The 72,089-nt window shown below is 36.0% G+C and overlaps 5 protein-coding genes, 1 long non-coding RNA gene and 1 other non-coding gene across 7 annotated transcripts in view; 3 read left to right on the forward strand and 4 right to left on the reverse strand.

The window, feature by feature from the left end:
* Positions 1–1,126: 1,126 nt before the first annotated feature.
* LOC129889190 (uncharacterized) lies at positions 1,127–2,635 on the reverse strand. Its single transcript, XM_055964391.1, has one exon. The coding sequence runs from the start codon at positions 2,592–2,594 to the stop codon at positions 1,131–1,133; it is 1,464 nt and encodes a 487-aa protein (XP_055820366.1). The 5' UTR covers positions 2,595–2,635; the 3' UTR covers positions 1,127–1,130.
* Positions 2,636–3,096: 461 nt separating this feature from the next.
* LOC129889199 (COP1-interactive protein 1-like) lies at positions 3,097–7,557 on the reverse strand. The gene is made up of 3 exons (XM_055964399.1): positions 7,466–7,557; positions 6,222–6,409; positions 3,097–5,564 (listed from the first exon to the last, which is right to left on the reverse strand). Exons 2-3 carry the CDS (start codon positions 6,322–6,324, stop codon positions 3,328–3,330), a joined length of 2,340 nt encoding a protein of 779 aa, XP_055820374.1. The 5' UTR covers positions 6,325–6,409; positions 7,466–7,557; the 3' UTR covers positions 3,097–3,327.
* A 5,681-nt stretch (positions 7,558–13,238) lies between these two features.
* LOC129874180 (uncharacterized) lies at positions 13,239–23,996 on the forward strand. Its single transcript, XM_055949464.1, has 7 exons — positions 13,239–14,501; positions 14,601–14,666; positions 20,816–20,960; positions 21,071–21,289; positions 22,880–23,066; positions 23,133–23,328; positions 23,579–23,996. The coding sequence occupies exons 1-7, from the start codon at positions 13,348–13,350 to the stop codon at positions 23,691–23,693; spliced, it is 2,082 nt and encodes a 693-aa protein (XP_055805439.1). The 5' UTR covers positions 13,239–13,347; the 3' UTR covers positions 23,694–23,996.
* Positions 23,997–33,360: 9,364 nt separating this feature from the next.
* On the reverse strand, positions 33,361–33,433 carry TRNAK-CUU (transfer RNA lysine (anticodon CUU)). Its single transcript has one exon. It is a non-coding gene; the product is annotated as a tRNA-Lys (tRNA).
* Positions 33,434–35,760: 2,327 nt separating this feature from the next.
* On the reverse strand, positions 35,761–44,627 carry LOC129889207 (uncharacterized). Its single transcript, XR_008766847.1, has 3 exons — positions 44,539–44,627; positions 36,906–37,009; positions 35,761–36,086 (listed from the first exon to the last, which is right to left on the reverse strand). It is a non-coding gene; the product is annotated as an uncharacterized LOC129889207 (long non-coding RNA).
* Positions 44,628–61,119: 16,492 nt separating this feature from the next.
* LOC129874273 (V-type proton ATPase subunit E-like) lies at positions 61,120–67,081 on the forward strand. Its single transcript, XM_055949567.1, has 6 exons — positions 61,120–61,386; positions 61,476–61,576; positions 64,476–64,638; positions 65,571–65,764; positions 65,839–65,938; positions 66,717–67,081. Exons 1-6 carry the CDS (start codon positions 61,285–61,287, stop codon positions 66,750–66,752), a joined length of 696 nt encoding a protein of 231 aa, XP_055805542.1. The 5' UTR covers positions 61,120–61,284; the 3' UTR covers positions 66,753–67,081.
* Positions 67,082–71,329: 4,248 nt separating this feature from the next.
* Positions 71,330–72,089, forward strand: part of LOC129874366 (6-phosphogluconate dehydrogenase, decarboxylating 3, chloroplastic) — a 2,007-nt gene continuing 1,247 nt past the window's right edge. Inside the window, exon 1 of the mRNA XM_055949677.1 lies at positions 71,330–72,089. This exon is cut by the window's right edge and continues 1,247 nt beyond it. Within this exon, the coding sequence (XP_055805652.1) occupies positions 71,579–72,089 (511 nt within the window). The 5' untranslated portion in view covers positions 71,330–71,578.

The following is a 72,089-nucleotide window of genomic DNA, read 5'->3' on the forward strand; positions in this document are numbered from 1 at the left end:
TTCAGGTCCTATACTTTCAGATCCCACAATTTACAGGCGTTTGGTGGGTAAGCTCAACTACCTTACCCATACCAGACCAGATCTTGCATTTGCAGTCCTCACTTTGAGTCAGTATATGCAACAAACTTGTCAAGGCTATTTTGATCCTGGTTTACGAGTCCTAAGGTATTTGAGAATGAATGCTGACCAAGGTTTATTTTTTAATTCTTCCTCCTCTTTATCTTTAATGGCTTTTTGCGATGCCGATTGGGCATCATGCCGAGATAGCCGAAGGTCAATCACTGGGTTTTATATCAGTTTTGGTGGCTCACCAATTTCTTGGAAATCCAAGAAACAAGCTTCCATTTCTTTATCATCAACAGAATCTGAATATCGATCTATGAGGAAAGTTACAGCGGAACTTAGCTGGCTGGTTCGGATTCTTGAATATCTATCAGTATCTCCATCCTTGCCGGTTCATCTTCATTCATACAGTCAATCAGCAATCCATATTGCTCGAAACCCAGTTTTTCACGAAAGGATCAAGCACGTTGAGCTTGATTGTCATTTTGTGAGACAACAGTTTCTTTCAGGGTTGATTTCACTTTCCATTGTTCCATCATCGTCTCAACTAGCAGATCTTTTCTCTTCGGGCAGGGCTGCCCTTTTGCAAAAAGCAATGTTATCCAAGGAACTCTCTGGCCCTTCTCACTTTGCGATTCTTTCCAAGTTGGGAGTTGTTTCTCTCCCCTCCACCTTGAAGGGGGGTGTTGAGAATCAAGAAAGAACACCAAGCTTTGATGGTGATTTTACAAAAGATAGTGGAAGGAAGAGGATGGACAAGTAGCTGTACAAATCCAGAAGCTTCACTGGCAGTGCATATGCTTAACACATGACATACAGTTAGAGTTTGTTAGTGGAAAACAAATAGATAAACCACAAGTGTCATAGCACATGACATACATTTTATTATTGATTTCTTTTGATTGTCTTGTATAAATTAGCCTAAGGATGTACAGAATGAACAACAAGAAATACACAGAAAATTTCTCCAAACTTTCTTCATGTTTTCCAATAGTTTGACGCTTGATCCTAACAAAGACCACATCATATTATATGTTTGGACATAAAATTTAGGACCCTTTAATTTGTCAATTAAACTGAGGTTGGTAAATACAATAGTTGTGTGCTTGCTTATCATCACCTGAGATACAAAGAAAAAGCCTTTCATATGCTGCAGCCATTTTGGTAGCAGTAAACAACTTCAAACCCCTCTCTCTAGCAAATCTTCCTTTCATCTGTAGAATTTCCCTTCCATCCTCCCAAACCTTGTACAAAGCTTTCTTCAGTTCCCCTACTGTAGGTGCATATGTATACCCCATTTCTTGGCTGATGATGATTGATCCAGTAATGCTGGCTAGTTTCGTCGCCATCAAGGGCTTACCTGTTAGGATGGCTTCCAATAGTGTGTGATCCAAACCTTGAGCTCTTAATGTTGGGTTTATGAATACATCTATTGCATTGTAGAATCCTGCAAGTTGAACCTGTTCTAATGGTCCCAAAACCATCACATTATTCGATCCGAGGCCTTTGTATCGAGTACCCCATGGACCATTTCCAGCAACCAGTACAATGACATTGTCCCTGAATGTTGAGTTCTCATTGAAAATTTGTTGTAAGGCTTCAAACATTAAAGGGTGTCCTTTATCTTTAACCAACCTCCCAGCTAACCCCACGATTAGGGACTTTGATTCCGGGATTCCAAGATTGAACCTAAAATCATTGCCCTTTGAAATATCAGGCTTGAATATCTCCTCATTGACACCGTTTAGTATGACATGAACGCGTTCTTCAGGGATCATATAGATCCTTTTAAGTACATCTCCAGCATGATCACTCGTGGCAACGTGATGAGCGTAGTTTGGGAAAAACTTTACCTCTTCAATAACCTTTTTCACTCTTTCAGACAAAGCAGGTGACTTTACAGGATCATCAGTAGTATTTCGGAGAAGCTCCTGTATGATATCAGAATGTATAGTTTCGTAGGCAATTCCATGCCAGCTAACTGCAAGATTATTCAGGTTTTTCGATCTAGTATGCCTGAGGCCTACACTCTCTGTATGAATCACATCAAAGGGCCTATTTGTCGCGTTTTCTACTTGAAATTGTTTCCAAACAACGGCTTGGTCAAGATATCCAGCAGCAGTAGGTCTCGAGATGTGAAAATATGGATATAAAGGAAAGGATAAATTGGAGGATGAAGCCGTGAAGATATGAAGCTCGTGGCCTCGATTGGCTAAGGCGAGATGGAGTGTCAAGGCGTGTCGTTCAAGTCCTCCAGCGTGATTTTCATCTGGCCATTTCTTGACAAACAGAGCAATTTTAAGGAGTCTTTGAGGTGGTTGTGATGAAAAGTCAAGATGGTTCCAAGCTTTTGGGAATCGAAGGAGATTAATTGATCCTTTTTCGTAGCTCACTGTTGTTTGGATATAGTAATAGCCATAACCAAAGAAACAAGACCAGTAGAGTAGAGGAATGGATGACAAGGCAAAGAGAAAAACAAGAATACAGCAACAAAATTGAAAACTGGAAAAGCCAGTTTGATCTTTTGCCATGATAGTTTAATACCAAGAACCTCAATTCCTTTTCTGAAGCAAGAAAGAAGTACCATGATTTTGGATAGTGAGATTCATTTCTTTATTATGTTGATTATTAGTATCTCTTTTCAGATCTAACACAGAAAAAAGTGCACATGATTTTGAGCTTGTTTAAATTTTAAATATACTCACACATATCTAGAAGTCTTCAATTTAAGTTGACAAAATTGATTGCTTGTATAATGTGCAAAGGTTTCAATCTATGTTAATAAATTATAAGGTCACAAATCTCGAGCAAAACAGTAAAAAAAAGAGTCTTCAGTATGAGGAATAAGCTAAAGCAACAGTCACAGCACAGAATAAAGTATTGTCTAATTCTTCTTGGTTTACCACTCGGTTTCTGGTACCCGCATTGGGACCCCAACTAATCCCGATTCTCGTTATGTAAGAAATAGGATGTCAACAATCTGAACACTGAAATAGAATTGTATTGACTAATAACAAATTTGGTTATATCACACGTCCACTTGTACAAGGGACAACCATGACATATGAGAAGTTGTCAAGCCTACAGAATCGTCTGATGATTTACAAGTGGCTACTATTGCTTGTTATAATAACAAAAGAGAAATCAAAACAAGTTACAATAAACATGTCGAAGTTGTTCCACCCTGATAATGATTTTTCGTCAGACGTACAACTTTATATACATATGCCTAGAGAAATTGATGATATAAACTGAAGAGGAATCCTAAAGGTTCTTTCTACTGCCAAAGACAGAAAGTGATTTTTGGTAATACACAGAACGACTTCGATGGTAATCAATCCAGATACATAATTGTCGAATGGCTTCCCTCTTTTCCTCCTTGAGAGCCAACATTCCATCATCTTTCTCCTTGATCATTTTCTCCAATTCTCTAATCTTATTGTCTGATTTCCAAACCTTCTCTCTATACACTAATATCTCAGCTTCCTTGTCGTCCAACTGTGCAAGTAAGCAATCTAGATCATCTTGTACATGTACTATTCCTTTGTTTTTCCTCATAACCCAATCTCTTACAAATTTCAGCTCACAAGAAACCTTGGACATTCGATTAAAGAAATGACCAGTGCACTCCTCAAATTTTAGAGCCACTGTATCTAGTGAAGCCAACGTATCGTTTGCTGTCAGTGTTATATCCTTAATGCCTCTAATACCAACTTGTAACCTTGCATTTTTCTCTTTTAGATCGTTATTTTCTTTCTCGTACGAGTCTCTTGTTTTCTGATACCACTCCTTGTTCTCAAGGTGCATTTGTTCTGCCACACGGATCCTCCTGCTCAAGATTCTCAAACCATCTTCAAACTTCTTGCGCAGTTCTTCGGTCATTTCTTCTATTTTCCTTTCAGCATTTTGCAAATTCGATTTGGAATCTTCTAACCTGACTTTCATTTGTCTATGTTCCTCGTTCAACTTCTTTATAATATCTTCATTTTCTCTTAGTGACTTCTCCTGATCTGTGATCTTCGTGGTCAATTCGATGTTTTTCTTTTCCATCTGAGTAAGGCTATGTGTAGACTCGTGTTTCTCTTTCTCAAGATGTGACTGCAATAGAACATTTTCAGTTTCCCCAGTTCGTAGCTGCTGCTGAAGAGTGTTAATTCGTGTTTCCATAGATGAATTCTGATTGGACATATCATTCGCATAGGCCTCATGTTTCTTTTGAAGAGTTGACAGCTCATGTTTCTTCTCAAATAGTATGGTTTCCAACTCTTTCATCTTATCGGTTAGCTCCTCTTTTTCTAACTGTGAATGATAAGTTTCTCGGTTGATATCCCGTATCTGCTTTTCCAAGTCACTCTTTTGGCTGCATAGTGAGTCTACCTCCAATTTCAAGTCTTTTACCTGTACTTGTAAAGCTTCATTCTCTTTTAATGTCTCTTTCTCAACCGAAGAGGCGCTTGTTAGTTTCTCTTTTAGATTTTCAATCTGGATATGACATTCAGATATTTCTTCATTTTTTTCTTTGAGTGACAACTCTACTTCTGATTTACGATGACTCATGGCTTCCAGCTCTTGCTGCAGAAACTTAATCTTTTCGGTTAAATCTTTAACTTCGACAGTTGCCTCGTGGTACTTCTTTTCCAGTGACAATTCCAACTCGCGCTTTTGATTGTTTAAAGACTTGAGCTGTTCATTCCTTTCAGAATGTAAAGAGTCCAACTCTTGCTGCAGAGACTTTGCCCGTGTCATTAGATCATCAATTCTCGACTTTGAGTTGGTCTGATTTTCCTGAAATCTTGTAAGAAGATTAGAAAATTGATCTTCTTTCTCTCGAAATGCTGCTTCCAGTTGTTTAATTTCATTTGACTTGCACGTAATCTGCTCTCTGAATTCTTTCTTCTGTACACATGAGGTTTCAAGCTCAAGCTTCATCATAGCAATTTGATCCTCTAATCTCTTTATCTCAGCCAACCTCTCGCTCTCGTGAACCTCGTATTTCTTGGTAAGAGACAAGATATCTTCTTCTTTTTCTGTTACTTTCTCCTTTAACCAGGCAGATTCATTCATCAACTTGTCGGTCATGCTATTTTCTATCTCTTTGCCTTGATTGCTCGAGTCCTTGAAAATATCTCGAGATTCTGGTTCTTGGCCAGAAGATATTGGTGAATCAGGTAATGAATCCAAGTCCAAATTTGCATTTTCATGATTTGCAGTGTTTGAAAAGTATGAGCTGCCTTCGCCAGCAAACTGCCACGGGGAATGATATGCTTCGGAATCTGAAACCGGAGAAGATGAAGATGCAGCTTCATCTCTGGCTTTGGAACAAAGGTTGTATTTTACTTCTCCTTTGAGATTCTCATACATAGCATAGAGGGACTGGTATTGTTTGTGGAGATCATCAACAAGATGGATAAGTTCTGATCTTCTCCTCAAGTTCCCATCTCTACTTCCTTTGTTCATACTCTTGCTCAGCTTCACAATCCTTTTTACCTTGTTTTCAATCTCTGCAATAAAGAAGAAACTCTTCGAGTTAGGACTCTGACAAGAACAACAATATACCCAGTGAAATCCTACGACGTGGGGTCTTAAGAGTGTATGCAGACCGTACTTCTACCTCGTAGAGGTAGAGAGGCTGTTTTTGAAAGACCTCTGCTCAAGTAAAGCAAATCAAAGTAGTAATAAGGCTAATACAACAGTGAAGAAAACATGGCAACTTATAGGAAAGAAGAACCGAGCATATAAGCAAGGAACAGTAACATCAACAAACAAGTGTGATCACCTAAACATAATAAACAACAGATGATAACATATAACAAAAGCAAGAAACTACGTGAATAAGGCTAATACTACGACAGACATTGTGCTCCAGACTACCACCAAACCTAATCCCAACGAAAAGCAAGTTAGGACTCTGAGCTTTCTATTAATCAATCTAATGAGGCAGGCAAAAAAACAGAAAATGCCCGTTATCTCACTTGATACTTCACAGAATGAACAGCTTATTGCCAAAACGTATGGCTACTCCGTGTTCTACAAAATTCTTCATTAGGGATTGAGCTGGAAGATGTGCTTCAAATGGCACTCAATTTGCCTCTAATAAGCTAAACCACAACCCTCATAACATTGTAAATACTGAAGCTGTTTTCAAGTGGAATAGTTACCTATTTTTATGCCTTTCAATTGTTCTTCTTTTTCAGGATCCATATGACTCTGAAAAGCCTTAATGGAACCCTTCCAACGTTGTTTCGCCATCTCTGCTTCCATTATTTCAAAGGGAAGTACCGCTTAAGATTGACCGACTACTTGCATTAAAATGGCTGATCCATCTGAGACAAAGGAGACCCAGGATCTGCAATAGCCCATGAGCAAAGCCATTTAGATATGTACATTCAGAAACAGGTTCTTAGCATCTAATAAAACTCTGTTCATGCAATGCTTGATTTGGCTTAAAATGATCTTTGTTCTGAAATAATTATTAACATATAACATCAACGACAGAGACAGATCCAAAATTTAAATTTGAAGTTCAATTTGTATTCTTAACACTGAATCACTTGTGGTTCAAAAATTAGAATTGTTGAAATTTAAGTAAATTTTCACATATATTTGTTGTGCTCCGCATGAAAAGTATTGGATTCAGTTGAACACATTGACACTACACCGTCCCCTTCTGATCACTTTTCACCAGAATAAGCATAAAAATACAAACTAAGCTGAACAATTTCTAGAGTTTATCAAAATAATCTTGAACATGCTAATAGGAAGACAAAAATTCAATTCCAGCAGCTATTAACATAGAAGGTTGTCTACAATCGCACCCCTTGGGGTGCGGCCCTGAACCCTACTTGAACGCGGGATGCTTTGTGCACCAGACTGCCCTTTAATAACATCGAAGGTAATTTTTGAACAAGGATTTCATTTCAAGTCTATAAATAATTTGTTTGATATATTTGCACGGTCCAAACTAGTGATATACATGGAAGAAGCATCCACAAAATCCTCTTTCCTTTTTTTTTTTGGAATGATTTTCTGATTATGAAGAAAAACTGATCAATCAATCATTCATGAACATTCAAATTTAATGCAACAGCAACAATATACAACATACATAGTGTAATTCCACAAGTGGGGTGCGTCTGAGGAGGGTGCATGGTGTGTACGCAACCTTAACCCTACCTTGAGAAGGTAGAGAGACTGTTTCGGATACGTAGCAGATCTAATGTAATTAGCATCCGAACTCAATGATGAACAAACATAATCTCTTGTTAATCATTAGGATTATCCAAAATTTATCTTTACATAATCTCTTGTTAATCATTAGGATTATCCAAAATTTATCTTTCTTTTTCCATTACAACATAGAAAATGCAGAAAAAAAAGAGAGAAAAAAACTGCAAATTCTTACCTGAAAAACTCTGAGAAATTTGCATTTGTTTTCTTAACGTCTGTAGTATCTTGAAGCTAAGGGGAAATTTCAGTTATTTTTTCTACCATGATATTCTATGGCTATTAGTCATCAATCATCATCATGACCCTTTTATAATTTCAATATTACTCATCATGTTGACCCAATTTTGTTATCTCATGTACCAACCCGATTGGGTGTCAGAGGATCCATAGTACCTGCAGTCTCCCGGCAAACTAGAAACAATAAAGATAAAAAGAAAAAACTAATATTTGAATTCATAGAATTCACTCTGTGTCTTTAAGAAATTTAATCCTCCTCATTGTACTCGAGATTATGAATTATTTTCTCTCAAGATAAAACGGATAAACTATTACAGAAATAGCGGTACCTCAAACTTTTGTAATTTCGGCGAACTCAAACTTCAGTAACGAAATCACACACAGACTCGATCAATTTGTTTGTAAGAAATGTATGCAAGAGATGGAAAAATTCGATGTTGAAAAATGAGAGAAAATCTCACTATTTATATCCATCTACAGGTGCGAAAATGTCTGTTCAGAAAGACGTGGCTTTTCAGAACAAACATGGTGTCTTTTAGGAAGAGAAATGTCTGTTCGGAAAGAGCATTTCCTTTTCGAGCGAATTTCAAATGCGCGAATTAATTTAGTTAATTCAGTTGCGCAAATTCAATTAATTCAAATTAATCCGCAAATTAATTAATTAATTAATCAATAACTCTGAATTAATACTGAATTAATATTTAGAAAAAAAATCAATTAATGGATTAATAAATAAATTTTATTTAAAAAATTATTAATCACATCATTCGTCAAAGCCGAGCGAGTGATGACTGCGGTATGAGGGATACCCTCTAATATAAGGACAAGATTTTTTCTTTCTTCTATCAATGAGGAATAAATGACTTTTCATTTTCTCTTCACTTAGTTTCCCACATTTCCCAATTCTCATTTTTTTCATTTTCCAATTCACGCCTTACTTAAACCCAATATTTTCATTATTTGTAATATCTAAATTAAATTTAATTTTATTTGTTTATTTTGAAAATTTTCAAACCTAAAATAAATGGATTTCACAGTAACATATTAAACATTATTTTATCGATTAAATTCAACAGGCAAAATTGACACCAAATAAATTTAACAGACCATAAAATGTTAACATCTTATAAATAATTTTTTACCACAAATATGTTTTATCACTTTATGCGACATTGACGAACTCTCTCAGTCCGATGATTTTTATTTATAATAACTTAGTTTAATTTAAGCTTTCCTACTCAAGATTTCTCTTTGGGAAGGACTACTTATATTTAAATTATTATGTACACATCCGTAACAATATTGATTAAATAAATATAAGTCATTTATTTTTTAAACACTTGCTCAGAAAACCATTTTATATACACATCCACTCACCAAATCGTATTCGTTAATATATCTGATATAATTGATTTGCATCAATGAATTGAATATAATAGTCTTTGATACAATTGCATTCATTGATACAAATCAATTGTATCAATTGTATTCATGATATAATTATCGGTTAAATATACAATTATCGATCAGATATACAAATCAATTGTATCTCTCTGTCCTCTCTATAATTGTCTTTGGTGCAATTGTATTCATTGATACAAGTCAGTTGTATTCATGATACAATTATCAGTCAAATATCCAATTATCCATCAGATATATACAAATCAATTGTATATATCTCTCCTCTCTCCTAGATCTCGCTCGCCTCTCTCCTCTTTCTCCCAAATCTCACTCGCCTCTCTTCTCCTTCCAGTAACTAGTTTTTGACACAGATCAATTGTATTCGTAATACAATTATGCTCAAATATACAAATTAATTATATCTCTCCTCTCTATTCCAAATCTCGCTCGCCTCTCTCCTCCCTCTCTCAATCTCGCTCACCTCTCTCCTCCCTCTCCCAATCTCCCTCACCTCTCTCCTTCTTATAACATGTAGCTATGAATCCTAATTAAGTAAACTATAGCTAAAGAGGCTGATTATATTTCTAGTCTTAACTATTTTTGAAATTTCCTCATTTTTAAACCTTCTAGACCGGACTCAAATGGAAAAAACTCAATTCCTCTTCTACTCAGTCATAAAATGGTTTTGGATCGGATCTGAATAAAAGAGGGATTGAATGTTTTTTGATTGGTTTGGATCTGGAGGAGTAAAAAAAATGGGTGAAGTAATATTATAAAGTCACATGACATTTTTGGAATTAAAGAATCAATTTAAGGAGTTTTTTAATTCAGTTGGTTAACAATAACAGAAAATATGCACTATTTGTTATACGATGAGGTATATATACATCATTTGTTAGACAACAAAGGTATATATACACCAATTTTTTTAATGAGAGATGTATCCGCTCTTAATCACAAAATGGAAGATGCAAAGCATTAAAAATAGGCATAATACATAAATATACCCTTTAACTTGATTTCAACTTGCAACTATGCTTTTAAATTTTAAGTGTGCACAAGTAAACACTTTTAAACTTGTATAAAATCGAAGAAATAGACACACACATCCTACGTGGCATAATACATGTATGACGCCACATAGGACATAAAATCAACATGTAGAACGCCACATAGAATAAATGTGGCTATATGTTCAATTTTGTATAAGTTAAAATGTCTACTTGTACATTGACAAAGTTCAAAAAAATTAATTATCAGCTAACCCAAATTAAGATATTAGGTTTTTAAAAATAATGTGATAAATTGTAATTCACAAAAGAGAGGATATGCATTAGACGTGCAAATCACAAGTAACTCCTCAAAATTAGCATAACTTTATATTATTTAAAAGAGTTAATGCCTAAATAAATCTAAACTATTCATGTTCAGTTTAATAACAAAAATACGAAGTGGTTTGTTACTTGCACGAACCTTAACATTTCCTATCTAAAGAACCCCAGGCGACACTCTCTTTATATTGTGTAATTGGAGCACAAATAAAAAAATTTGAAAATTCGAAAAACTAGAAAAAAGTCCAAATTTTATATAATTTGATTTAATTTATAGATTTAAAAATTCAACACAAATAATTTAGTTTGATATTTGAAAAACTCAATTCATCCCAATTCATGTACACCACTCATTTTAAATTCAGCCCAACTTACGCCTTACCCCCAATTGCCAAGGAAAACCATTTCATCTATTGGTTGAAACTGAAAAAAATAATTCTGGTCCGCACTGGATTCTAGAAGTAGATTCTGTTCAATTGCTTCAATTCACTTCGTTTATTGTTCAAATCATCAGTTTTTCTTCCATAAGGGCGATTTAATAGAATGGGTGGCCTAAAGCCAAAATTTAGAAAAGAAAATTATGATTATTTAACTTATATATATTCTCATAAATTTTTAAAAAATATTGTAATTGATTATAATTTAATAATTAATTTTTCTTTAGCATAACATTTCTTGTAATATTTTGTAAGAAAAAATAGTCATATAAAAAATGTTGTAAGTTACATGACAACATAAATGTTTAAATCTCTTTTATTGATTATAGTCTTGAAAACTTTTTCGATAGAATCAATTGTTATATAAACTATCAAAATTATTTTAAAAGTGTTTAAAAATAAAATTAAGACTTCACTTTATTGAATATGCTAATTCGAGTATATAATTATTTTCTACGTATATAATATTTTATAATACTTTTAATTACAAAAATCAATATTATAGTGATTGTTGCATTTATAAGACATTCAAAATTAAGACAATATTTTTTAAAAATTAATTATTTGATAGTCTAATTAGTTTAACCTTGAAATGTTTAATAAAACATCTCAAAGAATTGAAGACAATCGTGCAAAGTCAATATTAAAATATGGTTGATTCAAATTAAAATACTCTAGATTAGACAAATTTAAAAATAAAAAGTAATTGTATATTTAATTTTGCTAGGAAGAAGATGGAGAAGAAAGGGGGTTGGGTAGCGTGGGGCGAGTAAAATGTGTTGTCATTTCATTTATTTTTTTAATAACAAAATAAATAAAAAATTTAGTTGAAATAATTTTCATTTTTTTAACAAAAAATTCTCTTTTTTTAAAAATTGTGGGGTCTGTGTCATCTTTTAATTAGTCATTTTGCCACGTCATAGCAAGTGTATCACACACACTTTACTTATTTTGCTGATTATCGAAAAATATCTAATAGAAGTTTTGAATAGTTAAAAGTATTCAATAGGTAATAGTCTTAATTGAGGTGTCTAAGTGAAATATGTGAACAACTTTAAGGGTCGTCGATGACTTAATGATTAACTAATATGGGACGGAGGGAGTAAGAGATTATCAACAAACTATTAAGAAAATTTTAATTAATACTCACCCCGTTCCTTTTTAGTTTCATGATTAGGTCTAACTCAATCTTTTAGAAAAATTAATACAGAGTGTTGTTTGATCATTATATTCTTTATTAATTCTTTAATCTTTATCTATATATGTGCCTCTTAATTCTAAAATAATTAATGTTCAAAATAAAATTGGAAAAAGAATAATTAAATATATCTTGATTGTTTAAATTGATAACTATTTCCTCCGTCCAACAATATTTGTCCACTATTGACTTTGCATGTATAATTTTTAAGAAATTATAAATAGAAGGATAATTTTACCATATTACCATTTAAATATAATAAATACAATGTATTAAAAAATATAATAAAAAATGACTACTAATTAATTAATGATAATGGTAAATTAAAACAAATATTGAGCTGAAAGGGATCTTTGAGAGTTGAATGAAGGATAGGGGATTTCTATTTCTTTTTTCTTTTTTTTTGTTATAAACATTTAATTAGGGATTAATTATGAAGAGATGAGGTTGAATTAGAATATTTAAAAGTTTAGGGTAAAAATTAAAAGATCAAAAACTTTTAATAAAACCCTAAATTCTATTTATTTTCTCCATTTTTTAAAATCTTCTGTTCTCCTTTTCCCTCCTCTCTTCTCTTCTCTTTCTTTTCTCCATTTTTTTAAACGCTCTTGTTACTTTTCCCTTTCATATTCTTCTTCCTTAACTTCTTTGCCTTTTTTCTTCTCCGTTTTTTCCTTTCTTTTCAAACATTTTGTGTTTTCATCATCTTCTTCTTCGGATGTTGTCATCCTCATTTTTTTCTTCATTCCGATTTGATTGTGAAAATTATAAAAAAAAATTGATGAAAAGAGAAGAGAGGATATGTTGTTTATATAAACATGAGTTGTTCAAGCAACCAAAAGATGTTGTTTAAACAACCCTAAGTTGTTTAATTCAAACAACAGAAGTTGTTTAAACAACCAAAAGTTGTTTAGTTCAAACAACCAGAAGATATTTAAACAATCCTAAGTTGTTTAGGTATTTTTTATGATTCTTTAGTTAAAACAATGAAAATATTTTAAATATCAGCTAGTTGTTTGGAGAAATATAAAAATATTTGCTAATTGTTTTGGAGATCGAGATATGAAAATATTTGTTAGTTGTTTAGACAAATGTTTAAATATCTACTAGTTGTTTAGAGATGATGGTGACGTGGAGGAGGAAAGGTTGGGGGAGGATGAGGCTGAGGGGTGGATGAGGGTCCGGGAAAAAAGAAAGGGGGTCTTTTGTTAATTAAAAATATTTGTGACATTTTAAAATATGTGTCGTTATTATTAATTAAAAAAAAATCTCTTTTATTTTCAAAACTTGTGTCATATTTTTTTTATTTAATCTCTTAAAGCTCTCTTCTAATTCAATTCAAGAAAGTAATAGCGATAAATACATAAAAAGAACTAGGGTTGGTTCTTCGTTTAATCTTTCCTCTTGCTGGAATTTGTTTCTTTTTTAGGGTTGAGCTGCAGTTGCTGTTCCAATGGCTTCCAGAGATGCAGACCCAAGTCTCGGTTATCTCACTCGTAAGGAAACGGAGGTAAAGCTTCCTAGACCTACGCGTGTGAAGAACAAAACCCCAGCGCCAATCCAAATCACCGCCGAGCAAATCCTCCGGGAAGCTAGGGAACGTCAGGAGGCTGAAATCAGACCACCCAAGCAGAAAATCACTGACCCAACAGAGCTTGCTGATTACCGTCTTCGTAAGCGAAAGGAATTCGAGGCGTTAATTAGCCGTGTACGGTGGAACAAGAGTGTGTGGGTGAAATATGCTAAATGGGAAGAATCACAAAAGGATTTCAAGCGTGCTCGTTCTATATGGGAACGTGCACTTGAAGTGGATTATCGTGACCATACCATGTGGTTGAAGTATGCTGATGTGGAGATGAAGAATAAGTTTGTTAATCATGCACGTAATGTATGGGATCGAGCCGTCACTCTTTTGCCTAGGGTTGATCAGTTGTGGTATAAGTATATTCATATGGAAGAGATGTTAGGCAATGTGGCTGGTGCAAGGCAGATTTTTGAGAGGTGGATGGGTTGGATGCCGGATCAGCAAGGGTGGTTGTCTTATATTAAGTTTGAGTTAAGGTATAATGAAATAGAGAGGGCAAGAGCCATTTTCGAGAGATTCGTGCAGTGTCATCCGAAAGTTAGTGCTTGGATTAGGTTTGCGAAATTTGAGATGAAGAATGGGGAGATAGGGAGGGCAAGGAATTGTTATGAGAGGGCTGTGGATAAGTTGGCAGATGATGAGGAAGCCGAACAGCTGTTTGTGGCGTTTGCAGAGTTTGAGGAGAAGTGTAAGGAGACAGAGAGGGCAAGGTGCATATATAAGTTTGCACTTGATCACATACCGAAAGGGCGAGCTGAGGATTTGTATAGGAAGTTTGTGGCATTTGAAAAGCAGTATGGTGATAGAGAAGGTATTGAGGATGCTATAGTTGGAAAAAGGAGGTTTCAGTATGAGGATGAAGTAAGGAAGAATCCACGTAACTATGATACGTGGTTTGATTATATTCGGTTGGAAGAGAGCGTTGGAAATAAAGAGAGGATTAGAGAGGTTTATGAGAGAGCCATTGCTAATGTTCCTCCTGCTGAAGAGAAGCGATATTGGCAGCGATACATTTACTTATGGTAAATTTGACAACCTTCACTTACTTCAAATGATGTTTAATTCTATTTTGGACACCTTACCATGCAATTATGTTTATTGGCCGACTTTACTCTTTTTAGGATCAATTATGCATTATATGAAGAGCTTGATGCAGATGACATGGAAAGGACCAGAGATGTCTACAGGTAAGATATCGTTGTCTCGAATGAAATATCACTATGTAGTTCATTTGGCTGATGAACCATATTATTTATTATGCTCTATGTTTTTGATACTGGTAATGGCAAACATAATCTAGCTCTACCAACAGTGGTTTCCCTTGTATCTAGTATTTATTTGGCTCTGTCTCAAGGCCAAATAAATTTTCTTGCTGCAGCCCAATCTTCTTGAGCACTCATCATGATAATACTCCCAACTTTTAGATTGTTAAGGGTTTTTTCCCTTTCAGTTGTTTAGTTGCTAGTTTCAATTTTTAGCCTTACTTCCATCAGGGTTTGAGTAGAATTGGTGTTCCTTGGTGTGGGTTTTATCTAGTTGCAGCGGATAAGTACTGAGTTGGTCTTTGTTAGGGTTACCTTTTGTGACTTTGATTAATAGTGGTGAACAACTAGTTTTATGATTGGAATTTGGAAGTCAACTTTTCCTAATTCTTTGTGTGTTTGGTTCGACTGAAAACTTCTCTGTGATGATATCATTCTCCACTGTTTGATTATTTTCCACCTAAGGGGGGCTGGAATCATTTTTCTTTATAAATGTCCCCACTCATGCTTACTTACCTCTTGCTTCAACCTAACATATAAGCATTATTTTCAATCTTTAATATCCAAAATTATCATTAAAACATCATCCTCATATCCTACCCTCCACCTTGTATGTTATATTTCACCTACTTTATATCCAACTAAACACTGGAGGATGATCCATAAGATAATTTTCAAGGTGAAGCTGTGTTTCTGAAACTCTTCCCTAAAAGTCAAATGCGCCCAAATCATAGGAATTTGTTGATATTTGTTTTTAATTAGTTTGAAGGTTGTTACTAGCAGTGTAGTCTGGATGGAGTTCTTGAATTCAACTTAATGAGGCCACCAGTAGCTTCAGTTACCAACAAAAGTACGAGTTGGAAGGAATCGACTTACTCTCGAGACATCTTGTATTCTCAAACCCATACTAGTACTTGTTATTTGATCTCAAATCTATTTCTTAGGGTGATTATACTAGGATTAAACCCTTATCTGTGAATAATAACCCTTAAATTTAAGTTGTTTATTTTTTAATTTTACAACAAGAACAACACCAACATATCCAGTGAAATCCCACTTAGTGGGGTCTAGGAAGAGTAGAGTATACATGGACCTTACCACTACCTCGTGGAGGTAGAGAGACTGTTTCAGAAAGACCTTGGCTCAAGTGCATCAAACCGAAGTAAAGGAAGAAGAAAACCTATGCCAGTTTCTACTGGGACAGTTTGTAGTGTGTTGCTAGTTACCAACACCTCGAATATCCTTATAACCTCTATCGATGACCTCATTCATGGTTCTCTTCTGTTCCCACTTTATAATCCATCATTCTTCTCTTTAATAGCCCTATCTCCTCTTTATCAACCTATGCCAATGTAGTGGTCTCCCATTAACGTTATGTCTGGTCCAAGGGATGAGACCTGACCTGAAAGGGAATATTTGAATTACACATTACTTGCCTTACTATTTCCCTCTTTTACTTCCTAATGGAACTAGGAAAATAACCCATACCTCCTATTCTTTTCTGCCTCTCCTCCTTCACACATATTTTTCTCAAATATTTTTAGAAGTAGGATTATATATTTTAGCACTCCTCCACTTTAATCTTTTATCCTTTCAAACTGAACCTACAGAGTAGGGTATGAATTGCCCTCCTGAGGGCCTCTTATTGATACCTAGATTTGATTTAAATCGATACTTTACAGAAAATAACATTTGGTTAGCTATTGTTGTATTTGCGTTACTTTTCTTTTTAAAATTCCATCTCACTACCCCGAAAAAACCCAGACAGATTTGTGCAGAAATGTAGTAAAGGTTGTGGGGATAGTATTAGGTGAATTGTTTCTGAGATTGATGAATAGTATTTGGTGATTTTTTGCTGAGAGATGAATTGTAAGCAGAGTGCCTTTCCTATCTTCCATTATGTGATTTAACAACTTTGACTGATGCAAGCTTTAGTTTCTGGAATCTATTTTGGACGTAAATAGGTGTGTATGGATTCCACAATCATTATTAAATACGAAGCTGATAGATACAGTCCATGAGGGCAATGCTGGAGCATAAAGTCATCTATGGTATTCATTACTAGTTATCTCTGCTTATAAACTGAGACGTTGAGGTGATAACTATTATTTCTGTACTTGCTTGCTCCTTTGTCATGCAAAGATTATCACCATATCAGTTTGTAGGAACTAACTTTCGATGAAAGGTTAGAAATACACGATCGATTTAAACTTTCAGTTGTTTTTGAGTGAACTCATCGAGACTAAGATTGTTTTGGTGGGTAATGTTGTATGATCTAGTATTCATTATGTTAGTAGCACTTTAATCCACAACATGAATATTCTCTGGAAAGATGTACAAACTTGGAGCAACTGTAGAGGGGCCAACCATTGCTTTAGTAGACACATGTTTTTAGCCCTTTCAAGTTGTAGTTATAAAACTGAATAAGCTTGTAAATTTGCTAAACCAGACGGATATTGGGGGTCTGAGGAGAGGTAGAGGTAGGCCGAAGATGCATTGGGGAGATGTGATTAGACAGGACGTGACACTCATGCAACTTACCAAGGACATGACCGTAGATAGGAGAGTATGGAGGTAGGGATTAGAGTAGGAGGTTAGTGGACAATCACTTTTCTTACCACTACTATTATTACTATTCTTCTATTATCTTCCCATGATTTTTATTACCTCTTGTAGTCTCCTTTGCTTCGGTATCATATTATTTATTGTTGTAATGGTCTTTTCTCTAGTATTTTTAACATGGGTTCTTCACTAGTGTATTTCTTTTTTCAAACCTGCTTTGAATTGTTTTACTTGAGCTGAGGGTCTTTCGAAACAACCTCCCTGTCTTCACAAGATAGGGTTAAGTTCTGCGTACACACCACCACTTATTAGATTACACTGTGTATGTCAGTGTTTTGAGAAGCGAGAAGCGGAAAAAAGCGACGGGGGCTCGCTTCACAGAAGCGTGAAGCGAAGCGCATGCTTTTTTCAGAAAAAGCGCTATTTAGTATAAAAATATAAAATATAAAATATAAAATATGCATAGATAAATAATCAAAAATTGGCCATGAAAGTGGTCTATGGGCTCCACTTTTTGATAAATTTCCTATGCAGTTAATTAAACATCCAATAACCATTCTCCACTTCATATCACCAGCCCACTAGCCTAATAAAACAGCTGCAGCAGTATTAAAAAAAATAAAGCAGCTGCAGTGGGTAATAAAGCAACCCTTGTTTTGTGTAATAAAGCAACCCTTGTTTTGTGTAATAAAATCACTATAAAAAATTCAACCAAATTTGTCAGCTCAACAAATTAATTAATATTATATGATAAAATGATTTATGAGAAAAAGAAAATCATGATACAGATAGAAAAAAACAGAGCATAGCTTAACAAAACAGAGGTCACTGAGAACCCAAATCAAAAAAAAAAAAGGGCCAAAACATACCAGCAGCTGCGCAGAACTGCACTGCTGGCTGGATAGAAACAGAAAAAGAAGATGAGAAGAAGTGATGAAGAGAAAAAGAGAAGAACATCACAGCGGCAGAAGCTGAATAGAAATAAAAATAGAAAGAGAAAGAGAAGAAGAGAAGAAGAGAAGAAGAGAAGAAGAAAAACTAACCTGGTTGTGGTTGAAGTTTGAATTGACGAAGTCTCGAAGAAGTCACAGCAGCGAATAATTAATTGTAAGTTTGCAGATTTGTTCTTTTAAAATAAACCCTAGTGCCGCTTTTAACAAATAAGCGCGCTTTTTTCTCGCTTCAACATGAAGCGCGCTTCTCGCTTCTTCCATGAAGCGCACACTTTTCTGTTTTCGCTTCGCTTCACGGTATTGAAGCGCTAGTGCCTCGCCTCGCTTCGCTTCACGCTTAAAGCGAGCGCTTTAGCGCTTTTTCACAACACTGGTGTATGTTGTTGTCAGAACTCCACCTTATAAACATAACTTATCACTATTGATTCTGGTCCATTTATCTGTCGTAGTACACATTGTATTTTTGTGATCAATTTGCAAGCAATTACATTTTTCATTTGCTTGGTTCTTTGAATCAGTTAATTTCTGGAGTACTTACTAAATGGTCACTACTTGTATTAAATGAGCAAAACCATCAAAGGAAGCTGCAAGAATCTGTGAGGAATAGTACAGTTGAGCTTGTGAGACATCTTTTGATGTTGTATACTGTGCACAGGGTAGATCTATTCTGGTTGATATGAAACCAACTTTTCTTTTATAGGCGTTACTACGAGACCAACTTGCATTGCAGTAAATATTTGGAGCAAAGCATTTGATTCGTAAGATTTTTTTCTTGCATTAAGCCACCAGAATTCTTTTCATGTTTCATTCCCAAAAGTTGTTCTTCTCATGTCTATATATCTAATTTCTTTCCCTGTCTTCTGGTTGACTTTATTGTCATGTGACCTATGTGACATGAATTAAGGTCATCCAGACACTTTAAATGTTACATATTCCTTTTGGATTTTATCAGAGAGTGCTTCAAGCTGATTCCTTGTAAGATGTCCTTGTTGTTTCAGTAATTTTGATTAATTCTGATTGTCCTGGATGGAGGGCTAAATGTTGTGATATGGTGGTACTAGGTTACTGGTGATGACAAATGTAATCTAGCTTTACAAACTGTTCACTCTCCTTTTGTCTAGATTGTTTCTTCCTTGATTACGAGGCTAAATGATTCTATGGCTTGTTTGAAAATAAATATTCGTCAATTAATTGCATGCTTTAAGTCAACTATGATATGGTTGTTGAGTTGTAGTCGAACTGTTAAGTTCAGAACTCCAACTTATAAGTAGAGATGGGGTTTCTTAAGGGGGTTGGAAAACTAGAGATATTGTTTTGCCTTTTGGCTGCAGTTTGTGGAGAAATATCATGAAGGGATGGGATAATTTTACGGAATATATCTCATTCAAGGTCGGAGACGAAAGGAGGGTATTTTTGGGGGCATAGCTGATGGGGGAATATTTTAGCGAGAGATGAATTTCAGAGTTTGTACCGAATATCTTGGCAAAGAGAATTGACAATTCAACAAATTAGGGGGATCACAAGGTGAAGAGACAATTTGGGACTTGAGATTTAGAAGGGATTTTCAAGATTGGGAAGTGGGTGAATTTCAAAGATTGCTAGCTTTACTTCATACGCAAGTCAATCCGGTGTATAGCCCTGATGATTCATGGTGGGGCCTGGGAAATAATAATGTGTTTTTCTGTGAAGTCTTTTTATAAGAAACTTTTGATTAGGGTGGGGTCTGATTTCCCATGTAATGCAATATGGGTTCCAAGTGTGCTGAGAAAGGTGCTTTTTCACATTGAGAGAAATAGGAGAGCTTTTGAAGGAGTAGAGTTGAGCTTCTCTGAGTTGAGGAGTCGCCTCCGATCCCTCATTTTCTTTTTGTGTAAACAGAAAGTTCCCAGTTGTATAGATGACTGGGTGGAGTTGGTAGAGAATCATGTCTTGTAGATTCTTTACTTTTTGGTATGCCCTTGTATACGGCCAGTTTGGCCCTGTTTACTTGATTAAAAAAACAACAACTTATCAATATCAGATCTGTTCTATTTAGTTGTTTTCTTCCTTGTTTTTTCACAATCTACAGGCAAACAATTACATTTGCCAGTTGACTGATTCCTTGAATTGAATAATGTTTGGGGTGCTTGTATTCAACAACCAAACTATCGAAGAAATCTGGAATGGATAGTGCAATTTAGAGTTTGAGACCCCCCCCCCCAAAAAAAAAAAAAAAAAGAAAAGGAAAACCCCAACCATCAAAGGAAAAAGAGCATATGTGACATCATTTACACAAGACCATAGGAGTGAGGGTTTACCGTGTGTGCACCCAAAGGGTAGTGGCTGTGGGTTTCCTTGTCATAAAAAAAAAAAGAAGACCATATACTTGTATCTGTGTAGCAAACATTGTTGGCAAAACATTTAATTACGAGGATACCTGTCTTACATTTTGCCACCTGAATTTCTCTCTTTGGTATACATCTGAAATCTTTTTCATCTTGTGTTGTTACTAGCCCTCTGCTTACACAATTAAGGCCATTCAGTTATTTCGTATGTTAAAAGGTTCCTTTTTATTATCAGGGAGTGTCTTAAGCTGATTCCGCATCAGAAGTTCTCATTTGCAAAGATTTGGTTGTTGGCTGCCCAGTTTGAGATTCGGCAGTTAAGACTCAAGGAGGCGCGGCTTCTACTCGGAGAAGCGATTGGAAGGGCTCCTAAAGACAAGGTAGACCCTAGACATCTTTATGTGGGTTGATTCCTCTTCTGATATTTCTGAGGGGTATCCCTTTGCATGTTGAAACCTTACCTATACATGTCTTTTCTACTATAATACAGATATTTAAGAAGTACATTGAGATAGAGCTACATTTTGGTAACATAGATCGTTGCAGAAAGCTTTATGAGAAGTACTTGGAATGGTCACCAGAAAATTGCTATGCTTGGAGCAAATTCGCCGAATTAGAGAGGTCCTTGTATGAAACAGATAGAGCCAGGGCTATTTTTGAGCTTGCAATCGACCAACCTGCACTGGATATGCCAGAGCTATTATGGAAGGTATATTTATGTTGTTCTACTGGCTGAGATGCTTGTGTTTTGTTAAAAAATTATTTTAGAATGTAATTGTCTTCTACCAACTCATGTTCTTGCTTAGTGCTGCTGCTGGGACTCCAGGCAGTTCTGTGCTTGCATTTTTCTGTAGCTCATTGTATTAAGATGACTGCTTTCAGCATAGTTAAGTAACTTGGCTTTGATATGAACCCAGAAAGGAACCGGCTCAATAGTCACTTGTTAACTGGAGGTTAGTAGATCACACCAGCAATGTTCAAAATCATTATAAGAAAAGATTTAGCACCATTTGAACAGTGTTGTATGTACGTCAAGCCCATTTAGATCCCTAATGTTACTAATAAGCCGGTCAAGGATGCGCACCATTCCTAATTACAGGAGAAATTTTACCATGGACATCCAATTGACTGAATTAACTATCCTGTATGTTTTTTTAAATGAAGAACTGACTATCTAGTATGTCGTCTTGACTTGCAGAGAAATTTCTCTCAATTCCCACTGTCCATATTCATGGCTATCATTTTGAAAATACCAAACTCCATGGTCTTTTTAAGTGTCATCAATACCTGCAATATATATGATTTGAAGATTTCCAGGAAGTTGGTAATAGAAGAATAGTTGTGAAGGACCTCAGGGCCTAGTTCAAGTGACAAAGGTTTAAGGGACTTGTGGCTTAGGTCAAAGATTTGAGCCATGCGCCATGAGAACTAAGCTTGGTATTGAAGTGGAGAAGGTAGAAGTGCAGACCCATTATCCCGAGTTTCAAAGGTTGCTGCGTGTCCCAAGGATATGCCCCTGACAGTTTTTTTGGTCATAAAAAAAAAGTAAAAGAGTACTTGTGAAGGAGTGTCTGCACTAGGGAAAACAACTAGTCTGAGCATAGGTTTACCCTTTTCTTAGGAAAAATGGGACAAGAACTGCACAAGGCATGAAAAGAAAACAAAGCATTTGGTTTAATCATCTTTTCTTCTTTTGTCATCAAAACAAAAAGAAAACAAAGCATTTGGGAAAATGCTCATCATGTTCTCTCATGTTATGCATTTTGGAGACTAACAGACTGTCACCTCTATACTGTAAGCAAGGAATTCAGCCTACAAAATTTGACGACTTGGGTCCAGTGCTGTGGATTCATTATTTTTCCTGCCCTCCTGATGTTCCTTGTTGCTTAATGATTGAATTCTCAGACCTCCTTTCTGGATATTCCTCGAAACCATTATTGCACCTTTAGTTTGCTACTTCCTTATTAAGAACTAGTATTCTCACCCAGATTTGTTGGTGTGGTCATGGCCTGTCTAGGTCAGTAATTAACATTGCTTTCAAGTCTAGAAGACAACTTAATGGGAAAAACTTATCTGCATAGTGGTGAAGCTTCCAGAAGCATTCATCTTCAGGGAACTAATCTTGTACTTGTAGAATGCCATCGAGTCTCTCCTGTTATTTTTGAAAGCCTTTTCTCGTTTTAACTTTTCTGCTGTTGATTAAGGGTAATTTGAAACAAAATCATGGTATTTGTGCAATTTAGTTTTGGTATATGCAATTCATACATTCTAACGAGCTACTGTTATGCATTTGTGATAGGCTTACATCGACTTCGAGATCTCTGAGGGTGAGTTTGAAAGAACTAGAGCACTATATGAAAGACTTCTTAACCGCACGAAACACTTGAAGGTGTGGATAAGTTATGCGAAGTTTGAGGCCTCAGCTATGGATTCAGAGGCTGAGGAAGATATTGAACAGAAAAAGAACTGCCTGCAACATGCCAGAGGTGAGAAAGTTTCTCCATTAATTTTGAATTTGTGTTGATAATAACTTTTCTCCTTTTTTGATTTAGATGTTTTCGAGAGGGCTGTTTCTTACTTCAGAAATTCGGCACCTGAACTGAAAGAAGAAAGAGCAATGCTTCTGGAAGAATGGCTAAATATGGAAAGTGGTTTTGGTGAGCTTGGGGATATCAATTTAGTCCGAGCCAAACTACCAAAGAAACTCAAGAAGAGAAGGCAAATAGACATGGAGGATGGTCCAGCAGCGTAAGTTCTTTTACTATATATTTGCATATTTCTAATGTTTTTTTTATCTTTTTTGCACTTATATGGCTGTGCTTAGTTTATTTTTAGTCTGCATTGTAACTTGATTAGGTGTTTCGCCACTCCCAATTTGTTTGTTCATATGAAGTCATGAATTAGCTAATTGCTACAAGGAATAACTTTGTTTTTTATTCTAAGGTGTTGACTTTTTACTTGGATGTTTGCTGACCCCTTCTGGTTTCAAATTTTGCAGTTATGAGGAGTACATAGACTATCTTTTCCCTGAAGAAACACAGACCACTAATCTCAAGATTTTGGAAGCTGCTTATAAATGGAAGAAGCAGCGGGTTGCATCCGAGGAGGATTAGCCAGATTATGTCAGCTTCCATTTGATTTTGTGCTCTTTTAGTTTTTCCCTTTTTGTCTTGTATTAAATGTTGAAAGAAAAATTGAGAAGAGTTTGTAATTGAACATTATATCTCTTATCTCAACAAATCTAATCTGGCATTGTTGTGCACTCAAAAGGTGTGGCACAGGAGGCCTAGTCGAATGTTTTGTGTCGTGCCACGTAGTATTCCTATTTTCTTTGACGTTAAGTTCTCATGGCAATGATGTATAGTAATTGTAAATGATATAAACGTACTTCAACCAATTTGAACATAGTTTATCTATCTTGAACATTTCCCTCATAAGAAAGTAACTCTGCTTAATTTCCTTTCGTGTAGGATAACTAATTAAAGGAGTTAGTTTTTAAATTTCTTTGATCTTACAGATAGTGTCCCTGTTCGTTTGTTTGTTGAAGATCTGATAAACTATGGTCTAGCAATTGTTTTCTTTGTAAGTGCTTCTTAACGTTTTACACCGAGTAGATATGTTGTGGAATGGATGTGATTCTTTCATCCTAAATTAAAAAATTCACCCTCACTGTCTGGGAATAGAAAAACATCTGCTAGGGAGTGTAGGACAGAGAATATCTGGTTGATAAAAATCTAATTTTGATATTTATGATGATTTCTCACAAACCATATGGGATTTTCATTATTTCAGAGTTATAACTGAAGAAAACGAACACAATTATTTTAGAATTATGACATACGATTAACCTTGTCGTAAATAGCACTGTATAGGGCAAACCGATAAACCGCATTAAACCGACAAACCGAACCAAATCGGAAGAAAGACCTGACTAGTGGTTTGGTTTGACTTGGTTTGGTGTTTGGAAAAAAAACCCGACCATTATAGGGTTGGTTTGGTTTTAACTAAAAAAAGTCAAACCGAACCCAAACCGACCCGATTATAAATATACTACTTTTAAATTATGTTATACATAAAAATATTTATTAAAATGTAATTTATAAATATTTTTTAAAATTTTTTCATAATTTTTGTTTTCTTTCTTACATTTAGATTTGGACTTGAGAAGCCCATCTAAATAATATACAAAAAAATCCATCTTATAAAGTTAAAACTTCAAACGGTGTTCTCCTCCATCTTATATGTTGATATTTTGTACTAGAACTCTTTTTAAGAAGCGTTGCTCTGTGCTTTTTATTAGATACTATGAAAAACTCGAGAAACCCGAAAAAAGCCGAAAAATCCAAAAAAACCCGAAAAACCCGAAAAATCCGAAAAAACCCGAGAAAAATTGATATCGAAAAATCCGTCTTTTATTGGTTTGGTTTGGTTTATAGATTTAATAACCCGACACAAATGGTTTGATTTGGTTTGTAAAAAATCTGAACCAACCCGGTCCATGTACACCCCTAGTCGTAAATAACCATTAACAGTCCTCACCCTCTAATTCAAACCTTCAGGAGTCGTTTGGTTTGAGGTATAAGGAATAATAATCTCAAGATAAAATGTAGAATTATTTTATCTTGAATATGATTGGAGGTATTAGGTGGTTATGAGATTATTTATCCCACCATTTATACCTAAGGGGTCGTTTGATTGGGAACAAATTATCCTGGGATTAGTTATCGTGGGATAACTTATCCCACCATGTATATCTATTTTTTTATTCCAGGACTATTTATATTTACCCCTTAAATCAAATGACCCCTTAGTGATTGAATAACTTATCCCATATACATGATGGGACAAATTATCCTGAGATAACTTATCCCATATACATGATGGGACAAATTATCCTGAGATAACTTATCTAGGGATAGTTAATCCCAGGATAACTTACTCCCAACCAAAACTATCTGCTAAATGTGTACCTCAAGGATCATGCCAACATCTTCTCTTCTCCCACAAAAACAAAAGAACCTTGACCACAGTTTTGGGCAGTTCCTATATTTTGATCATTTCTCGCCCAAAAATTCACCGTAGCTGCACCTGCTATATTGGTTCACCCTAAGACTTCTGTTAAATAATAAAGCAACGGTCGTCTTCCCAAGATAGGAAACTAACATGTGGTCATCAAGAAAATCTTTAAAATGGACAATGTACGAAGCAAAAATGAGATATTTAGGACAATTGTACATGTTTAAAAACTCTATCCTCTGTTACAATAAGAAGGTAAAATCCTATTCCACTGAATTAGAAGCATCAAAAGCAAATACACATCACAGAAGACATTCTTTATGACTTCACGGGGATTAACTTCTTTTCTCATTGCTCTCTTCCGGTTTCCCGATCCTCGGCCCAGAAAGCGAGAATTTCTTTACTTTCTGCAAAAGAACATGAAAATTACCATTATATGCAAATTTCCAACTCACAACAAGAAGTGTAATGAACACCAAGGAAAATAATTAATGAATCAATAACCACTACGCACAAGGGAGCTAAAACTTATAGTAGCTTCTCCCGCGGATATATAATCCTTCGAATGCTATGACAAGTTGGAGTGTTGGAAAAAAAATTCATCTGAATTTGTAGACAGAGACTGCTACAAGTTTCTTATGCATGTTTTCTGCTTAGATGCATAACAGAAAGCCTCATGCAAGAACAAAATGTTCATTATTAAACTTTTCTTTGACACATACTTTTCTTTCAAGAATTAGCCTCCTACTAAAGAAGCCAAAATTGGTGGTATTTGGAAAATAAAGCAACCAACAGGAAGCATGCTTCCATAAGAGCTTTAGCCTTCAAGGCAATTGTCTGTGGTAGCAAGATATTTGATAAGCTTAAATGGAGTAACATGGTCAGTAAGGATCCATTCATATAGTTGACCTCAACCTGCTTGAAGTTCTATAAGGGTGCTATATGACAGAAAGATGTCTACAAAAGTGGGTAAGTTTTACAGAACAGTTATAAGACTGACAATGTTCTATGATAGTGAATGTTGGGCGGCTAAAGTCCAACGTATCAGCAAAATGAGTGTTTGTAGAGATGCGGATGGTAAGATGGAAACTAAAAAATGATCACATTCACCAGAAGGTGCAAGTAACAAGCATTGAGGATAAAATGAGAGAAGGTAGGTGAGATTGTTAAGTCATGTCCTACGTCAACTTAATAATGCACTGATCTATAGGTTCTTGTGAGCGTATGTGTTAAAAAGGGGACAAGATAGACCTAAAATCATATGAAAAGTTATCTTGAAAGACCTAGGCACAATGGAAGAGAAAGATCCATACAAGTGATATATAGTAGTTGGGAATAGGTTAAATAAAACGTTGTTAGTATGTAGTATTTTAATCTTATATTTATATGACAGTAGCAATACAAAATAACTTGTAATATTGTTATTATTACTTTTTTATACATACATTTAGTTTGGTATGATGATGACACGACCTGAGACAAAATGGAGAAACATGACCAGGATTCATGTAACCGACCCCAACTTGTTTAAGACTGAGGTATTGTTGTTAGTGTACATATAAAACAAGAAATAATGTGTTAAATGTTCTGCAGGCACTCCCAACCTTGTATCTTTTTAAGTACAGGGCTAGCTGCTCCATCAGTCAAACATGTTCCACTGTCACATTTTACCTTGACAAATTTGTTCATGAAATTTTAGTATATGAGAATGGGAAATAGCAAAGTTGGCGGTGGAAAAATAGTATTGAGTTAGTTTTATGAATTTGTGAAGTGATCTGTTTCCTCTTTCTATCGTGATGTAATTGAACTTCTATAAAGTCCATATTGCTATTCTGGCTTAAGATTTTTGCATTAAAACTAGCCTTCTGCACTAGATTTCAACATTTGTATGTTATTGTCTCATCTAGGTGTCCACTTAGATTTGTTTTTTGCTGAACTGAAGAACTTAAAATCTATTGTTGCTCGGACTCTTCAAAAATGTCAATGGGTGCATGTCAGGTTCTTCAAAAGTAGTATATTTTTGGAGAATCAGACACGGGTGCAGCATTGAAAGTGAACAACTTAACTTAAAATTAAAGCAGTGCAAGGAAATTGTAATCAGTTTTTACAAAACGGGGACATGTCTTAACAATGTGATCCCTAAAGTGTTTTTGCATAAAAGTAAAGCAACAGATAAAGGGGGTGCATCCAAGAAAACATTTACTTCCATAGCTAGTCCATGTATCCACTAAGATTTGAACACAATGTTGTCTGATATTATGGTTTACCGTAAAAATACATGCTTTAATTACAGCAATACAATATTGGCCGAACAGTAGCATCATATAATTTTTTCCTATTCCCCTACCAAAAAGATCTCTAGATATTCATTTTATCATGGCAAAATACATAAATTGCCCCTTTAAGTTGCCTGCAACAACCAGAGTCACCTTAACTTTATCAATGACCAGATAAACACCTCTACTTGACACAGTTGTCTCATGAACACCTCACGCGGACATGACAAAATGTTTGTTCTTCGTTCAACTTTGGGTGCGTGAAGGGATTAAAATCATATATATATTTTTTTTCCTTCAAAAGAACATGTGGACCTAACCTCTCCTCTCCCCCCTCATCCATTTTTTTCCACCATCTCTGCCCAACTCCACTGTAAACCATCATTTTCAAACACTGTTTTTCTCCACGTCCTCTAAGCAATCCAAAACCCCACATATCCTAAACTTGAATTTCTGAAATTTTCCTTTTAGTTTCCAAAACTATCCAGAAAGTTCCATTTTTCATTCATGGTGTCAATCAATTTCAACCTATTCAACAAATGGTTAAACAAACCTCCAATGCCATTTCAACCAATGAGTCTTCTATCCCACTATGATTCCTTAAAACCCGACCAAAATTTCCCACCTTCTGCAGCCCGGTGGTCTAGTTCTTGGTCCAAGCTGAAGAAGGGGATGGGATGGGAGAAAAAGGGATGTTAGGAAGAAGAAGGGGAGGGGGAATGGTAGGTCTCTCTTTTTGTTTTGGTTTTCTAAATTATTATTTTTTTAAAAAATATACGTGTCAATAATTGATTTGTTTGTATGACACGTCAGCTGCAATTGTAATTCACGCATAAGGTTTAGTGGCCTCGTGTGTTCATAAGACACACCTGTGTCAAGTTGAAATGTCTATCTGGTTGTTGTGGACAACTTAAAGGGGAAATTTATGTATTTCGCCTTTATTATCAGCATGAAATAATTAAATTAGTAAATCAAACGTTATCTACTTCAACAATACAACAGAATACCAACCTCAAGATTCTTTTTAGCTTTCATTTTCTTTTCTACTCTAATTCTATTACTTACATATGTTAAGAAGTGAAACAAGAGGAAACTATTAGCTTCTCATGAATCATGAGTATATCATTTCCTCACCTTCCAATGATCTTGAAGGGAAAGCAAAGATATTAAAGGAATTAGCCATTGGACATGAAATTTGAACTCAACATTGAAGTAGTTTCTAAAGTGGCTCATAACTCAGCATAAACAAAACACACTTGGTGAGATCTTCCCATCTGCCTTACGGCCTTAGTTTTGGTGGCAGTGTGCTGGTGGTAGGTGGTGAATACCTAGTGGGATAATCAAGGTGCTTGCAAGAAGTCTCTGACACCATTGTTATTATAAAAATTGTGCATAACAATTTGTGTATCTTCAGTGACTTCATCTATTATAAGCACCTATGGAAACAGCATGGTTCTATCACATAAACAAAACTGTTCCAACATTCCCCTCAAAATTCATTTTGTTTTCTTCCTCATTTAAAATGAACGAACAAGACTATAGCCAGTCACTTCTTAAAGATATTATTTTCCCTGATCCTTTCTGTGATCAAGAAGTTTCACCTTAAATATGGGAAAAGCCTGCAACTCTAGAACAAAAAATAACTTTGTTTCACTCAACAGGTAGTTTATCTACTCTAAAGATGGTGGAAAACAACAAATCCACTAGCCTCTGCATTTCTAAAATTTGATGTGTCCTATATCAACTTGCGCCTAGACTAGTAGTCAATGTAATACATGTGCTTCCCATTTGCAAGTATTGAGTAAATCTACCCACCAAAGGCTTAAACTCACATAGTGTTGTCACCTTAGGTCCTAAGGTTGTTACTCCAATTCTTCCACCCTAGCCCCCACTCCCACCACCAGGGGCGAATTTATAGCCTGAAATATGGGGCACGTGAACCCGTGGTCTCTCCGTAAAACTAAGTATTTTATGTATATATTTTCTAAAAGTGGTAAAAATATTATCTGTTGGCACCCATGCTAAAAAACGACTAAATGGTGCACTTGGTTGAATGTTGAGTTATTTACCTAGACGACTAAGGATCAATTCCCACTCAATATATCCTTTCCTTCTTTTTTTTTTCCCTTAGTGGTGCACCATGTTCTAGAAATCCTAAATTCACCTCTACCCCCACCCCTGCAGTACTTATAGCTCAATTTTGTTCAGAAAAAAAAGGATTTTTTCCCTCTAAACCCTTAATTATAGTTCCTCTGCCTGGAGTATCTAGTTATTAACCACACAAAGGTGAAAAATGCAAAAGCAAAACTCAAATGGAGCAAAAAGCCAACAAGGAACAAAGACTAATTTTATCAAACCAAAATAACAGCGGAAAAAATTGAAAATTACCTTGTTGATGATGCATTGTCGCAAAGCTTCAAGCATCCTTTGGCATTTCTCGTTATCGTAAGGGGATTCAGTGGCGCAATTTAGAAGATCAAGTGCTTCTTGCCCACAAACGGGTTGAGAATTTGGTGGGGCGTCCATCACAACACTGTTGAGGATTTTGTGAATAGGGTTTATCGTATTTGGGAATTGGGAATGTAAGTATAAAGATTGAATTCTGGAATCTCTGCCCACTGTGTTTTTTTCTCTTACATAAACAGTGGGCAATTTTCTTCTTCTGCAAGAATGTTCCAAAAGGAGACAAAGGATTATGTTTTGAGTTGACTTAAATTATTTTAACTAGTTTATAAGTTATATGTGGGATAGTTTAATTTTTTTTGGCTTATAAATTATTTTCAGCTTAAAACTTGCTTTAAATAAGTTAAGTCAAACATATTTAATTATTTTTTTGAATTTATTTTAAGCACAAAATAATTTTAAGTTGGTCAGTCAAATACTCAAAAAAATTTGAAAACAGTTTATAAGAAACTTATAAATCGATCCAAATGGGCTCTTAAGTGTCAGTTTGATTTAAGGAAAAATTACTTGATTGAGTGCTTTTTAAAAATTAATTACTGATTTTAGTGATATTTTTTATTTATTACTATTTATAGCAATATATAGCAATATTATGATAACTCTACACTTGTATTAAAAGTGAATTATGCATACAATATAAATGTATTATAAGTGTTTTAAAATATATATTATGTTTGTGTAGTAAGAAACTAACATAATGTATTATAAGTCTATTAAAATATGTGATAAATGTATTATCCATCTATAAAACTTGTATTATATATGTTCTATAAATAGTTCTCTGCAATATGTATTAAAACTGTATCATAAATGTATTATAAGTGTTCAGTGAAATTATTTTTTTATTGCTATAAATGGTGAATATTTTCTTAATATTGTATATTTATGTAAGTTTCTCATGATTTAACTTATTTTGAAGCAACTTATAAACTAAAAAAAATAAGTTAGGGTAGCCCAACTTATTTTTTTGGCAACAAACCTAATTATTTTTTGAGCTTATTTTAAACACAAAATGACTTTAAGTTGGACAGACAAACACTCAAAAAGGCTGAAAACAGCTTATAAGCAACTTATAAACCAATCCAAACGGGCTCTTAGAAAATTCCAAAACATTTTCATAATATAATGTTTATATTTGGCGGAATACCGATATATTTCATTTCGATACTTAAATTATGATCAGTTATTTGAAATTATAAAATGAAATCAATGTTCGAACATGTGATTTCATGATTTTAACTCATTTGGTAAATTTTCAAATTCTCCAAAGTTTTATTTGACCCACAAATTTATATTTTGTAAAAAGAAAAAATCACTGGTAATATCTATATATTTTTTGCGAGAATACCAAAAAAATGATGAGATAATCACGGAATATGAACATAATGATATAGTTTCTAATGATATGACCTTATTCCATTTTATAGAGTAGTACACAACAATTCATATTCATTTTACCTTTTTATTGAACTAAAGTTCAAACAATAAATATGTTATTTTAAAAATAGCTTTATGATAGCTTTGTAAGACTGTGTACTATAGACCCTTGTGGTCAGACCCTTCCCCGAACCCCGTGCATAGCGGGAGCTTTAGTGCACCGGGCTGCCCTTTATATTTTTTATCATGAACTTTTGCTTTGAATTTTTGCTTATTTGGTAAGATTGTATAAAAAACGGGGGCAATTTTATAGTTCTCATAATTTATGGAGATTTTATGTTTATGAGCAAAAAATAAAACTTAAAAATTCAAATTATATGTCCAAACAAAATTTTTAACTTCATTCATATGATTTCATATCATGATTTTATCTCATATGGCCAAATTGACCCTTAATAACTCAATTAGTTGGTTACATAAAAAAAATTCACTTTATTAGTGAAACTTCATTCTCTCTTTACTTTTACATGAGCTACTAAAATTCCGATAAATTTAAGAATTGGTAATGTATTAAGCATTTATATATTTATGGTAAATAATGCTTATTTGGTTAAGAAATAAAACTATTCCTTTGACTAGTTAAAAGAATTTCAAAAACTTCTTTGTTGCAAATTAAACTTTACTTGTACGATAGTTAAAGAAAAAACTTCCAATGTCATCTCTTTAACAATATTTATCGAATGTTAATTTTCCTATTAGTGTCAATTTCAAGTTTATAGTGCCTTTTTGGTCTTTAGTAACTTAGAACTCTTATTTCTCAGGCATACCATTTTGGAAATGCTATTATAATAGAAAAAAAAATCATACATCCTTTCATTTCTCTTTGAAGGCCTTTGTCCTATTTTGGTAAGACTTGATCTGAATCCTTTTGATGTCCCACGATTCTGCTAGTTTAGAGCTAGATTTTATTTGTGAAATTATCTAATTGTTGTTGAAAAAAACTTTGGAGGTAGTGGCAAAATTAAAAATTTAAATGTCAAAGGAGATGGTTTCGATTTTGAATTCTAGATATAAAAAATCATTTGTAGGAGGCATTCCTCAAATAAATTCTATACAATGCGAATTCGGATTACTCGGGCAAATCATTAGTAGGGGAAACTACCCCAAACAAATTCTATACAACCGAATTCAAATTAGGCGAACTCTAATATGAATTTTATTTTATTTTATTTTTGAAAATTGGGAGTAAGGGAAAGGAAAATGGGAAAGGAATTACAATGTGGGGAATCGAACCCTCACCAACAAGATGAGAGTTCAGATAGCCGACCAGAAAGAAAAATTAATTAGTAGTGTTCGAAATTTTGTGTAATATATTATAATAATATTTGGTCTAATTGTACAAATATTTTATATATTATGTCCGACTAACCATTCTTAAGCTAATGTGAGTAATATTTATAGCTCGTTTGATTAGGCTTCTAAAATTAACTTCTTTAAAAAAATATTTTGTTTAGAAAAAAACGCTTTTAGTAAGAAGGGATTTGTATTTAGCCAATAAATTTTAAAAGCACTTTGAGCAAAATTAGTATTTGTCTAAACTTTTTCTACTCAAACATTTGACCAAACACTTTAAAAAACAAAATATCAGCGCCCACCGTGGGGCTCGAACCCACGACCACAAGGTTAAGAGCCTTGCGCTCTACCAACTGAGCTAGACGGGCTGTTTGTACTCGTTTCTTGTGATATATTAATTAGAAAAATAAATTACCTCAGCAAGCAAAAATAACACCTGAGATTACCAAAACTCAGATAATTCTGCAAATTAAACACAAATTCATGATTTTCAGTTCAAGTAAAAACAAAGGAAATGAAAGTTAGATAATAGATTTTCAGAGTACTTAAACTTTTGTTTTTATTATTACATCGTGAATAGGAAAAGAGAAAATGAGAGAGGAAATCAATAAGATGAAAGTTTAGGTAGCCAACTCACTAAACTATTAAGATTTCCCGAGTACTTAAACTTTCATCATATTTTCACGTAACTTTTTAGTTTTCTCACACTAAAAGAAGTGGCTAAAGCAAATAAAGTCTTATATCATCTATTAATTTTAAGCTTTTCGTATTATATTAAAAAAAAAAAATAGTAACATCCGATACAACATTGTTTCATTTACCCCGTGAAAAGTCCCAAACCTAATGATTTTGGCACCATATGACAAGTTGGAGCATAAAATAGCATAAAACAGCTAAAATTTAGAAAATTGACACCGAATATTCCATATTCATGTTTTCAAGTTATAAGATTTATATTTTATAACAGAAAAATCATTTTTAAATAGCTTTAAATTTTCAAATTTCTTCTCTCTCTCTTCAAAAGCTTTTATTCAAATATTTTTCATAAATTTCTCAAATCTTACCACTAAATCTCTCTACTTCTTTTTTCTCCCAAATCTCATTACTTTATTTTTCTCCCATCAATCAATTTATTCAAATATCCAAGTTTCCGTTCGATTTTGAATCAATCTTGGTTATAAAGATTAATGATCATTTTCTTGCACTAATCATTATACAAGGTTTTGAAAATAAACATAGTATGTATAGCTAAAATAATATATATACATATTATTATTATTATTATTATACATGCTAATATATTGATATGTATACATATTAATGTATTTAGTATGTATAGCACCCATTTATTTGAGATACATTGTGCTATTATACATATAGTGTATGTTATTGTGTATATCACATTTTGAGCTGAAATCGGTATCCATTATCATATTCAATTAACATAACTGTATCAAAATAATATGGAATATATTTTGGTAGTATCTAATTTGAATTAGAGAGATTTAACTAGATGGACGAAAGAGAGGAAATTGAGAGATTTAAGGAGATAGAATGAGAGAGACCCTTATGGAATAAAACGGGGAAAATACAGATATTTAAATGTGTTTGGCAGGAAGAAAAATGTTTTCTTCGAAAATAAGAAAATTTCTAATTTATTTTCTAGTGTTGTAGTATGTAAGCAAAAAGATTTTCTTTCAAGAGCATTTATATGTAAACAAGGAAAACACTATGGAGGTGCAAAGTGGGAGTTTGGAGGGTGACGAGGGGTGGGATGGTTAAGGGTGTAGGTTGAGGTCGTTGGGAGGTGGAGAGGGAACAATGCGTTTAAAAGATCACTTATGAAACTTGTTCTTACTCTTACTAGGAAAGTCATTTTCTTAGTTTTTAAGGAACTTATTTTCCTAGAAAAAGTGTTCTCCAAAATATTTTGATCAACTAAACATGAAAAAATTGAAAAACATTTTCCGTAAAGCTCCATACCAAACACTCGGTCACTTCCTGACATTAGCAAATTTTACCTCCCTGATGAACTATTGGGTTAATCCTCACAAATCTAAACATGTCTCTCCATAGACCAAAAACTTACACATAGGGACGACAACCAAACCGGGACACACATTGCCATGTGCTAGAACTAAAGGGTCTTTTGGGTCGCGGGATAAGAATACTAGTTCCGAGATAAAATTTAGGACTAACTTGATTTCATATTTGATTTGAGATATTAGCTAATTTCGTGATTATTTTATCTTTATAAAAAATGAAATAAAATAATCTCATGAAATATCTTTGTTTATCTCATTGCACGCACCAAAAAACGTGCCCACCTTCTTAACCAAAAAATATATACCCTGACACGCTTTAAATACATGGAAACAGAATTTGTTGCTTAATGTCCAAAAAATCGATAAAAACACCATGACCTTTGAAGACATCATTAATATGTCTGCAGCCTTGCTCTGTCTGAGACTCCTCGATTAGTTTATAGCTGCAATTGGCTGTTGTTCAAACAACATAACCAATTTGCATACCAGATGTGGTGCATCTGTAACTTACCCTTTGGAGTTTGATTCGTAATCTCGAGAAACCCCCCGAGATGAACTTCCATATAGAAGTTAGGGAATGGTCTGCAGGTAAGGAATAACTAAAGTGCAGATGAAAACGGTCAAAATGCATGCATACTTTGAACCCAGCATAGAGTTTCAACACCATTAAATTCTTGCAAACAAAAAGCAAATCAATTTGTTTCAGGAAGGACCCTGTTCAACTATTTCCCGTTTGAGTTTGATTATGCATAAGAACAGAATTTCTTAATACATAATAGATAATACAAAATACCACAGAAGAAACGGAGCCCCTCCAGAGTTGGCCACAACAACTAACCATGCCAAATTTTTGAGTCCAGCTCCGGGCAGTTGTCTCATACTTGCTTCTATCAGTCTTGTACATATGAGCAATCTCCGGCACCAAAGGGTCATCAGGATTAGGGTCTGTTAGCAGAGAACAGATAGAGAGCAATACCTGTAAGGGACAAATTAATTAAGCCTCTATAATACACCCAACTAAAATCTAATCTGATGAATGCTCTGCCAGCACTTGATTGATTGTTGAGTTATGATTAATGATAATATAGGGGCGACAAAATGGTTAAAATTTATGGTTATCGCCCGATCCTATCCATTTTAAATGGGTTGCATATCCAATCATTTCAAAAATGGGTCAACCCATATTATCCATAATAGAATATGGATAACTCATAGGCATCCAACAACTGCACTAGTTACTATTATAGTGCATCAACTACTAAGGAGTTAGTGATGTAAAAAGTAATTGAATTTTTGAAGAATACACTTTACTTTGGAAAAAGGCCACTTGCTTCTGATATTCAACTCTTAACATTACAATTTGACCGAAGGGGCAAAATCAGTTCCCACTTCGCCTCACCCAAATTCGTATTAAGACATTGTAGATTTTTTAAAACAAACCTTGAAAAACAACAAAAATGGCTTCAGGAAAATTTACTTTTCAATCTATGGCATTTGTATCAATTGGTTAAACCCAGAATGTACTCCACAAACTTGACCACACGGAAAGACAGTACTATATAGATATATAGTAATAAAGAAATCCTCCTTGAGGCCGATTTAATGAAAAAACGGAAACAAGGAGTACATGGTTGATCCAATATTTACATTGGCACCATTCTTCTATTCACTCCTTCAAGGACATTTATTCAACCAGAAAGAATACTAGTTCTCAAAAATCTCAGGATGTAGTAACCAAAATAAAAAGATCCATGTGTGGCAAGGCTGGTAACCTATACCAAGAAATTCAACTAACCTTGGAGATTGTAAGTGCAGGGCTCCACTGTTCCTTCAAAATGTCTAGGCAAATGCTGACATTGCTATTGATGTTTGGTGGAAAACCTTTGTCCTGAAAGCCACCTGCACATTTATCCCATGAAATGAGGAGGAGAAATTTGCTGACAGGGAAAAAAAAGCAAATTCGAAGTAAAAAGGTTGCAGAACATTATCCGGTGGGGAAGTGACATCCACCTCCCTCGTTGATTTTGCACATAGAAGAGAGATTCCGTGATGTGATTCTCAAGCAATGAGCAAAACTTGCACTTTAAGTTGTTAATATACCTATAAGAAAGGAGCACCGAGATTCCAACATCTCATGGTTTGTCAATGCACCAAGCCTCGACTGAAAGGGAAATCTAAGCCATCCTTCTTCAATTTTGCACAATATGATGTACTCTTCCTACCTTAGATCAGTCTCTAGTTAAGTTACACAAGCAACAGTACCACTTGGTTGAAATATACAAGTGGACAAACTATACTCTCTCTTGTTGACAATAGACTAGAATTCTATGCCTTAGTAACTTAGCAACCGTTTCAGAACAGTTTCTCAAATAACAACAAGACTTTTCATGACAGCATTAACAAAATGCACTCTGCCAATGTTAGGGCTGATGGCCTTTTACCATGTCTTCCTTATCATCCAAGCTCAGTCCACAAAACAGGAGAAATATATCCGTTTGAAACTGTAATCACAGGGCATGGGATCAGCGACAGAACTAAAGCTGAACTCAAGTACCTTCATATGTGGCATCATCTTCTCAAATACAGTGTGTTCTGCCAGCTTAAATCTTGTAACATAAGCTATTGCTGCTCATAGGTTTTGGGGAAAAAAGAACTAACAAGATTAAAATCTAATTGACCTGATGACATGGTTGTTGGGTTTTAAAGGTGTGAATAGGAAATGAAAGATTGTGACCTTTCCAAAAGGTTGTGACCGTTCCAAAAGGTTGTGACTTTTCAACAAAAGTTGTGACTTTTTTGAAGAGTTGCGACTTTTATGAAAGGTTGTGATTTTTGTGAATGATTGTGACTTTTCCGATAAGCCACAATAAGCACCTGTTCACACTACCCTTTGTTGTCTATAAATAGAAGATTTTTTCTCTCATTTTTAATACTTTTTGAATTCTCCCTCTTCTGCATATATTTTTTTACAAACAAAGTTGAGTCTTTGTGTGATTTTGTTGCTGGTTTTTGAGTTCGCTGAAATTATTGAAGTTTGAGGTACCGCTACTTCTTTAATAGTTTATCTGTTTTATCTTGGGAGGAAATAATCCTTAACCTCGGATACAGCGAGGGGATTAATTTCCTTAAGGACACACAGTGAATTCTGTGGATTCGGATACTATTTTTTTATTTTTCTTATTTGTTGTTTCTGGTATGCTAACCTTAATATAGGAGGGATAACAATCTTAAGGAATTTAATAAATATCAACATTGATAATCTCTCATTATGAAAATTGCATCTTAATGACAACAAAAATGGTTAATGTGGCAAAGTTGTGTGGTGAAGCCACTGGAAACTTTTCTAATTGTGTCATTTAATTTTACTAGTAATTTTTTTTTGGTAGCTTTTCAAATGTCACTGGTATCTTTCAAAGGATTGAAATTAGTATTTAAGAAATTTGGAACAAGTGCACTTTGTTGCTAAGAATGGGAATTTACAAAGGCACTTCGTGACTGCTCATATTTCAGAAAGAAAAAATAATAATAATAATAATATTGATGGTGGTTCAATATTTTTTTTTATTGGTGTCAAGAATGGGCTTAAAATGACAATAGTTTTATATCTTTTTCCTAGAAAGCTTTTTATCCACTAAGAATTCTTGTTCTTGTTGTTTGGTTTCAATTAGATTGAAACAATTAGGGACTTTTATGATTTTTTACTCTGTTTGAATCTAATACTGATTTGAAGAGTATAAAAACTTCATTAATGTTCAAGATTCATTTGGTTTACGATTGGAAGAACATAAAAACTTCATCGTTAAACTAGAAACAAGTTGTATATTTTTGCTTCATCTTATATTCTATTTGGAGGGCTGGAGACTAAAATCGAAAGACTTTCTACTCCAGTGATTAACTTGGTTCGAAGAAATAAAATCTTCATTAAGTTAATTGAGTTTTTGTTTTTCTTTTCGGTTTGAAGAATATAAAAACTTCATCGAGTTGAACAAAAAACCCTATTTGGTTATTCTGTTGTTTAACATTACTTTTGTTTTGACAAACAGAATGGTTGATATAAATGTATCAAGTTTTGAAGCAACCACAATGCCTTCAACCAGTAGAACACAAGTTTCTACAGCAATGGCTACTGCAGAAAAACCTGGAAAGTTTACTGGTATTAACTTCAAACGTTGGCAGCAGAAGATGTTCTTCTATCTGACTACACTCAGTCTACAACGATTTATAAATGAAGATGTTCCTATGTTAGAAGAAGGAACTCCTGACAACGAAAAATTTATTGTGACTGAGGCATGGACACATTCTGATTTCCTTTGCAAGAACTACATACTCAATGGATTGGAAGATGGCTTGTATAACGTCTTCAGTATTTGTAAAACCTCTAAAGAACTCTGGTATGCTCTTGAGAAGAAATACAAAACTGAAGATGTAGGCTTAAAGAAGTTTGTGGCTGCAAATTTTTTGGACTATAAGATGGTTGATAGCAAGACTGTGATGTCTCAAGTCCAAGAATTACAAGTCATTATTCATGATCTCCTGGCAGAAGGTATGGTCATAAATGGGACATTTCAAGTAGCAGCGTTTATTGAAAAACTACCTCCTTCATGGAAAAACTTCAAAAATTATTTGAAGCACAAGCGAAAGGAGATGACTCTTCAAGATTTGATTGTTCTTCTTGGGATCGAGGAAGACAACAAGGCTGCCGAAAAGAAGGCTAGAGGAAACTCAACAATTATGGAGCAAATATTGTTGAGGATGGTCCAAATAAATCAAAAAAGAGGAAAAAATCTTTTGGACCAAAGAACTATCCTAGCAAAAAAAAGTTCAAAGGAGACTGCCACAACTGTGGAAAAAGTGGACATAAGGCTGTGGAATGCCGTGCTCCCAAGAAGGAAAAGAAGAAAGGTCAAGCCAATATGGTTGATACAAATGGAGATGTTGAAAACTTATGTGCAATGATGACTGAATGCAACCTGGTAGGAAATCCCAAAGAATGGTGGCTTGATTCAGGAGCTACGTCGCATGTTTGTGCGGTTCGAGAAGCCTTCGCTACTTATTCCCCTGCCGCACCTGATGCGACTATCTATATGGAAATTCTGCAACGGCTAAGGTTGAAGGATATGGTAGAGTATTCCTAAAAATGACATTCGGCAAGGTGGTGACGCTGAACAAAGTTTGTCATGTTCCAGAAATGAGAAAGAACTTGGTTTCTGCCGGTCTTCTTATCAAAAATGGATTCAAGTGTGTTCTAGTTTCAGACAAAGTAGTTATCAGTAAGAATGAAATGTATTTAGCAAAAGGCTACCTCACTGAGGGTCTTTTCAAACTAAATATAATGATTGTTGATGATAATAAAGTTCAAGCTTCTTCTTACTTACTTGAGTCAAATAATTTATGGCATTCACGTTTAGGACATGTCAATCATAAAACCTTGCAAAAACTGATTAACTTAAATATATTGCCTAACTTTGATTGCAATAAGTCAAAATGTCAAGTATGTGTTGAATCTAAGTATGCTAAGTATCCTTATAAATCTATTGAAAGAAATTCTAGTCCCTTAGAATTGATTTACACAGACATTTGTGATATGAAGTCTACACCAACTCGTGGTGGGAAGAAGTATTTTATAACTTTTATTGACGATTGCACTCGATATTGTTATGTGTATTTGCTTAATAGTAAGGATGAAGCAATTGATGCATTTAAGCAATACAAGAACGAAGTGGAAAATCAATTGAATAAAAAGATAAAAATGATTAGAAGTGATTGAGGTGGAGAATACGAATCTCCTTTTGAAAAGATATGTTTAGAATATGGAATTATTCATCAAACTACTGCCCCCTACACACCACAATCAAATGGAATTGCGAAAAGGAAAAACCGAACATTAAAAAAAATGATGAATGCTTTATTAATAAGTTCCGGTTTACCGCAAAACTTGTGGGGGGAAGCTATCCTTACAACTAATCGAATACTCAACAGAGTACCCCACAGCAAAACACAAACTATTCCATATGAACTATGGAAAGGAAGAAAACCCAACTTGAAATATTTCAAAGTGTGGAGGTGTTTAGCAAAGATCCAAGTTTCTTTGCCCAAAAGGGTAAAAATCGGACCAAAGATCGTGGATTGTGTTTTTATTGGTTATGCTACAAACAACAAAGCTTGTCGATTTTTGGTTCACAAATCGGACAATCCTGAAATTAATGTTAATACGGTAATTGAATCAGATAATGCTGAATTCTTTGAAAATATTTATCCGTATAAAACTAAATATGAGTCCTCAAGTGAAAGATCTAAACGACCACGAGAAGAACCAAAGGAAAATAAACCAATCGAAGAGGATCCAAGGCGTAGCAAACGTCAAAGGATATCTACTTCCTTTGGACCAGATTTTGTGACATTCTTGCTTGAAAATAAGCCTCAAACATTTAAAGCTGCAATGTCTTCTTCTGATTCAGCATTTTGGAAAGAGGCAATCAATAGTGAGATTCAATCAATTTTGAATAACCATACATGGGAATTGGTTGATCTTCCTCTTGGAAATAAACCTTTAGGATCAAAATAGATATTTAAAAGGAAAATGAAAGCTGATGGCACTATTGATAAATATAAGGCAAGACTTGTCGTCAAAGGTTATAGACAAAAAAAGGCCTTGATTACTTTGACACATACTCGCCAGTAACAAGGATAACATCTATTCGGGTGTTAGTGGCACTTGCAGCTGTATATGGTCTTGAAATCCATCAAATGGATGTTAAGACGGCTTTCTTAAATGGAGAATTGGAGGAAGAAATTTACATGGAACAACCTAAGGGTTTCATAGTTCCAGGTAAAGAAAGGAAAGTGTGCAAACTTGTTAAGTCACTTTATGGACTTAAACAAGCACCTAAACAATGGTATGCGAAATTTGACCAAACAATGTTGGCAAATGAATTTAAGATTAATGAGTGTGATAAATGTGTTTACATTAAAAATACTCCAAATCATGAAGTCATTGTTTGTTTATATGTTGATGACATGTTGATAATGAGTAAAGACATTGCCAATGTAAATGCTACGAAGCGTATGCTTGCTAGCAAATTTGACATGAAAGACTTAGGGGTTGCTGACTTGATCTTAGGAATTAAAATTCACAAAACTCCTCAAGGTCTAGCATTGTCTCAAACTCATTATATCCAAAAGGTACTTGAAAAATACAAGTACTTAAACTTCAAAAGTGTAAAAACACCAATTGATGTGAACCTTGATCTTGCTAAAAATAAAGGTGAAAGTCAAGCTCAGTTGGATTATGCAAGAGCGTTGGGAAGTTTGATGTACATTATGAACTGTACACGGCTAGACATAGCTTGTGCTATAAGTAAATTGAGTCAATACACGAGTAATCCCAACCAAAATTATTGAATGGCAATGAAACGAGTTTTGGGGTATTTAGAACATACTCAAAACTTTTCTTTACATTACAATAAGTATCCAGCCGTTGTTGAAGGATATAGTGATGCAAATTGGATTACTGGGTCAACTGAAACTAAATCTACAAGTGGATACGTTTTCACCATTGGTGGAGGAGCGGTATCTTGGAAATCTTCCAAACAAACATGTATAGCTCGCTCTACAATGGAGTCTGAGTTTATAGCCTTAGACAAGGCTGGTGAAGAAGCAGAATGGCTTTGAAATTTCTTAGAAGATATTCCATTTTGGCCCAAACCAATGGCTCCTTTATGAATACATTGTGATAGTCAAGCTGCAATAGGAAGAGCTGGGAGCGTTATGTACAACGATAAGTGTCGTCACATACGACGAGGACATAATACCGTTAGGCAACTACTCTCTAGTGGAATTATCTCAATTGACTATGTAAAGTCAAAAGATAATATCTCGGATCCACTTACAAAAGGCCTAGCTAGAGAGGAAGTTGAGCGATCATCAAAGAGAATGGGACTATGGCTGAGGACAAATCATCATGGCGGTAACTCTACCTAGAAGACTAGAGATCCTACAATCTAGGTTCAAGGAGATCAAACAAAGTCATTGATGACGGTTCAACATTGTCAAAATAATTTTTATAATCCATTCTCATGATGCGATAATGTTCAGTAATAAGGATAAGGCATTAAGACCTTTTAATGATATCTAAGTTTGATACAAGGCATATCAAATGGTGTTTCTATGGGATAACACATTTAGATATCACCTATGTAAGTGTAAAGTGTAAGCCGCTTCAAGGAGAATCCGGTAAGGTTAGTTCTCTACGCACTTATGAACCAAGAAGTGTTCATGGCTGAAACGAACAAAACAATGAGAACCAAAAAACAGTTAAAGGGTTGATTGTGTGACTTATGTTGTCTAGGTATACACCAAAGCTCGACGGTTCAAAAATATCAAATCTACCGATTGACCGAGTATATCCGATATATGTTCACTACAGAAAGTTCAAAGGGAAACCTACTTATCCAGATGCAATTAATTCTTACTTACAAATCACACAGTTTTTTATGCATATGTTTTAACAATAGTCATTCCCTATTCATGTGGGGGATTGTTGAGTTTTAAAGGTGTGAATAGGAAATGAAAGATTGTGACCTTTCCAAAAGGTTGTGACCGTTCCAAAAGGTTGTGACTTTTCAACAAAAGTTGTGACTTTTTTGAAGAGTTGCGACTTTTATGAAAGGTTGTGATTTTTGTGAATGATTGTGACTTTTCCGATAAGCCACAATAAGCACATGTTCACACTACCCTTTGTTGTCTATAAATAGAGGATTTTTTCTCTCATTTTTAATACTTTTTGAATTCTCCCTCTTCTGCATATATTTTTTTACAAACAAAGTTGAGTCTTTGTGTGATTTTGTTGCTGGTTTTTGAGTTCGCTGAAATTATTGAAGTTTGAGGTACCGCTACTTCTTTAATAGTTTATCCGTTTTATCTTGGGAGGAAATAATCCTTAACCTCGGGTACAGTGAGGGGTTTAAATTCCTTAAGGACACACAGTGAATTCTGTGGACTCGGATACTATTTTTTTTATTTTTCTTATTTGTTGTTTCTGGTATGCCAACCTTAATATAGGAGGGATAACAATGGTTTCTAAAATCGATTAGAATGCCTATGACGGTCTCAAACACCCAGAAATTCAAACTTCATTGAAGGCCATTTACAAATGTGAGTTGTGAGCTTGTATAGGAAATGAAAAGGATCACAATCAACAGTTGACACGAGTTGAGTTGAGATTTCATATCTATACTTACCTTATAAAGTTATTAAAATGAACAAAGACGTTTCAATCCAGTTGATACGGTAAAATTACAAGCCTAGAAATGATAAGCAAATTTGAATTTTATAAAAAGAAGCAAGAGAAGTTTCAGCAAATTTACACATAGGAAGTTAATTAAACAACATAAAAGCACAACTGAAGAAGAGAAGAGAAGAAACTTTACCTTAGAGGTCCTCCTACGGTACTGCAATTCAGAATTCAGAAGCGAGAATTTTACGATGAAATTAGGACTCCATTTATATAGTAGCAAAGAAGGAAAATGCTGTATCCACTACCTAGTGCTTTTGATCTGTAACGTATATCTGTGAGAGGTAATTTTCACCTACAACCCCTAGTGTTTTGAAGATGTGACAATTAGATCCCTTAATTCTTTAAAAATGGCAGACAGCTAGCAAACTTTCTAGTTACGGGCTGCTTTCATTTTTGGATCGCACGGAAGCGTCAACCATACAAGCGTCACGTGTTAACGTCACTCATGATAATAAATATCGGGTAGAAGGGCAACGCGACGACCATTTTAAAATGTTGTATTGCATATCCTAATTAGGAATGCCAAGGAGTTTATCAAGGACATGAGGTGAGCTCAGGGTCTAGCCAATAGGTGACGACGATGTGCATGCCATGAGTGTCAGTATCGTACATTCTTAAGCAATAGTTGGAATCTAGAAATTCAGGTGAAAGTCTTGCTACTAGGATATTGTTAGATATGTTTACCAAGTTTGGTGTCATTTAGAGTTCATTTACATATGGGCTTGACTTAGCCAAGGAGTAGTGGCATTGTCATAATTAGTTTTAGCTTCTAAAGGCTACAAGTAATTTAACGAGTATAGGATGAAACTTCATGAAGTGTGAATGAAGTCAAGAGGAGTTGTAAGGAACAAATGGCACCTGATTTAGAGTTCACATGAGATCAGGAACACCCATTATCATTTACGGGCAGAAACATGTCTACTCCTCAAACTTAAGTTTATTACTTTAAAGCATATATAATGGGGTGGAGTTTAATTCTTTAAAGCTTATATCAGGGGGTGGAGTTTATTTCTTTAAAAAAATATATAAAGAGGGGGTAATGCATAGTGACAACTTACTAGTCTTCCTCGGGCGTGTTGACAATGTGTTATACCCCAAAAAAATTTAAGCTAAGATCCGAGTCATTCTTCTTATGCATATAGACGCGAGCCGGATGACTCCTAATTGTATATATGTTTTAGGATCAATTCCTAAGTATTTGAAATGTATTAGAGATGAATTAGGGTCATGAGGAACCTCTAGTAATAAGTCGGGTTCAAAGATCCTTTACCGATTGCATTTTCATATAAGATTATATAAGCGTCAACTTCAAATGCCTATAACTTTCCAAATATTAAGAGTTAGGTAGACCATGATCTATCAAATTAAAGGTCTTTGAGTCCTCTTTTCAATGCCACCAAGTTTACCTCAATCTGAGTTTATAGTAAAACGTAATGACCATTTTATTAAGGACTAGTGCTGCAGTAGTTTAAGGTCTGGTGTGGCGTGCTACCTGTGCGCCTGAAACATGCCGCAGTAGTATTGGGCCTGGGGAGGCGCGCCAGCAGTGCTCCCTACCCCATTTTCTAGATATTTTCTTAATAAGGGCATTCCGTACCTTTCCCCTCCCCTCCTATACCTAACCCACGTCCTTTTGGGACTAAAATCTGCCTCATATCAGTTCCTAATGCTAGTTTTCTCTCATTAACACTTAAAAACTTTCGAGAAAAGAGATTAGAAAGAAGGAGAAGAGCTAGGGTTCAAGGTTTTCAAGTGAGGTCTTTGATTTTCGACGAGATATTCTTCGTTCCAAGTATGTAATGCCAACTAAAACATGGATTGTGTTCTTCCATGTGCCTCATAGACGTGTTTGATGGAATTGTGAAAGACTTGAACTTTCCATGAATGTTTTTTGAACTTTTTCTAAACTCTAGAATATTTTTACATACTATTAATTGATTGATGATTTTCGCAACTTGAATTCTTGAACAAATAAGTTACATATTTTAGTTCATAAAACCCTAGTTATATTTTGGTCATAATTGTATGTCTATATCTAATGATTTAAGCTAGAGCCTTGAATTGTGAGTGCTTGAATGTGAATGAGCTATGATTATGATGATAGTATTAACAAATTTTAAGGTCCTTTTCATTTTCATAACTTGAACCCAAATGATTGAACCTAACTGAATATGGTCATAAATGTGAGACTAAACCACTCTTGCAACATGTGATTGGGATTGCATGGATAGATCGAATTGTTGAAAGGTTGATTTGATAGAACTAATGAACTGATAAAAGTCTATATGAGACTTGTTGATTGATTGATTGGAATTGATTGTCTTATGAACATTGAGTGTTAGGAGGAGTATTGAGCACCAAATTGGGTAAGAGTAAGTAATAACTCAAAATCAATAACTACGTAGCCAAACGTAAAAGAGGATTAAACCATTAAAGTTGGATGTTTCTTTATTTTATTGTCCTGAAAAGATAAGACTTGATTGATTGGATCCATGATTAGATGTTATTAAAGTATTGACGGTTGTGGTAACAACAACGAGCTTATTGTATGATCACCGGTTCATAAGTGATTATTATTAGATAAGAGAAACTTCTATTTATGTCTTGATAGTATTCTGATTTGATTGGATTGGATTGGATCGGATTGGATTTGGATTATATATGATTGGTCTCTATCTAAACCTTACTCTTGCTTTAGACTCATGACATCTTGATTGAGTTTCTCATCTTTCTGATTTGAGATGGCTGAACTGATATTATTCTATCTTGATGCATGTTTCATTTTATCATATTACATACTCGTATATTCCATGTACTGACGTTCATTTGAACCTGCATCAGAGATCATCAACAAGTGCACCATTGAGGATCTGTTCACATTCAGCTAATTGGTGAGTCCTCTCCTACATTCGGAGGATACCACTTATGTTATTATTGCTTTGAGCTTAGTTTTTTCATTTTGACTAGAGGTAGACATGAACATGTCATTAGCACTATCTAGATAGTAGTGATAAAGACTTCATAGACTATATAGAGATGGATTGATTGAGTATTTCTATTCATTGAATTGTTCCTGTCAGACTATTCGCATGACATAGATTGTAGTCTGATTTGTTGGCCTATGACCTTTATTCCTTGAGTTAGATTGTCGATTGAATTTGCCCACTTATTTATTCCTTTATTTTTAGTCTTCCGCCGATTGAAAGAACGAACGAATGTGTGATCAGGCCAAGTAATTTGCTCGGGAGCCAGTGATGGTTTCTAAGTGTCGGCCATGTCTAGGGTACCTTCCCGGGGCATGACATATTGGATTAACCCAAGTGTGTTGCCTTGAAGAGGAAACTCAAGGAATTTCCTTGGAACCTCTAAGGAATTTCTAAGGTATTCATACAAGTTTGGGAACTCAATGGATGGTACGTAACCTAGGGCCAATGTTGGGTGTCGAACGAGTGGTGAAGGCTTGATATTTGGAAATATTAGGACCTGCAGGCTACCCTTGTGATGGAATAAAACATCTATTTTGATTAAGCTATTGAGGAGCTCTCTCCAAAGCCTCATTACGTGAGATTGGCTTGCCTTCGTCCATACGAACTAGGGTTTGTTATCCTAGATGTGCATTTGTGGGGCGACGTGTGCTATCTGATATGCATGTACAATGTATGAGCTTTCTTTGGCAATGTCATAAGACAGTCCACGACATGGTATGGAAGGCACACGTGACGAAGGCTAAGGACTGGACGTTGTCCTACTCGAGCTAAGTGTAAGACACATACGCATGCACACGACAAGTGTTAAGCTTGAGGATAAAATCATGCGCGCGAGAGCGATACTCAAATCTAGATGAGGATTAAAATATTTGTAGCCAACCCTCCGTGTGTGTACGAACAAGGCCCAACATATGATATGTATCCCAAGATCATGCTAGAAAGTGAGGGCTAAGGTCATGGAATTGAGCAAGAGGCAACATTGAAGCTAAGCCTTTAAGGCAAGCTTTGCCATAGGCATAGAGTCTTGGGATAATCATTAGCTATCTTGTAGCTATTGGGACTACAGGCGCCACATATACTATTAGTGTGCCACTAATACTAAGAAGGAGTCGAATCGTGACAGAAAAACTGGCTAGATCATAATCAGGCGTATGATGATATTTCTTGTCTCAAATATGAAACATCTTAGAATTACTATGTAACACCCCCCAAAATTTTTACCTAAGATTTAGACCCTTCTTGTGTTCGGGTAGGGTCGGACTCGAGTATTGTGGAGCCTTCACGTAAGTAAGATGAGTTGTTGAGAAATGTTGCAGCATTAGAGGTGATGTGGGGTCATGAAGGACCCCTAGGACTAAATTTAACCCAAGGATTCGTCGTGACTAAGTTCGAGGAGGAGTTCGCTTGAGGGGTTGACTTCTAACGACCCTATCTTTTGATAGATGACATCCTGGGTAGCCCACGATCTATTAAATCAAAGGTCGTCGAGTCTTCTTTCCAACGCCACCAAGAATGCGAATTTTAGAGTTCAGAGTCGAAAGATATAACGCTCCTAAGACGAACTAGCGCGGCAGGAATTTCATTTTTGGCCTGGGTTGCAACTGTTGGGGAAATGGCCTTGGCGCTGTAAGGGCACAACGCGCCACTATCGCACTAGAAACATGCCTCAGTAGTTTGGTCCTTGGCGCGACGCGCCACTAAAAGTTGTGTAGGGTTTTTCAGGCCAAATTTCCAGAACCCAGAAACTTTGGCCTTGGCGCTATAAGGGCGCGACGCACCACTATCGCGCCAGAAATATGCCTCAGTAGTTTGGTCCTTGGCGCGGCGCACCACTACGAGGTGTGCAGGTTTTAGGCATAATCGGCCTGGCGCTGCAATGGCGCGACGCGCCACTATCGCGCCAGGTGCGTTTTTAGCCTATTTTCAGAACTTTTGAGGAGGGGTAATTTGGGAACTTACCCAAGTTATATATGTATTGCCATTGTTCATTTTGGGATCAAAATTTCTAGCCCTCTCTCTCTCTAAAAGCCCTAGAAGTTCCTCTTTCTCTTCTTCATCTCCTTCTTCTTCTCCATTCTCAACAAGGATTTGTCCCAAGAGCTTCAAGATTTGAGTCCTCCATTGAAGACCCAACATCAAGGTTTTCTCCAAGTCTTCCCTAAGGTATGTAAGGCTATCCAAAATATGGGTTAAGTCCACCCATGTGCCCTATTCTTGCTTAAGGTTAGATGTTCATAAAAATGGAGTTCCTTGGTATGGTTTATGGTTGAATGAGTTTTGTTCCCTATTTATTTGATTTTATATGCGTCAATGTTATTGAGCTAAGAGGTTCCAAAAATGAACCCTTATGTGAGTATGAGTTGATGAAGAAATGAGTTGTGAAATATGTTTTATTTATCTTCTTAACTATGTAGATTATGATAAAGGATGTTATTTTCTTGAAAATGTTGCTCAATATGAAATGTCAATTTAAAGCCTTGAAATTGTGATAAGCCTCAAAGATTTCTCAAATGGATGAAAGAAATGATTGATTATATCTAGATGATGCTATATATGCGCATTTAAATTTCTTTTGGAGATGTGCTTGAGATTGATCGGATAGTATGATTGGAAGAGATTGATTGTGATAGAGTATATAAGTTGACAAGGTTGTAATGAGACTTGTTGATATGAGTTGATTGAGTTGATTGGATGGAGTTTTATGAGCATTGAGTCTTGGGAGGAGTATCGAGCACCGAATTGGGCAAGAGTATAGTCCATACTCGAACCCAATACCTATGTTGCCAAACATAGGGGGGATTGAACCGTTAAAGTCAGATGCTTCCCCGAGAGATTTGTCCTGACATTATAGGACTTGGTTGGATTGGATCCATGATTGGTTGATTCGTTCATACCCTAGCAAAGTATGAACAGATGCGACAACAACGTCGGTTTGTTGTACTCTCACTGGCTCATAAGTGATGGTTGTAGGTTAAGAGAAACTCCCAAATAGGTCTTGATAGTACTCTGAGTCAGATTGAGTTGAATTATATGTAATTGGTCCCGTCTAAATCATATTCTTGTTTAGACTTAGGACATTTGATTGAATTGTTATTCCTCTTGAGTTGAGCTTCCGAGTTGATTAATTCTTCCTTGATGTTCATTGTATTCGTCAATTTTACATACTCGTACATTCCATGTACTGATGCCATTTGGCCTGCATCGTTTCATGATGCAAAGACAGGTGTACTAGAGATCATCAACCGGTGCTTTGTTGAAGATCCACATACACCCTCAGCTAGTTGGTGAGTCCTCCTAGTTTCCGGAGGATGTTGAGCCTTCATGTACAGTTTTGATAACATTTCCTTTATTTTGATTGTTGGTAGCCATGAACTTGTCATTGACATCTCTTAGACTTTGATAGAGGCTTCATAGACTGGAGTGTGGGGAGGTCGAACTGTTATTTTGAGGAGTCTTATTTTATTGTCTTGTTGGGTTGTAAATGTTTGGCCTTCGGCCCCCATATATGAACAGTATTTCTTTAATTGAGTTTTCTGCTAAGAGAATGTGATTGATTGAATGTGTGACTGGACCAGGTGGTTCGCTCGGAGGTCAGAAATGGTCTTCGAGTACCGGCCACGCCTAGGGTACCCTCCCAGGGCGTGACAAACATGGTATCAGAGCCCAGAGTTCAAGTGTCCTAGAGAGTCTATGAAGTCGTGTCTAGTAGAGTCTTGCTTATGGGTGTGTTGTGCACCACACTTATAAGCAGGAGGCTATAGGACATGAGGAATTATTTCACTTCTTTCATACTCTAAATTCGTGCGATGGAGTTAAACTCTATGAAACTTCCCTTCTAATTCGTGCATTTATACGTTACAGATAATGCCTCCTAAACGTACTGCTAGCCAGAAAAATGTTGATAACGCCGAGATGCCCTAAGCAGAGGTACGTCCAGCAAGGGCTAGGGGCCGAACTGCGAGGTATGCGGAGGCACCCCAAGTGCCTGCTACTCCACCTGCACCCACGTTAGAAGTAAAATTTAGAGGAGCGATTGCAATGCTCACGCAATTAATGGCTACCCGAAATGGTAACCAGAGTTCGCCGACTCTCAGCTCTAGTTCCCAAGAGCCATCTGCTGCCACCAGAATTAGAGACTTTTTGAGGATGAATCCGCCTGCATTCACGGGTTCTAAGGTTGATGAAGACCCCCAAAACTTCATTGATGAGATGTGGAAAATTCTGAAAGTTACGCATGCTATGGAGATTGAGGGGGTCGAGTTGGTGTCCTATCAACTCAAAGATGTGGTGAACATTTGGTATAACCAATGAGAACAAGGTAGGGGTGAGGATGTTGAACCTGCTAGATGGGATGAATTTGAGGGAGCCTTCCTTGACCACTTCTTTCTTCGAGAATTAAGGGAAGCAAAAGTGGAGGAATTTGTAAATCTGAAACAAGAAGGCATGAATGTTAAGGAGTATAGCCTGAATTTCATCCAGTTATCCAGGTATGCTCCAAAAATAATCCCAGATGTGAGGTCAAAGATGAGGAAGTTCGTCTCCGGATTAGGGAGGCATGTGAAGAAGGAATGCAAAGCAGCATTGTTGATCTCAGACATGGATATTTCGAGATTAATGGTGTATGCTCAACAAGTGGAGGATGAGAAAAGAAAAGACAGAGAGGAGCATCTGAGTAAGAAGGTAAAATCTGCGGGCCATGAGACTGAACAGAGGCAAAGCAAGGGCAACAAGTCCTTCTTCCAGAAGGGGCCTCCCAACTATGCCTCATCCACCGCCAGTGCACCTATGCTGCAAAACAGGTATGATCCGCAGGGACAGAGTCGCCAGAATTTCAGACCCCAGGGTTCTCAATTCCAGGCCAGTGTAAGTCAAGGTACGAGGGGGAAGCCACCATGCAACAAGTGTGGTAGGCTCCACTTGGGAGAATGTAGAGCAGGAAGGGTTGGTTGTTATAAATGCGGCCAAATAGACCATTTTCAGAAGGAGTGTCCAGCATGGGGGAACAGAGCCCAGTTCTCCACCACCGCCCCGCCAGCTAGGGGTAATCAGAGGGGCACTACTTCAGGCACCGACAGAGGTACCAACCGTTTATATGCTATGGGTAGTCGCCAAGATCAAGAGAACTCTCCAAACGTCGTGACGGGAATGATTCAAGTCTCTTCTCTTGATTGTTATGTGTTGATGGATCCGGGTGCCACCCTATCTTTTGTGACTCCTTATGTGGCTAGTAAATTCAATAAAATTCCTGAATGTCTTCTTGAGCCTTTCAGTGTATCTACTCCTATCGGTGATTCTGTCTTAGCTGAGAGAGTCTATAGAGATTGCACTGTGTCAATTCATCACATAGATACCTTGGCTGACTTGGTTGAGTTAGACATGGTTGATTTCGACGTGATCCTTGGCATGGACTGACTTTATATCTGTTATGCCTCTATTGATTGTAGAACTCAGATTGTCACGTTCAAATTCCTGAACGAAGCTGTCATAGAGTGGAGAGGTAGTCCTGTTATGCCTAAGGGTAAGTTTATTTCATAACTTAGGGCCAGGAAGCTAATCTCAAAAGGGTGTGTTTATCACATTGTCCGAGTGAAAGATGACAGTATTGAGTCTCCATTCCTTGAGTCGATTCCGATTGTCAATGAGTTTCCGGATGTCTTTCCTGAAGATCTGCCTGGAGTCCTTCTTGATAGGGAGATTGCCTTTGGGATTGATGTTCTTTCTGATACCCAGCCTATCTCAATTCCTCTATATAGAATGGCCCCAGCTGAGTTAAGAGAGTTGAAGGAGTAGTTGAAGGACTTGTTAGATAAGGGATTTATTAGGCCGAGTGTCTCGCCATGGGGAGCTCTGGTCCTATTTGTCTGAAAGAAAGATGGGTCCCTTAGAATGTGTATTGACTACAGGCAGCTGAATAAGGTCACCGTAAAGAACAAATACCCTCTCCCCCGAATAGATGATTTATTTGATCAGCTTCAGGGTGCCACGTGTTTCTCAAAAATAGACTTGAGATCTGGTTACCACCAGTTGAAGGTGAGAGAATATGATATTCCGAAGACTGCTTTCCGGACTTGTTATGGCCACTTTGAATTTTTGGTCATGTCCTTTGGATTGACAAATACCCCCGCGGCTTTTATGGATCTCATGAACCGAGTATTCAAATCATATCTTGATATGTTTGTGATTGTATTCATAGATGATATTCTGGTTTACTCCAAGAATGAGGAGGAGCATGCCCATCATCTTAGAGTCGTCTTACAAACTTTGAGAGACCAGGTATTGTATGCAAAGTTCTCCAAATGTGACTTTTGGCTTGCATCAGTGGACTTCCTAGGCCATATTATATCTGGAGATGGTATTTAGGTTGATGCTCAGAAAATTGAGGCAGTGAAGAGTTAGCCCAGACCCACATCCCCGACAGAGATAAGGAGCTTCTTGGGTTTGGCTGGCTATTATCGAAGGTTTGTAGAGGGATTCTCATCCATATCATCACCATTGACTAAGCTGACTGAAAAGAAGGCTAAGTTCCAATGATCCGATTCTTGTGAGGAGAGTTTTCAGAAATTGAAGACTAAGCTAACTACTGCTCCTATTCTAACCTTGCTCGATGGTACAGAGGGTTTTGTGATCTATTGTGATGCATCCAGAATTGGTTTGGGTTGTGTGTTGATGCAAATGGGGAAGGTGATAGCCTATGCTTCAAGACAGCTTAAGGTTCATGAGAGGAATTATCCAACTCATGACCTTGAGCTGGCAGCTGTGGTGTTTGCGCTTAAAATCTAGTGCCACTACCTGTATGGAGTGCATATTGATGTATTCACCGATCATAAAAGCTTGCAATACGTCTTTAGCCAGAAGGAACTTAACCTGAGGCAAAGGAGATGGCTTGAGCTACTCAAAGACTATGATATGAGCATCCTCTACCATCCAGGTAAAGCTAATGTTGTTGTTGATGCTCTTAGCAGGTTGTCTATGGGTAGCACTGCCCACGTAGAGGAAGGAAGGAGAGAATTGGCGAAGGAGGTACACAGATTAGCCCGATTGGGAGTTCATCTGGAAGAGAACAATGAAGGCGGAGTTACTTTTCAGGATGGGTCTACGTCCTCACTTGTGGCAGAGGTAAAGGAGAAGCAAGACCAAGATTCCATCCTTCTCCAATTGAAGGAAGTTGTTCACAAACAAGAGGTAATGGTTTTTACCCAAGGGGAAGATGGTTTGTTGAGGTTTCAAAATAGATTGTGTGTGCCAGATGTCGATGATGTTCAAGAGAGGATTATGGCTGAAGCGCATAGTTCCAGGTACTCTATTCATCCAGGCTCCACGAAAATGTATCATGATTTGAGAGAAATCTATTGGTGGAGTGGGATGAAGAGGGATATTGCGGAATTTGTTTCCAAGTGCCCGAATTGCCAACAGATGAAGGTTGAGCATCAAAGGCCATGTGGTTTAGCTCAAAATATAGAAATTCCAGAATAGAAGTGGGAAATGATCAACATGGACTTTATTACAGGTCTACCAAGGTCTCGAAAGCAACATGATTCGATTTGGGTAATTGTGGATAGAATGACGAAATCGGCTCACTTCTTGGCGGTTAAGACTACTGACACAGCAGAGGATTATGCAAAGTTGTATATACAGGAAATCGTCAGATTGCATGGGGTCCCTTTGTCTATCATCTCAGACAGAGGAGCTCAATTCACTTCCCAATTTTGGAAATCCTTTCAGAAGGGACTAGGTTCGAAGGTGAGCTTGAGTACAACCTTCCATCCCCAGACAGATGGCCAAGCAGAGCGCACCATTCAGACATTGGAAGATATGTTGAGGGCATGTGTGCTTGACTTCAAAGGAAATTGGGATGATCACTTGCCTCTCATAGAGTTTGTATATAACAATAGCTATCATGCAAGCATTCAAATGGCTCCTTATAAAGCCTTGTATGGGAGGAGGTGTAGATCGCCCATTGGGTGGTTTGAAGTTGGTGAAGCCGAGTTGATTGGGCCTGACCTTGTTCATCAAGCCATGAAGAAGGTGCGAGTTATTCGAGAGAGGCTAAAGACAGCCCAAAACCACCAAAAATCTTACACTGATGTGAGGAGGAGAGACTTAGAGTTTGAGGTGGGTGATTGGGTGTATTTGAAAGTGTCACCCATGAAGGGTGTTATGAGGTTTGGAAAGAAGGGGAAACTTAGTCCTCGATATATTGGTCCGTACCAAATTTTGAGGCGGATTGGGAGTGTTGCTTATGAGTTGGAGTTACCCTCAGAGCTAGCTTTTATTCATCCGGTGTTCTACGTTTCGATGTTGAAAAAGTGCTTGGGCGATCCCTCGTTGGTAGTCCCTATTGATAGCGTTGGAATTAAGGATAGCTTATCCTATGAAGAAGTTCCAGTCCAAATTCTTGATTGCCAAATTCGCAAATTGAGGAACAAAGAAGTTGCCTCAGTCAAAGTCCTGTGGAGGAATCAATTTGTTGAGGAAGCCACATGGGAAGCGGAGGAAGCCATGAAATCTAAATATCCACATTTATTCGTGCCTATCGAGGAGGATGTCGAAGGTAATGTCCCTTTCCTTGACATTGAATTCATTTGTGCATTTTGAGTCCTAATTAATAATTGACTGAGAATTTGATTAATTGAATGACTGAGTTTTGATTGTGATTTGCACCTCGAATCTATTCTTGATTTCTCGTCATTCGAGGACGAATGATCCCAAGGGAGAGATAATGTAACACTCCTCAAAATTTTTCCCTAAGATTCGGACCATTCTTGTGTTCGGGTAGGGTCGGACTCGAGTATTGTGGAGCCTTCACGTAAGTAAGATAAGTTGTTGAGAAATGTTACAGCATTAGAGGTGATGTGGGGTCATGAAGGACCTCTAGGACCAAATTTAACCCAAGGATTCGTCGTGACTAAGTTCGAGGAGGAGTTCGCTTGAGGGGTTGACTTCTAATGACCCTATCTTTTGATAGATGACGATCTGGGTAGCCCACGATCTATTAAATCAAAGGTCGTCGAGTCTTCTTTCCAAAGCCACCAAGAATGCGAATTTTGGAGTTCGGAGTCGAAAGATATGACGCTCCTAAGATAAACTAGCGCGACAGGAATTTTATTTTTGGCCTGGGTTGCAACTGCTGGGGAAATGGCCTTGGCGCTGTAAAGGCGCGATGCGCCACTATCGCGCCAGAAACATGCCTCAGTAGTTTGGTCCTTGGCGTGACGCACCACTAAAAGTTGTGCAGGGTTTTTCAGGCCAAATTTCCAGAACCCAGAAACTTTGGCCTTGGCGCTATAAGGGCGCGACGCGCCACTATCGCGCCAGAAACATGCCCCAGTAGTTTGGTCCTTGGCGCGGCGCGCTAGTACGACGTGTGCAGGGTTTAGGCATAATTGTCCTGGCACTGCAATGGCGCGATGCGCCACTATCGCGCCAGGTGCGTTTTTAGCCTATTTTCAGAACTTTTGAGGAGGGGTAATTTGGGAACTTACCCAAGTTATATATGTATTGCCATTGTTCATTTTGGGATCAAAATTTCCAGCCCTCTCTCTCTCTAAAAGACCTAGAAGTTCCTCTCTCTCTTCTTCATCTCCTTCTTCTTCCCCATTCTCAACAAGAATTTGTCCCAAGAGCTTCAAGATTTGAGTCCTCCATTGAAGACCCAACATCAAGGTTTTCTCCAAGTCTTCCCTAAGGTATGTAAGGCTATCCAAAACATGGATTAAGTCCATCCATGTGCCCTACTCTTGCTTGAGGTTAGATGTTTATAAAAATGGAGTTCCTTGGTATGGTGTATGGTTGAATGAGTTTTGTTCCCTATTTATTTGATTCTATATGCGTCAATGTTGTTGAGCTAAGAGGTTCCAAAAATGAGCCCTTATGTGAGTATGAGTTGATGAAGAAATGAGTTGTGAAATATGTTTTATTTATCTTCTTAACTATGTAGATTATGATAAAAGATGTTATTTTCTTGAAAATGTTGCTCAATATGAAATGTCAATTTAAAGCCTTGAAATTGTGATAAGCCTCAAAGATTTCTCAAATGGATGAAAAAAAATGATTGATTATATCTAGATGATGCTATATATGCGCATTTAAATTTCTTTTGGAGATGTGCTTGAGATTGATCGGATAGTATGATTGGAAGAGATTGATTGTGATAGAGTCTATAAGTTGACAAGGTTGTAATGAGACTTGTTGATATGAGTTGATTGAGTTGATTGGATGGAGTTTTATGAGCATTGAGTCTTGGGAGGAGTATCGAGCACCGAATTGGGCAAGAGTATAGTCCATACTCGAACCCAATACCTATGTTGCCAAACGTAGGGGGGATTGAACCGTTAAAGTCGGATGCTTCCCCGAGAGATTTGTCCTGACATTATAGGACTTGGTTGGATTGGATCCATGATTGGTTGATTCGTTCATACCCTGGCAAAGTTTGAACAGACGCGACAACAACGTCGGTTTGTTGTACTCTCACTGACTCATAAGTGATGTTTGTCGGTTAAGAGAAACTCCCAAATAGGTCTTGATAGTACTCTGAGTCAGATTGAGTTGAATTATATGTAATTGGTCCCGTCTAAATCATATTCTTGTTTAGACTTAGGACATTTGATTGAGTTGTTATTCCTCTTGAGTTGAGCTTCCGAGTTGATTAATTCTTCCTTGATGTTTATTGTATTCGGCAATTTTACATACTCGTACATTCCATGTACTGATGCCATTTGGCCTGCATCGTTTCATGATGCAGAGACAGGTACTAGAGATCATCAACCGGCGCTCCGTTGAAGATCCACATACACCCTCAGCTAGTTGGTGAGTCCTCCTACTTTCCGAAGGATGTTGAGCCTTCATGTACAGTTTTGATGACATTTCCTTTATTTTGATTGTTGGTAGCCATGGACTTGTCATTGACACCTCTTAGACTTTGATAGAGGCTTCATAGACTGGAGTGTGGGGAGGTCGAACTGTTATTTTGAGGAGTCTTATTTTATTGTCTTGTTGGGTTGTAAATGTTTGGCCTTCGGCTCCCATATATGAACAATATTTCTTTAATTGAGTTTTCCGCTAAGAGAATGTGATTGATTGAATGTGTGACTGGACCAGGTGGTTTGCTCGGAGGTCAGAAATGGCCTTCGAGTGCTGGTCACGCCTAGGGTACCCTCCCGGGGCGTGACATACTATCTCCCTTATGACTTGGACTAATGTTGTCTTTGTACATCCAGAACCACTTTGTGACATGGAGACCAATGATACTCGCCCTACGACATCATTCTCCTCCACAACATCTTACTTTCTAATCGGAGTGTATTCATAATAGTTCCCAACCTGAGACCAATCAACTTTGAGTCTATTGCCTGAGACCAATCAAACTAGTGTGTAGTCCTTTCATCCTATAATATAGATTAACCTTTTTTTGCCTATAAGTAATCCCTCCCAAAGAAAGATAGGCAACACATATTTTATCCTGTCACCAAGAAATTAGGGATGTTCATGGTTTCGTTTTGGTCAATTTTTAGGGTAAAATTAAAGTTAAGTTGATTTAGTCGATTTTTAAATTATTAAAATCGAATCAGACTAAATACAATTCATTATGGCCATAGGATAAATGTATTATATTATTGAAAAAATGAGATTGATATGATATGACATGTCAAATATGTGCTTTGTATTTTCTGGGTCAAATAATAGTTTGGTGATTTTATTGTCCCCATAAATTGAGTGACTTTATTGTCCTAAAAAAAAAAGTGACATTAGTAGGATATTCCTAAAACTTGAGTGACCAACCATGAAATTTTTCATCTAGTTAAGTGGGTCGTTGACAAACTCGTTTGTTAAAGTGGGATCAAGTGACAAGTGTACAAAGTTTGTTACGACTTAGGAGTGAGTCCAAGTCAAAATCAACTAAGCTACAAATTTGAATCAGATTTTGTAAATTTATCTTTAAATATTTGCCGCTTGACAATATATTTTGGATCAAATTTTGGAAGTTTGTCTTCAAATTTTTTTAATTTTTCAAAAATTTCACTTTCACTCTCAAAAGTTTAATCTTTTTTCAAGTAAAAAGCATCTCAAAACACAATTTTAAGTTTCAAAAATTACAATTCAAAAAATTCAACTTTTCATATTTCAAGTTTGAACTTCAAAATCTACGCCCCCATGTGGGAGCTAAGCATTATTACAAAAGGATTGAGACTATGGGTATGTTTGGCGTGGAGGAAACATTTTTTCGAAAAATATTTTACCAAATTTCCCATGTGTGGTTGTTCAGTATATTTTTGAATTATTTTTGGGAAGACAAGTTCCTTTAAAATGAGTAAAATGACTTTTTTTTTTCTTTTAATAAAATCATAGGTTTTGATATGAATTATAATTGTACAGGGTAATTAAGTGGATTTTTTTATTTTATAAAAATAAATCATAAAAAATATTGAATCGTCCCAAATAAATTTTGGTAGAATAGTTCAAAAATTATTTATTGAAGAAATAATATTTTGACAGGATGTCTTCATAATTCGTCCAACATTTGACATGTTAGCTTTTAGAGAAATCAGATGTTAAAGTTAGATCTCCACTCTCAAACCCTAGTATTATAAATTTGGCGCCACATGTCAATCAAAACATTCAAATTACTACTTAATGTTACCCATATATATGGTAAACAATTCATTAGGAGTGAGCGTTCGGGAGTTGGTTTGATATTTTTAAAAATTAATTTCTGTAATCGATAATTAAAAATAGATATCAAGTATCGAACTTTCAAAGTACGGTATGGTAAATTATGGTACGGTAATTTAATAATTACTTAATGAAGGAAACAATATTTCGACAAGATATGCTCATAATTTGTCCAACATTTGACATATTAGGTTTTAGAGAAATCAGATATAAATATTAGATCTCCACTCAAAACCTAACATTATGAACTTGACATCACATGTGAATTAAGAAATCTAAAATTACTTGTTAATGCTACCCATATATATGGTAAAACAATTCATTACGGGTGAGTGTTTGATATTTTCAAAATTCAATTTTTATCGATAATTGAAAATAGATACTTAATATCGAACTTTCAAAGTTTGGGGATAAATAATCTTTGGTACGTTAAGTTTCGTTACGATAATTCAATATTTACTTATTGAAAAAAAAAAGATATTTGACAAGATATGTTCATATTTTGTCCAATATTTGTTATGTTAGCTTTCAGAGAAATTAGATATAGAAGTTAGACCTTCACTCTCGAACCCTAAGGCGCCACATGTCAATCAAGCATCCAAATCACTCGTTAATGATAAATAGTAAACAATTCATTAGGGTGCACATTCGATATTTGGTTTATTATTTTCAAATTTTGATTTCAGTAATTAAAAGTAGATATCAATTCAATAGGGTATATTAAATTTCAATATGATAAATTCCAATTTGATTCAATAATTCAATTTTCAGTGATTTATATCTACCCTTGCATGGAGACGAATCTCTTTGTTTTAAAAAAAATAATCCTTTTTCGTATCAAGTTGATTGATTTTTCAATCATTTCGAAAGTCCGTTGGTTTTTATGGGTTAACGATTTTCGATAGTCACTATTAGTTTTTGAGTTCATTATATTAGTTGGATCAAAATTGCTCCACTTTAACAAATTTAATGGGCCAAAATACTAAAGTTTATATTTGAAGGGACAAAATTGGCTTATTATTTGTCTACGTAAGGGACAATCTGAACTAAAAACTGGTGATGTAGCTGAAGAGGAGTGGCACAAGACTACAAATTATCTATAGCTTCTAAGTTCAGACCTTACTCTACCGGAAACCTCCCAACATTTCATCGGAGAACGAAGGTCCAAAAGAGCTTTCGATTAAATCACTTCATTTCACCGTTCGATCCTGCCCGATCACAAAATGAACGACGCAGATGTGTCCAAGCAGATCCAGCAAATGGTCAGATTCATCCGCCAAGAAGCGGAGGAGAAGGCCAATGAGATTTCCGTTTCCGCTGAAGAAGTATAATCATGTTCTAATTTCGAATTTCGAAGTGAATTTAGTTGAGTTTATCTCATCTATTATGCATTGGCTGTGATTTTTGTTTTTAGGAATTCAACATTGAGAAGTTACAGCTAATGGAAGCGGAGAAGAAGAAGATCAGACAGGAATACGAACGCAAAGAGAAACAAGTTGACGTTCGTAAGAAAATGTGATTTCTCTATTTTGCTCTGATTTGTGACTCTGATTAAATTTGAGATTTCTCGAAGTTTTTTTTTTTAAAAAAAATAAATGTTGCTCTTTATAGAAGAAGAGTTAAGTACAAAACTCCATCTGTGAAATTGCGATTTTTGCTTGAAGTTTTTCTTAAATTATTGTTTGGGATCCACATATTTCTTAAGTACACATTACCTTACCGCTACCTCGTACAAATTGAGAAGTTGTTTCTGATAAACCTTCGGCTTAAACTAAAGCATATCCAAGCAGTTTGAAACAGGGAATAAAAATGAGAAGAGTAACAACAATGAAATAATGTGACATGAAGAGACACAACATACAGAGGAAAGAACAGTAATGACAACAAAATAATGCAATAATCCCAGCACAAAAAGCGCAGGTGATAACCGAAACTAAAGAACAAGAAACTATGAGAATAGTGCTACTACCACAAGTAAGAAAGCAAGTCCAAGTACGACCACCAAGCCTATCCCACAAGAAAGCAATAGAACGTTCAACTACCAACTAACCTTCTACCTAATCCACGACCTATAAACAAACCTATCTAAGGTGATGGCCTCGTTAAGCTCAAGATGTGCCATGCCCTGTCTAATCCCCCTTACCCCCTAACAAATACTTTTTTCGGCCTTCCTCTACCTCTCTTGGTGTTCGCCATTGCAAACCTTTGACACCTCCTCACCAGGGCATCTATACTTCTCCTCTTTACATGTTCAAATCATCTCATTCTCTTTTGTCTCAACTTGTCCACCATGGAGGCTATTCCTATATTGTCTCCGATATCTTCATTCCTAATCTTATTTCTCCTATTATGCCCAGATATCCGCTTCAATGTCCTCATCTCCGCAACTTTCATCTTTTAGACATGTGAGTTCTTGACTGGCCAACACGTCGTTCCATACAACACAACCGGCCTGATAACTACTCTGTAGAACTTATCTTTAAGTTTTGGTGATACCTTCATATCACAAGACTCCGAAGGGGAGCCTCTATTTTACCGATCCCGCACCAATACGATGTGTGATGTAATCATCGACCTCTTTATTACCTTGAATTAAAGACCCTAGATACTTGAAACATCCTCTCTTGGGATGACCAGAGCGTCAAGCCTCACTTCCACGCCGACCTCATGCATAGCATCACTGAACTTACACTCAAGTGTTCACTCTTGGTCCCGCTCAACCTGGATCCTTTAAACTCCAGAGTTTGTCTCCAAACCTCCAACCTAGCGTTAACTCCACCACGTGGTCTTGTCAAGTAGTATTATGTCATCTGCGAATAACATACACCATCACACCTCATATAGGATATGCCGCGTCAGTTCTTCCATAACCAGTGCAAAAAGAAACGGGCTAAGAGCCAATCCTTGGTGCAACCCTATCTTGATTGGGAAGTGCTTCGAGTCTCCTCCCATTTTCCTCAACCTGATCTTTGCTCCATTGTATATGTCCTCAATCGCCTTAGTGTAAGCCATATGTGTGGCTTCAAGCATCTCCAAAGAACCTTTGTTGGGACTTTGTCATAAGTTTTCTTTAGGTCAATGAGCACCATATGTGAATCCCTCTTCCTACTCTGTATTGTTCCGTCAGTCTCCTCACAAGGTGGATAATTTGTGGTAAATTGCCCCGACATGAATTCAAATTGGTTCTCAAAAATATACACACCCCTCACCCTCATTGCCACTGCCTTCTTCCACACCTTCATAGTGTGCCTTAGCAGCTTAATACCCCTATAGTTGTTGCGATTCTGAATATCACAATTGTTTTTGTACAACAAAATCATTGTACTCCACCTCCATTCTTCGGACATCTTTGTTGTCCTAAAAAGGAAATTAAACAACTCAGTCATCCGCGACAAGCCTGCTTTACCTATGTTCTTCCAAAACTTCACCGGGATCTCGTTTGTCCAATCTCTCTTCGCCTGCTCATTCTACTAATAACATCCTTAAGCTCGTCAATCTTTATAGACCTGCAATTCCCAGAATCTCGCGGTCTCTCAGAGTGCTTCAACTCTCCTAGCACAATGTCCATGTCCCACTATTCGTTCAAGAGTTTATGGAATTATGTTTGTAACCTCCGTCTAATGAGTGTCTCCTCCGCAAATACTATGTATTCCTCATCTTTGATGCACTTCACTTGGTTCAGATCTGGGGCCTTCCTCTCTCTTCTGATGTCTATTATGTACAACTTCTTATCTCCACCTTTGTCCCCTGACTCCTCATACAAGCATTTGAAAGCTGCTGTTTCTGCCGCCGTAACCGCCAACTTTACCTCCTTCCTCGCCACCTTATACATATTTCTTAACAAATGATAGTAAAATGAGGTTAACAGAAGATATTCAAAAGATGTTGTACTTTAACTATAATAAATACCTTTTGATTTGGCATGACAACGTTTGTATTCATCTGAAACAATATAGTTTTTAATTGCACTTGAAACTTTCATTTTTTAGACTTAAAATTAAGTCTGCATCATCATGGATTTATATTTTCCATGGTCCATAATGTTGGGTATTGATTCGAAAAAGAGTCGCTTACAACACTTCCTAATTACTACTAGCATTTACTGGATATTTAGGCTTCAATGTTTGCCACTGATTCTATTTCTGCTTTCATCAGTAATGCCTTTCTGTTTAACAGCAATTCATGTAGGTCAAAGTAATTTTAAACTGGATTTGAACATATTGCTGTGTATTTTTTTTTCCTCCCTTTTTTAACATAAGCCACATGGTCAAATGAGATTTGATTTCATTGTGATGTTTGGTTTTTGAGTTAGCTAAATTACTGAAAATTGAACTTCTTTTCAAAAAAATTATCTAATTTCAGATTTATCAGCCAACATAGTCTTTGACTTTCTTTTGTTATGCATTTCTTGCAGTGAGTATTCCATGCAACTCAATGCCTCTCGAATCAAAGTTCTTCAAGCTCAGGATGACTTGATTAGCTCCATGAAGGAAGCAGCAGCAAAGGAGATCTTACATGTTAGCCATCACCACAACCACCATAGATATAAGAAGTTTCTGCATGATCTTATTGTTCAGGTACTTTTAACTAATAATAATCCATGAGATTTTGTTCTTTGCTTCTATATTTTTTGAAACAAATTATCAAAACTGGGAACAGGCTTATTTTACCAAAGACAAGCTATTCATCAATATCTTCAGTTGATATGATGTTGTACATATTTTCTGCACTGTTGTATACCAGAGTATATGAATAATTATTTAGTTTCAATGGTATCTCCTGTATTTGACAGTAAATGATTACATAAAAATTGTGAACATATATTTCATGTAAGAGCCTGTTTGGATTGGCGTATTTTAAGTGTTTTTAAGCACCTTTGGAGTGTTTGGGTAAATTTAAAAAGTGTTTATAAGCTATGTTGCTCGGACTCTTCAAAAATATCAACGGGTGCATGTCGGATTCTCCAAAAGTAGTGTATTTTTGGAGAATCCAATACGGATGCGGCATCGAGAGTGAAGAGTCCGCGCAACTTAGCTTATAAGCACTTGAGTTTAAGCTAAAATGATAAAAATAAGCCAAAAATAAGTCAAAAACCAAAAATCAATCAGGCTCCAAGTCCAGAGTGGTGGTTAAAAGGTTACGGTTGCAGTAGACATGGTTGCATTTCTAGGTACCAAGGAGTCATTTGGTTGCTGTTACAAAGAATTTGTGTTTCTTCTGTTCTCTTCAAGTTAGATCCTTCAAAAAAAGAAAAAAACGACGTTTTACTTTCATGGAATCATGAGATTGCCATATATGTTCATTGCAATATGCTCTTTCTTTTAATTTGTAAGTTCCTTGTTTCTTGCTCCATCTCCAAAACATCATACAATGATTAACTGCGAAATTATTTGCAATTTATGTTGTCTATGGCCATAATGGGCTTAACTGTAGATGTGTCTAGGTGCCTTTTTGAACTAATGTTGCTTCTTTCTTTGGGAATAAGATGGGTACTACTCTTTGATTGTAGAGTTTACTCAGACTTAAAGAGCCTTCTGTCTTACTGCGTTGCCGGAAAGATGATGTAAACCTGGTAGAAGATGTGCTGGATGCAGCAAAGGAGGAGTATGCGGAGAAGGCAATGGTCCACTCACCTGAGATCATAATTGATCATATCCACCTTCCACCAGCCCCATCTCATCATAATGCACATGGTCCTTCTTGGTAAGTTGCTTCATATATCTGTCTGCAATGCTAAGTAGCTCCTCTTTGTAATAAATCTATCTCTATCCCGACAGCTCTGGAGGAGTGGTACTGGCTTCTCGAGATGGGAAAATTGTGTGTGAGAACACTCTTGATGCCAGATTGGAAGTTGTGTTCCGTAAAAAACTACCTGAGGTACTTGCTTTTGTTCTTACCTCTATACTCTCACAATTATGTGTTCTTGTCTTGCCAATACTAGTTTCCCTTATACCGACTTTTATACAATTGTGGTCCTTTTACCAAGGCAATGCTGTCTATTTTAATTGTCATGCATAACTTGTTCTTTCAAATGTCATGTGGATGAAACCTATCTTTTCTTTTTTTGGGAAGGAATAGTCATTGTTGATCCTTAAAGTTGTTGATTAGGCTGTTCTCCATATATTATTTCTTACATGCCAATTCAATGGCTTTTTGTACTTCTAACCTTGTGGTTTAGGAATCTACAATAAGCTCCTCTGCTATTGGTTTTGTGACTTAACTTTGGCATTTTGGGGTAGTGGGGATGTCTGTTGCTTTCTAGTCTTTGTTGAGACTAGACTTGCAGAAACTTCAATGTTCATTCCCCTTTGGGGTAGTATAATTCTTAAGCAGCAAGCACATATTAAGACGAGCTTAGTGATAGATGAAAGTGAAAATGGACTTAAAATGACTGGACATACCACTCACCAGTAATATGAGTCCGTGTTTAGTCATTGTAGTAGAGGTGGAAGCGAACAAGAGCAAACTTTCTGCTGGTGCTTCCTCTTCTTTGTCTGGGTAGTGATAGAGAAGGGTTACTTAAAATCTCAGCCCTTGTGATTGTGTCCATCAAACAGTCCTGCTGCTTCCATCAGCTTTGCAGATTCGTTTTACAATTGCTTTTCGATAGTTCCCAAGAATTCTCTTTGCTGAATTTCTCTCCTAAATCTTGCAGATCCGCAAGTGTCTATTTGGTGGGATTGCTCCCTGAGGTGCTGAAAGTTGATATATATTTATCACCTGTCTCTGATTCTGAGATTGGGCATCGGCTGATAAATTATAATCATCAAATGCTTGCTTGTACTATTTCTTTTCTAAAAGACGTACTGGCCAGTTTTTCTGATACTAAATTCCATGGGGCTTAACGACGACCTCATGTTAAGTGGTCCTTAATACTCTTAACACTACGCTTTTATACCTTTTTTTTTTCATTACAATGTTCTCCAACAAGTGTATGTTGGATGATCTGAGTTTGTTTGGTTGAAACATGAATAAAATGATATGAGTGGCGGGCCCTCTATACTTCACTGCTGTTTACAATTGATATTCATATTGTTATTACTTCTGATACTTGATTTTAATATGTTTTATTTGAGAAGAGAGTTTATCAAAAATAACTTCTCCACCTAGTGAGGTAGATTACGTGGATACTATCCTTTTTAAATTTCACTTATGAAACTATATCGATAACTTTGAGCTATTGCCACATGAGAAGACTAAAATAATTTTATTTTGAATTAGAGTCTACTTTTTTATTTGGTTAAAGTCAATGGGTGCCTGGCTGCGCTTGCTTGCTACAACGTCCTTTGGCATTACGAAGGTACCAATTAATACTAAGCTGCAATTTGCAAAATATGATCTTCTTATTAGATCTCCACAGTGTCTGCATTATTTTTTAATAATATAATTTTCTACCTTTGTTGCATGATATATGTATGTATCTATAATCTCATTATATGATTAATTACCACTTAATTTTTTGACGAGAATAACAATAACAAACATTTTGAACATAGTTTTACAATTGAGATTTTAAAAAAGTGGGTGTACACTGCCCTTATTCCTATTTAGTTTTTGATTAAAAAAAACCACTAATTATTGACGTAATATTTATCATTGACCCACAATTCTACTTGATTGGTTCAAACAGAAACATCCAATGACACTAAAATCATCAACAAAAATGTTTAAAATGAAGAAACTAACATTCTTCATTTATGAGCAGACAATAATTCGAAAAGAATTAATGAGCTGAAAGTCTTTTAGTATTTCTTTTTAACAATGAAAATAACATGGTAGAGGGCTTGAAGAAAGTTTTAGAAGTGTGCTTGATAAAGACCTTAACACTAGAAATAAAGCCTTTCTTTCATAATCAAATAATATTGCTTAAAATGAGGATTCAAAATTGATGAATACGTAATTCGATTGATAAAACTTTTTTATTGATAACAAATTGTTTGTTATCACATGGATATTCTTTTTGTAAGATCGATTCTCTTAAATACAAAAAATCAAATGATAAAAAGATAAATGAAATATTGAATTGAGACGCATAAATAAACTAAAACGAATAGCTCCTCGTTTTGAGACATTATGGCTTAGGGGTCGACCCCGGTAACAAAGAAGGAATCCATAAAAACATGCGAGCCGGGCTGATATTAACCAAAAAGATACCCTCCTCAAAAGGGCCTGAAATCAAAGACCCAGTCAGGGATAGAGTTGAGAATGACATTAAAATGGAACAACTGTGTAGGAGTACTAATAAGTTTTGTAAGGGTATAGTTTATTTAATTGAGTGAAATTAGGCCAGTAGTCTTTCTGAATGTGATAGCTGAGAACTGTGATGAGTAGGAAATATTTTCAAGAAATGAATGGAATTTTCCAATAGTAATACTTTCTCAATTATCATTCTTCTTTGGCGACAAGGAAGGCTAGCCCGGTATGAGTGGAGAAATCCATTCAAGGAATTTTCCAATTCCTTGACCGGGTCTTGAAAACCCGGATGATGCCATAAAAAAAGCAAAAAAATGGCATCTTCTTCTGGAAATCCTAGCTATTCTTAGCATGATATTGGGAAATCTCATTGCTATTACTCAAACAAGCATGAAACGTATGCTTGCATATTCGTCCATAGGCCAAATCGGATATTACGGAGGTTCAGTGAGCACCATGCCGAATCTCATTTTCGGGGTATTGCTTACAAAGACGCTTATCGTAAAAGGTGGCCGGCCATTCGTCAAGGCCCAGGAATCCGCTGGACATCTCAGCGGCGGGATTTGATTTTGGTGGTCTAGCTCAACCTCCAAGTAGGAATAGATTCTATGAGTCGTGATCCAGTTAAGATAGGGGGCATTTCTAGCATTGAAAATCCCAGCAAGAAAACGGATGTGCGTCTAACGCGCAACGGCTTTCGCGCTAGCTCAGTCCGTTGCTTGTTCGGTCAATTCGAGATGTGAGTAAAACTCAAATTGGAGAAGAATATGGACCCTGGGTTCCTTTTATTGGCACTTTGTTTTTATTTATTTTTGTTTCTAATTGGTCAGGAGCTCTTTTACCTTGGAAAATCATACAATTACCTCATGGGGAGTTAGCCGCACCCACGAATGATATAAATACTACTGTTGCTTTGGCTTTACTTAGGGGTGGGCTATGATGGATACAGTGAAATCAATCCCGCGGTAAGACGGGGGGGGGGGGGGCAAGTGTTCTTCGGAATGACTGGGCGTAAAGGGCACGTATCTGCCTTTACGATATTTACTATATTTCTAGCAGGCAAGAAATTCCTACTAACCAGACAGAAAGTCAGTTTCCACTCACATCATTTAACTCAAGAGCCTTGCGGCACTCCCACTTCTACTGGATCTCTACCTATGAAACGAGTCCCTCTTTCATTCACTAAAGAAGACGCAGCTGATATGGGCTGGGGAGGGATTGGGGTCGCTTTTCTTTAGGACTTTAGTCCGTAACAAGGCTCGAAGACCTCCGGCTGGATTTGAAATGGATCAGGTAGGGCTTATGAATCTAAAATTTTGATTTTTTATCCTTACGGTATTTTGATTTGCTTATGTGTAATCTCGTTGATTTTTCAATATAGTTATTTTGCAAAAGACTATCTATAAGTTGAGGGATTTTATAGTGAAAGTAAATAATTTAATGATTTTTATATGAAAAAATCATTATCATGTCCTTTTAAGAATTATTTTTGAAAAGTTTTCCTTTTGACCAAAGATATTTTTCCTCTTTTTGTTCCACCTGGATATGCCTTTCCACAGCAGCACCAAGTTGCTAACTAGCAAACGACGTCGTAATCAACGCTTCTAAGAGGTTGTTTGGATTTAGGGATAAAGAAGAATCCTGCAAAAACATTTGTTATTAATACTAACTCTGCATTATTAATATAATTTCTGCATAATTAAGGGTCGTTTTCGTTTGCCAACAAACTACTAATGATATTAAGCTGTGTGAATTATAATACAAAAAATAATTAACAATTAAATTATATACTCGTTATAATTGTTTTCTTAAACTCCACTTACAGAATTACACTCGAATACATTATACGATTATAAATATTAACCTTCAAATATAGTGCACATTATAGAATGAGAATAAAGTGTTAATATGTATGGATAAGACATTAGAATATACAATATTTACTAAATACTTCATGTATTATTGTTTTATTGTATGATACAATAATCTCTTTTGATCACAGTGGATTATTATAGTATGATGACAATCTAATAATCCATGCATTATTATTGACTCTATAATAATTTTGTTGAGTTACAGATTAAGGTACAGATTCGACTAAGTCAACAATCCTAATTCAAATATTGTATTTATTTTAAGTAATTATTTAATATTTATAAATTATTAATTTAAAATTTAATAACTTGAAGTATACCATATGTAATTCATAAATTTCAAATTCTTAGTTGGTCTCTAAACTTACAATTATTTGCTTACATAAAAATCCATGCATTATATGAGTAGTTTCTATTTAGTCTATTTGGCCCAAGTTCTAGGAAGTGCAAAATGTTTATTTTAAAAAATTTAAGGCGTTTGGTTCAAAAGCTAAAATATATTATTTTTTTTTGGAAAAATTATTTAATCATATAAATATTTCTATCATATTTATTAATTCTCCCTATAGTTTGAAAAAATTACATATTGTCCATTAATTAATTATTTCAAATAGATTTCAAGTCAGATACATCTAAATACATGTATTTTTGCTACCAGATACATTTTAAATATAGATACATAGAAAGAGAAGCAAACAAGACAGGGAGAGAGGCGAGTGAGAGAGGAGAGAGGGGAGCAAGATAGGAGGGAGGCAAGACAGAGGATCGGCATATTCCAGATACATGTGAATCACACTAGATACATGTATTTAGAATACCAAATACATTCTGAAACACAGATTCATAAGGAGAGGGGTGAGCGAGAGAGCGAAAGATTCAGTGTATCTCAGATACATGCGAATCCATTTGAATATCGTGTATTGAAATAAATTACATCTATTTTTGACCACATGTATATGAGATACATGTATCTGAGGACTTAAATCTGGCACGAATGGTGCTTTCGAAACCTCACGGAAAAGCATGTAATTAGACTCTAAACTAGTGAAATATTTCCTAATTTTTTTCCAAAGCACTTTTATAACATTGACCAAATATAAAATACTACTCTAATATTGATAAAAATATTTTTTAAAAATAAGCGGATTTGTAAATTTGACCAAACAATCTCTTAGAATTAATAACACTTTGTTTTCCAAAAATTACTTGAACCAAATGCTCACTTTTTGGAAACGGAGACGGGAAAGCAAGTAGGAAACATCAAGGAGTTGGCCAACCTCTCGTTGGCTGTTTTGGCCACTACCCTTTCACTCCCTCGACGAGTCCGTCACTCTTATTATTACCTAAAAATCCCACCAAATATTTCACTATATATTCATCTTCTTCACTCTATTTTCAAGAATCTCTCCCTTTTCTCTTTTCTCTTTCTATCATTTTTTCTTCATTCACCATGGAAGGCGCTGCAACAGCTCAAGCTTTATCTCGTATTGGGTTAGCTGGTCTTGCTGTTATGGGTCAGAATTTAGCCTTAAACATAGCTGAAAAAGGGTTCCCTATTTCTGTTTACAATAGAACCACTTCAAAAGTAGATGAAACCCTAGATCGTGCTCAGAATGAAGGAAAACTTCCGTTGATTGGACAGTACAATCCTCGTGATTTTGTGTTATCAATTCAACGACCCAGATCTGTTATCATTCTTGTTAAAGCTGGTTCACCTGTTGATCAGACGATTGCTGCGCTTTCTGAGTATATGGAGCCTGGGGATACGATTATTGATGGAGGTAATGAGTGGTATGAGAATACTGAACGGAGGATTAATGACGCGTCGTCTAAGGGCCTTTTGTATTTGGGTATGGGTGTTTCTGGTGGTGAAGAAGGTGCGAGGAATGGGCCTTCGCTTATGCCTGGTGGGTCTTATGGGGCTTATACGAATATCAGAGATATTCTTGAGAAGGTTGCAG

The sequence above is a fragment of the Solanum dulcamara genome, chromosome 1 (genome assembly GCF_947179165.1).
Source record: "Solanum dulcamara chromosome 1, daSolDulc1.2, whole genome shotgun sequence".
NCBI lineage: Eukaryota > Viridiplantae > Streptophyta > Magnoliopsida > Solanales > Solanaceae > Solanum > Solanum dulcamara.

Bases quoted from the DNA above. Each gene is read 5' to 3' on its own strand.
- LOC129889190 (XM_055964391.1), bottom strand. From the start codon at position 2,594: ATGGCAAAAGATCAAACTGGCTTTTCCAGTTTTCAATTTTGTTGCTGT.
- LOC129889199 (XM_055964399.1), bottom strand. From the start codon at position 6,324: ATGGAAGCAGAGATGGCGAAACAACGTTGGAAGGGTTCCATTAAGGCT. The intron at 5,565-6,221 runs GTAACTATTCCA...TCTTTATTGCAG, and splicing joins ATTGAAAGGCATAAAAATAG to AGATTGAAAACAAGGTAAAA.
- LOC129874180 (XM_055949464.1), top strand. From the start codon at position 13,348: ATGGCTTCCAGAGATGCAGACCCAAGTCTCGGTTATCTCACTCGTAAG. The intron at 14,667-20,815 runs GTAAGATATCGT...TTTTATTATCAG, and splicing joins AGGACCAGAGATGTCTACAG to GGAGTGTCTTAAGCTGATTC. The intron at 21,290-22,879 runs GTATATTTATGT...CATTTGTGATAG, and splicing joins TGCCAGAGCTATTATGGAAG to GCTTACATCGACTTCGAGAT.
- LOC129874273 (XM_055949567.1), top strand. From the start codon at position 61,285: ATGAACGACGCAGATGTGTCCAAGCAGATCCAGCAAATGGTCAGATTC. The intron at 64,639-65,570 runs GTACTTTTAACT...CTTTGATTGTAG, and splicing joins TGCATGATCTTATTGTTCAG to AGTTTACTCAGACTTAAAGA. The intron at 65,939-66,716 runs GTACTTGCTTTT...TAAATCTTGCAG, and splicing joins TCCGTAAAAAACTACCTGAG to ATCCGCAAGTGTCTATTTGG.